At 39.6% G+C, this 72,089-nt stretch overlaps 2 protein-coding genes and 1 long non-coding RNA gene across 3 annotated transcripts; 2 read left to right on the top strand and 1 right to left on the bottom strand.

Annotated features, from left to right (window-relative positions):
- Positions 1-13,544: 13,544 nt before the first annotated feature.
- Positions 13,545-45,745, bottom strand: LOC132373170 (uncharacterized). Its single transcript, XR_009505360.1, has 5 exons — positions 45,644-45,745; positions 37,310-38,025; positions 26,724-26,829; positions 26,185-26,304; positions 13,545-14,078 (listed from the first exon to the last, which is right to left on the bottom strand). It is a non-coding gene; the product is annotated as an uncharacterized LOC132373170 (long non-coding RNA).
- Positions 37,397-41,686, top strand: TUBA1A (tubulin alpha 1a). Its single transcript, XM_059935842.1, has 4 exons — positions 37,397-37,559; positions 39,624-39,846; positions 39,989-40,137; positions 40,496-41,686. Exons 1-4 carry the CDS (start codon positions 37,557-37,559, stop codon positions 41,474-41,476), a joined length of 1,356 nt encoding a protein of 451 aa, XP_059791825.1. The 5' UTR covers positions 37,397-37,556; the 3' UTR covers positions 41,477-41,686.
- A 12,372-nt stretch (positions 45,746-58,117) lies between the features above and the next one.
- LOC132373166 (kelch-like protein 8) lies at positions 58,118-59,595 on the top strand. Its single transcript, XM_059935839.1, is given in 2 exon segments — positions 58,118-59,528; positions 59,531-59,595. Coding segments are annotated over 2 exon segments (1,476 nt in total).
- The last annotated feature ends 12,494 nt before the right edge of the window (positions 59,596-72,089 follow it).

The raw sequence follows: 72,089 nt of genomic DNA, 5'->3' as shown, positions 1-72,089 counted from the left end.
TGTTTTCAATTACAGCCTCACCTTTGAAACAGAGCCGGGTTCTCATCTGCTTTTGCTGGATGTGCCTGTGTTAAAAGGCGCAGGGACGTGAAGATTTCTGGTGAACTAAATAAGAATCCAGTTTAAGTTGTTTTGCAGTTTGAGTTCAGAAAGGATTCATTTAAAGGAACCTATTCCAAGCACACAAAGCACACATCCCTCCCAGGCTCCTCCACACCATTAAACTGGGCTGTCATTTTAGAGCTGGGTGCCCATTGTTCACTTTCTTCTACACTAATTAGACTTGACAGATTGCTCTTTCTAGCTAGACTGGCCCTTGCCAAGAACAGAGAGAAGAGATGAGGCTGACCTTGTCTTTATGCCCTTGGGATTAGTGCCCCACCCCCCATCCTAGTCCACAAACACAGAAAGGTATCCCCAGCAGCTCAAATCTGTTCCCCTTCTCCTCCAGCCTCTTTTGTACTTAACCCCTGGCAGTCTCAGCACCACTGACTTTTCTTACTTTCAATACCGTGAGATTCAAACCCCAGTAGGCTGTGGGAGTGGAATAAGCGTATGGTAAAATTTTTCATACTAATATTCTGACCTTTGTTTTTTATCTTTCTGCAGGCCTGGGGGGAAAAACAGACCACCTTTTCTTTTTTTTTTTTTTTTTTTTTTTAACTTTGTGTTTGTTTATTTATTTATTTATGGCTGTGTTGGGTCTTCGTTTCTGTGCGAGGGCTTTCTCCAGTTGCGGCAAGTGGGGGCCACTCTTCATCGCGGTGCGCGGGCCTCCCATTATCGCGGCCTCTCCTATAGCGGAGCACAGGCTCCAGACGCGCAGGCTCAGCAATTGTGGCTCACGGGCCCAGTTGCTCCGCGGCATGTGGGATCCTCCCAGACCAGGGCTCGAACCCGTGTCCTCTGCATTGGCAGGCAGATTCTCAACCACTGAGCCACCAGGGAAGCCCCAGACCACCTTTTCTAAAGGGAAAGATACTGCAGTTCCACCCAGGAGCAGGAAATATCGATTGCTTCATAAAACAGAGCACAGGAAGGATTCAGGCCCTGGCACTGCCTGCACGTTTCTGAAGCAGATCCCTCGCCCCGCTGCCCTCAGTTTCCATGTCTGTGAAATTCCACCAATAATTCTTGAAACTTTATCATATCAAAAACATGTTATACTGGTATTATGTAAGAATTAGAGAATAAAATTATAGAGCTGGAAACGATCTTAGAGATCATCTAGTCCAGTATCTTTGTTTGGAAGACTGAAAAACACAGGCCAAAAGAAGGAAGTGACATGCAGTGTTATGAAATTAGTTCATAGACTTTAAACACACGGTGCTGAACAACAGCTTGCTAATCAGCTTTTTCACTAACATGCCCTTTCCTAGTTTATCCTATGCCTGATAATAAGCCTTACTGGCCAGGAAAGCAACTTTCTTTCTCCAAGGAAGGAATTCCCCTCACCCAAGGACTATGTTTTCAGAAATGCTTCCCTTTACTAAGAATCCAATGGTCTTGTAATAGAACCTGAGTCACCCAATGCCACATGCCTCTCGTAGGGGCACAGGATGAAATTCAACAGGCTGAAGGTCTGGGGCCCTGCTCTCAAATATGAGTGGGCCTGTCTTTGACCTAAGCCTGGCTGTTCTCACAGCTTCAAGAGCCGTGAGCAGTAGAGATTGTTAGGAATTTCTTCTTTGAACAAATCTAGTGTTTCCCAGGTTGGAATGTAAACCCATTCATTTGTCATTCATTCACTTACTCACAAGCACTTAATAAAAGCCCATTTTTTGCTAAGCTCCCTGAGAGCTGATAAGACTCCTACAACGAGTAGGACCGAGCCTCAAGGAGCCTCAGAAGGAACCAGCAGTGTAAACATTTATGTGCAGTAGAGCACTGTGGGGACTAGGATGGAAGGAGGAGATGGTCAATTGGCCTTGGTTGGGGTTTAAGGAATCAGGAAAATGTCATAGAGGAGGTGATACTTGAGCTGAGCTTTGGGAAATGAAGGTTATTTTCCAGGTTGAAGTGAGGCAAGTACAGGGCATTCAGATAGCCTGGCGTTTGGGGGGAAAAAAAAGAAAATTTTGGTCTGCATTGTATGAGTAAGCATCATACTAAACTGGAAATTTAGTATGATGTGAAACATTATATGACAAAGGAAGAAGTTTAGATTTTATTGTGGCAGCTCATGGGAACCTTTGAAGAGTTTCAAGCAGGGAAGTAACGTGATCCAAACTGCATTTTTGAAAGATGGCTCCAATGTCAGTGTAGAAGATAGAATGGGGAAGAGGTAGGAAGAAGCAAGACCCAAGGCAAATAGACAATACAAAAATTTAGGTGAGACAAGACAGCTGACTCAGTCTCTTCAAAAAGTCAGTGGAGGGGGGCTTCCCTGGTGGCGCAGTGGTTGAGAATCTGCCTGCCAATGCAGGGGACACAGGTTCGATCCCTGGTCTGGGAAGATCCCACATGCCGCAGAGCGACTAGGCCCGTGAGCCACAATTACTGAGCCTGCGCGTCTGGAGCCTGTGCTCCACAACGGGAGAGGCTGCGACAGTGAGAGGCCCGCGCACCGTGATGAAGAGTGGCCCCCACTCACCGCAACTAGAGAAAGCCCTCGCACAGAAATGAAGACCCAACACAGCCATAAATAAATAAATAAATAAATAAATAAATAAATAAAATTAAAAAAAAAAAAAGTCAGTGGAGGGAATTCCCTGGTGGTCCAGTGGTTAAGACTGCACTTCCACTACAGGGGGTCTGGGTTCAATCCCTGGTCGAGGAAGTAAGATCTTGCAAGCTGCACAGTGTGGCCAAAAAATTAATTAATTAATTAAATTTTAAAAATTTCAATGGGAAGGATCAAAGAGAGGGAACTGTTTTACTTTCCAAGAGGATTCAACTACATGAAATGTGTGGACCTTGTTTGGATCCTGATTCAAACAGGCCAGCTGTAAAGAGAAAATTTGGAAGAAAAACAGAGTATTAGATAATATTAAGGCATTCCTGCTAATATTGTTAGGTGTGAAAATGCTACTGTGGTAACATAATAAAACAGCATACTGAAGTGTTTATGGGTGAGTTGTCATGATGTCTGGATTTGCTCTAAAACATTGTAGAAATAATAGATGAAGTAGCTATGGCAAAAAGTTAATAGTTATTCAATCCAGATGATGGATATGTAGGAGTTTGTTATACTCTATGTATATTTGAAAATCTTCAAAATAAAAAGCTAACATTTTAGGCAAAGGATAATGAGATCCTAAATTAAAGAAGTTATACTGAAAATGGGGACTTCCTGGTGGTCCAGTGGTAAAGAATCCTCATTCCAATGCAGGGGACTCGGGTTCAATCCCTGTTCAGGGAACTAATATCCCACATGCAGGTGGGGCAACTATGCCCGCGGAACACAACTGCTGAGCTTGCACGCCTCAACTAGAGAAGCCCGTGTGCCACAACTAGAGTGAGGCCCGTATGCCACAATGACGAACCCGCATGCCTCAATGAAGATCCTGCGTGCCGCAACTAAGACCTGATGCAGCCAATAAATAAATAAATAAGAAGTTATACTGAAAACGGAGAGGAGAAGAGAGCTATGAGAGACAGTAAAAAGGCAGAATTAACAATACTCAGTGACTGATTATAAGTGGTTAGTGAAATTGAAGAGTTGAAGTGACTTCTAGGTTTTGCTTGGGTGCCTGGGGAGATGGGAAAGAGTTTACTCTTTCAGGCATGTGGAATTGGACTTTCAGTGAAACATTGACTTAGTGCTGCTTAGTAGGCAGTTGGACACGTAAATTTTTAAAGCTCAGGAGAGAGCCTGGGGCTGGTGGTGTGGATTTGTGAGCTGTCAGCTCACCAACACTTGGGTGGTGATTCAAACCGTTAGAGGAGCATGGCAGGTGAGAAGGGAAGATGGCTGAGGAAGAAGCCCAAGGCACACTTACATTTAAGAAGTGGGGATAGGAAGAACTTGCAAAAGAGATTAAGAAGAATGGCCAGTGGGGTATGAGGAGAAACAGGAAAAAATAATTTCTAGAGAATCTGTCAAGAAACAGTAGTCAATAGAATCAAATGCCCCAAGTTAAAATATGAAACCCATTGGATTTAGCGTCTAAATGACAATTGCCAAAGAACTTTCAGTAGAGTATAACGTAAGAGGGGAGAGTACGTGAAGCCTGGAAGATGAGGGAGGGCTGGATGGTCCTCACAGGAGGAGCGAGGTGGCTAGAAATGGTTTGCAAATGGGCAAGCTCTGGTCCAACGGGATGATCAATTACCTCTGCTCAAGGGGGCTCAGTAGAAGTGAATTCCTGAGAGAAAAAAAAAAGTTTCAGTTAGGGCAAGGAGGAGAAGGGTATACTCTGTAGAGATTAAGAATATAAGGTTGGTCCAATGAAGCAAAGATTCCAGAGGGCATTGTGGAGAGAGTTTACAAGAAGGTCAGCAGTGTCTGAGAGTCAGGAGGATAGAAGGGGACTCTTGTCCTCTGGCTGGAATATTTTAGCAACCTCTTCAATAGTCTTCCAAACACAATTTTCTCCATTCTCTGCCATCTTGCAGGTATCAAATCTGGAAAATGTTTATAAAGTACGGCCTTGATCATGTCAAACCCTTGCCCTAAAACTTTCATTAGCTCCTAATACCTACTGAGTTAGGTATAATATAGATATTGAAAGCCCTTCCATAATCTGATTCCAACCAGCTTTTGTCAGCCTGATCTTTCTGGGTTTATTTGTTTGTTTTTGTTATGTTTTGTTTTATTTCGTTTTCCTTTTCATGAACCTTCCTTCCAGGATGCCAGGTATTCACTCTTCTCTGAACATATTAATTATATGAAACATCAATATTATAGGAAAAGGGCATATAGTAGTGTCTAGCATATAGTAGCATTCAACAGATGTTAGTTTTTGCATACTGAACTATTTATAATTCCCCTCCAACCATTTCATGAAGTTCTCTTTACCCTGAAGTCTCTTTCTACCTTTCTTCATGTCATACGGCAAGATTCAGCTCAGGTGTCATCTGTTCCAGGAAGTCTTTCCTGGGTTCTCAGGCTGGACTGTGGGTGCCCTTGTCCGGGCTTCTGCAGCACCCCCATCTCTCCTCACACTCAGCCTATTAGATCTGTTTATATGTCTGTTTCCTCATTAGAGTATAAATTTCCTGAAGGCCATGGCTGAATTTTTTTTTTTTGACATATTTATAGCATCAGTACCTAGTACAGTACATGGCACTATATATGCTTAAAAAAAAAAAAAAGATATATTGAACAAAACTTCACTTCCTTTCTTCTTTAACTGCATTTTTATAGATGTGTGATATGGTTTCTTATATGATACCCTCACTCTACTCCTGAATGGAAGTGGACATTGTTTTTGTCACCACAGTGTCCCTTCCTGTTCTTCTGGCAACAGGCCTGATTTTCTCTGTGAATTCTCTGCTCTTGGTCTTTGTGATCTGGATGGGGCTTCCCCCAACACCTTGCCCCAGGGTGGAGGACAAGACACAGGCCTAAATCAGCCAGTTATTGTTCCGTTTCCTGTGGCCTCACTGGGTTAGGTGAGCCACGTGCTCTAAGCCTTTCCAATCATAGTAAATCTCAGGACTGACTTCAGTTACTGGAAGAGGGATTCTTCTCTCTCTCTCTCTCTCTCTCTCTCTTTCTTCCGCACATGGTCATTAGGCGCAGGGCTATTTTCATACCACAAGAGACAAATATGTTTGAAAATGAAGGCAATAGTTGGAGAGAACACAACCAGGAGAGAGAGAGAAACAGAGTCCTGGTGATGGAAAAAGAACTGAATTCAGCCATACTTGGAAAGAAAACTATTGCTTGTCAGTTTGTGTTGGATTTTCTGTCATTTGCAACAAAACCATCTTAACTAATATAATATTTATGGGTATCTAGTACATTGCTCGACACATGAGACTATTCAACAAATGTATTTAATAGATAAATAAGTTGTTGTGAGGAACAGCAATTATTTACTTCTACAGGGCAATTTGGCAATATATAGCCTTAAAAAAAGATCATCCTTCTGGAGATGGATGATGGTGATGTTTGTACAACAATGTGAATATAATTAATGCCACTGAACTGTACACTTAAAGATAGTTAAAATGGTAAACTTTATGTTATATGTTTTACTACACTAAAAAAATGAATAAGAGAAAGGAAATGATCATCATTAGACCAGAAATAAAGGTTTATAGCCCAGTTAACACATGAAAACATAGTGTCAGGAAAGCTTGCTGCACTCGTATTACTATTAATACTAGTAATCATTCTCTACTTTTAGAAATGTATCTTAGGGAAATAATTAGGTAAGTATACAAAGTATGTTTATCTGAACATTATTTATAACATCCGTAGGGATTGGCTAATAAAATTATGATATATTCAAATAATGGAATATCATATAATCATTAAAATAAGGTAGATTTATGTGCCACTTCTTATGAATATATACATCAGAGTGCTATTGGAATTATATTAATATCAAATCATTTCAGAAAAATCAGGCAAGACTTTTATGAGATTTATGAATTAGAACCAAATGATTGGAAGGAAGAACATCATTCAGTGGCTGGTAGGAGGTAAAAAAGCTCACTCAGAAAGAACTTAACGATATTTCACTGACTTTCAGATACCCTTGGTTGTGAGATGCTTCCTGATTTCAGAGATATCAAAATGTGAAAAACTATACAGCAGAAAATTGTGCATAGAGATAAATGGGATGAAGGGAAATAGGACATGAAAATCATCAGACACAGTAAACTCAAAAGGAAAAGTGTTATAAGGTTTATAGAATAAAATTATTTTATACCTAGTGAAAGGAAGCTTTGAGGAGGGATGTAAGATGGCCACAAAAACATGCACTGAAGGTTGATTTTGTAACCAAGCTAAATTCGGAAGCAAGTAACTCTCCCTGATAATTTGAACACTTCATATTAGGTAATAGTGAGTGTTAATTCATTTACATTTGTGAGGTTTTTTTCTCTATTTTTTCTTAAGTGGAGGCCAGGCTTGTAATTTTAGCTTCCCCTTCTCCTGCTTTAAGAAGGGGTTTGGCAGCTGAAGAGAGATAAAAAAGAATGGGAACAACAAATTGCTAATACTCAAGGAGAAGGTCAAATGTCTACATTTTTCATGTAAACAGAATATAGGGAACTCAAGACTTCCCCTTAAGAGTGTTCGGTATCTCTTCCCATCTTTTTTAAAGTAGCCTCACAGGTTAGGAATTTGACCAGCTGTCTATCGGGAAATGGGCTTTTAAAATGTCAAGCATTCTCTCTCTCTCTCTCTTTCCCCTCCCCCCGCCTCTCTCTCTCTCTCTCTCTCTCTCTCTCTCTCACACACACACACACACACACGCGCGTGCGCGCACACGCACATTCACATTCACAGAGTTCAGTGCTTAGCAATACACTATACGTATGCTATTTACTCACATAGCTTGTTCCTTATTTTCAGTTATTTCTGTCCTTGGTAAAGTGGGAAGCATTCGGGAAGGCAAATTGCTCTTAGTTTTACTATGACTCACAATGAGCTCAAGTCAGGCGCCCAGGACCACTGCCACCAGCAACTGCTGCATCCAGAGCATCATCATAAGGACCTTCCATTTGATGTAATTACTGACCACGGAGAGAGGGACTTGACCAAAAGCCACAGGTATGGGTCTAGGCAAAATGCATTGGTAAATAAATTTAACCTCATAGGTAAACAAATTTTCAGATCTAGAAGGAAACCTAAAGAACATGTAAGCCCTGAAATTCTTAACTTTTGTCAAGCAACAAACTTACCTCAGGACTCTTGAAACATCTTGGGATGAGGTCCCAGGGTTGTACATTTTTCAAAAAGCTTCACATGCAATTCTGCTGTACGTTAAAGGCTAAGAATCACTGTTCTAATCCCATTCCTCTTATTTTACAGATGGTGACCTGGGGCCCAGAGAGGTGCTGCCTTGCCCAAGATCACACACCTGGTTAGAAGCAGAAACAAGTCTAGAACTCAAACCTCCTGATTCCTGGCCCAGGGTCTTTATTCTTACACTACCATCCTGCCCCACTGACTGTTTTCCAAATATTTACTATTATTCCTTCCTAATACAATTGAAAATGTATAACCATTGGTTATTTAATGACAAATCATAGAGTTGCAAAATCTAGCATTCACGAAAGGAGCCAGTCACAAAAGACCACATATCATATGATTCCATTTATATGAAATGTCCAGAATAGGCAACTCCATAGTGATAGAAGTAGATTAGTAAATTACCAGGAGCTGGGGCAAAGGGTGGAAATGGGTACGGGTTTCTTTTGGGGGGTGATGAAATGTTCTAAAATTAATTGTGGTAATGGTTGCACAACTCTGTAAATATTTAAAAACCACTGAGGGGACTTCCCTGGTGGTGCAGTTGTTAAGAATCCACCTGCCAATGCAGGGGACATGGGTTCGAGCCCTGGTCTGGGAAGATCCCACATTCCGAGGAGCAACTAAGTCCATGTGCCACAATTACTGAGCCCGCATGCGTAGAGCCGGTGCTCTGCAACTAGAAAAGCTGCCGCAATGAGAAGACCGCGCACCACAACGAAGAGTAGCCCCCGCTCGCTGCAACTAAAGAAAGCCCGTGCACACCAATGAGGACCCAACGCAGCCAAAATAAATAAATAAATTTATAAAAAATAAAAATATATAAAAATAAAAATAAAAACCATTGAACTGTACACTTTCAAAAGATGAATTGTATGGTATATGAATTATATCCCAATAAGATTGTTTAAAAGAGTCTAGGACTAACTTCTCACTGGACTCTGAAGGATAATTTAAAAGTTTTACTTACTTCATTCTTCAACATATCTCTAAAATAATAGTTTCCAAATGGGTCTCATCCTTAAATGTAGTTTATCCCTACTTAGGCGCATTTCCCAGTGCCCTATACCCCCCAAACAGATTTATCTTCCCAGAGCTTAGTCTAGCATTTAGGATTTTTGTCCTTCATGCCACCAGACTTTGTGCCTTTGCCAAGACTGTTCCCTCCACTGAGGAGGCCAAATTGTGTGTTCAAGGCCTGGCTCATATGTCATCTCTTCAAGGGCCTTTTGTCTCCACCACACTGGAGGTGGTCTGCCTTCCAGGGTATAAGAGGTGACATTTTTTTTTTTAGAAACAGACTGTATTAAAAATTTTAATTAATTAATTAATTTATTTATTTTTGGCTGTGTTGGGTCTTCTTTGCTGCGCGCAGGCTTTCTCTAGTTGTGGCGAGCGGGGGCTACCCTTTGCTGCAGTGCACGGGCTTCTCATTGTGGTGGCTTCTCTTGTTGCGGAGCACATGCTCTAGGCACGTGGGCTTCAGCAGTTGCAGCACGCGGGCTCAGTAGTTGCGGCTTGCGGGCTCTAGAGCGTGGACTCAGTAGTTGTGGTGCACGGGCTTAGTTGCTCCACGGCATGTGGGATCTTCCCAGACCAGGGCTTGAACCCGTGTCCCCTGCATTGGCAGGCGGATTCCTAACCACTGCACCACCAGGAAAGTTTCTGTTTTTAATATATTTATTTTTGACTAATACATCAAAAATAAACAAAAAATAAATAAATCTATTAAAAGAAAAGAAAAAAAAAGTCTGTTTCTAAAAAAAAAAGTCACCTCTTATACCCTGGAAGGCAGACCACCTCCAGCGTGGTGGAGACAAAAGGCCCTTAGATGACATATGAGCCAGGCCTTGAACACACAATTTGGCCTCCTCAGTGGAGGGAACAGTCTTGGCAAAGGCACAATACACATGTGGTATACATTTTTGGTGTATTAGTCATGTTTCTCCCAACTAGACTATAAATTTACTTAGGGTAGGAACCATGATTTATAGTTCCTTAAAATCATAATTTCTGGAATCAAAATATACTCAAATCCTGGCTCTCCTACTTGCCAGCTGTATGACATTGGGCAAATGGCTAACTCCTCTGTGCCTTAGTTCCTAATATTTAAGACAGACATAGTAAAAGTACCTTTCTCATAGGAGTGGCTATAAGGCGAAATGAGGCGGCTCATGTACAATGCTCAGCAGATACCTGGCACGTTGTAAGAACTCAATAAACATTAGCTATTACTATTACCCTCCACATTGCTCAGCATATCACTGAACACTGAGTAGATGCCTAAAAATTAATTGTTGCTGATTTATTAGGTTACATATAAATTTCTTTTAGATGCCTAAAAGAATCAGAAACTCTTGTATTAAGACAAAAAGGGTGTATTTGTATAGACACTAATTATTTTTAAACATTTATCTGGACAATTTTACTTCCCCATTTTTGAGGAGCATCTCACCATTGCCCCCATATATGCTCTCACCTGGTCTTGGAGACCAGGTGAGGAAAGCAAGAGGATTATCTCCCTCACTTCATAAGGAAATAGGGAATGAGCATTAGATGACAAGATAAAACTCAGATGCTTGGAGTATTCTGGGTGCCAAGTACCAGCCATCTGCTAAGAATTCATACTAAAGAGTCCATATTTGCATAGTTTTTTTGTTTTTGATTGTGTGTACCTCAAAGAAATAAACATAAATTACTGTATTGGCCTGTTGGTAGTTGAGGGGACAGTATGTCTAGTAGAGTACAAGACAATAATAAAGGTGAGAAGAAGGTAATTAAAGACCCAAGGCTGAGCTCTAGACACACACTATTATTATATTTTATATTATACCAATTACCATGCATGCCCCTCCCCCCAATACTCTACAAGCTAAATGGCTTCAATCAGCTTATCTGGAAGAGCCAACACCTTAAGTCCCATGTGGTCCCTGGACTGCATCCTGGTAAAATCCTTGGGACTCAGGTTGCTACAGAGAAAAAAATTATTGTTGGAGGGGGAGGGGATATGAGACTGCAGCAGATGATACTATCTAGACAGTTGTGAGATGTGTGTGTGATCCATACCATTAAAAAAAGATCATAGAATGTGAATTGCTTTGTAAAAGAATTCTTTGGGGCTATTCCTCTTCCTTTACACTTAAGTGTCATATTTTCCAAACGAAAGATTAAAAAAATAAGAGCTGGTTGAAAATCAGAATTGATTTATTTATTTTAGGATGTGATGATACAAGACAAGGCTAGAAGGCAATTGCACTGAATCACAATCCCATCTGCTGACTGTTCCCTTTGTCCAAAACCTCTGATGGATGAGGGGCCAGAGCTGTCAGGCAAGGTGGGAATCAAATGCAGATGTGATGGGAGGTCAGGATGCCGTGAGAAGAGTGAGCACACCTGGCTTCCAGCCCAGTTCTGCCACCACTTGGCTCTGCCTCTTTGGACAGGTCACTCCACTTTTCCTCATCAGTAAGATGACCAGTGAGGGACAGGAAAATCATCGCTAAAACTCTTTCCAGCCCTGACATTTTATGATTCTGTTGAGTCTGAGAAAATCTATGCATTATCCTGCAATGTAGATTACTATTTACCTAAAAAGTTGATCTTTCTCTCTCCCCTCCTCCTCCCTCTCCCTTCTCCCCAAAACCTCCCAGCATGCACACACTGTCCCTTTCTCCCTCTGACTTTCACTTCAGAATCTGAAAAATACTCCCAAACCTAAAATTATTGGTTACAACAATGTTTTCCCCTGGATGTGTCTAGGAGGCATTTGCTGAAAGCTTGAATTTAAATTTGTAGTTTCAGAGGAGCAGGAAGGATGATGATACTGAATGCCTGGCCATGTAGAGCTGTCTCAAGGCAGTTTCGCTACACAAGCTGAACAGTAGGTCCACATAAAGCAAATGATTATATTGCTTCTCTATTTCCCTTCAAATGGTTCCTTAGAATTAGGATTGCTCTAAAGTCTCCATAATTGTTTTAAATGACTGGGTCTTTCAATACCGTTCTCTAATATAATTTCTGGGTAGGCAGCCAGCATAAAAAAGGACTAGGTCAGCCCTCTCTGTGTCAGCGCTTGGCAGCACAGCTCCTCTGGGATGTGTCTCCTGGCATCCACCCAGCCTAGCTATCAACAATAAAAGCTTCTGTTTGTGCTTCCAGTAAGTCATAAATAAATCTCCTCAATACCACCTGTTTTCTGAGAAGAGCTTCAACAGTGTCCTTTATCTTGGGTTAAAAAAAAAAAAGGGACATGATTGTTGCTTTAGGAAAATAGGTTTTAAATGTCCATTAAGCAATTGTTCCTTTTCATTGTTCCCTACTCCCAACATTTAGATGTGTAATTTGAGTTGCAGTCCCTCTGGTTGCCAAGCTTCTGAGACCGGACTGCTTTCCCACTTTATGTTAATTGCCTTTTTGAAGCTGCTCAGCCTTAAGCGACCCTCCTGGGTATGGAAAGTGTTGGTTGTGGAAGAAGGGCTCTTGACCTGAGCAGCAGGGAAGGCATACCCTCCGGTAAGGCAACCACACAAGGAGCAGAGGCAGTGACCTACCTGGCTATGGCTTCAGGAACCCTAATTATCATCCTCAAAAGGTGAGAGGTCCCGGACTGTTGGCCCCTGGGGGAGTACCAGGCACCCAGGCTGGTACTAAAGGAAGAACAAAATAGGGTTCCTGTTTAGCTAAACAAGAAAACAGGCAATCTCAGTTGCTGCCCAAACAGGTTGGATATCTTAAACACTACTCGTCACAAACCTCCTCTGAAACATTAAGCCTCATATTACTGTTCTGAGGTAAACATTAATCTTATTTTCCGGCAAGATGTAGAATGAGGTCAAGCACATTGTTTCCTACTGCAGTCAACATTGGAATTAAAGAAATCAGAATCTCTTCTCAATATTACATAAATGAGTCATTTCAGGTGATTCATCACTGAGTTCATACGAGCAACATGTTTCCTGAAGCATTAAAAATGGAAGCAGGGATTTTTTTCCCCTCTGTCACATTCCACTGGCCATGAAAGAAACCCAGAAGGACCAGAAGTGAATGTTACCAAAGAAAGTCTCCTATCTGTACTTTGGTCCTTATGAAGGGACATAGATTTCTGTGCTTGTGCATACTTCCTTCTCTTGTTATTATCCTTTTTTTTTTTTTTTTTCTTTCCCCCGCGCTGTGTGACATGCGGGATTTTAGTTCCCCAGTTCCCGGACCAGGGATTGAACCTGCGCCCTCAGCAGAGAAAGCACAGAGTCTTAATCACTGGACTGCCAGGGAAGTCCTCCATACTTCCCTCACTTGTAATGCCAAACTCTGCAAGAGAACTTTGCACATGTTCCCACAATTCAGATATGTACAAGTTTCCCTTTTTATAAAAATACCAGGGGATTAGGGCCCACCCTAATGACCTCACCTTAACTCGATTACCTCCTTAGAGACTCTATCTCTAAATAAGATCACCTTCTGAGGTACTGGAGGTTAGAACTTCAACATATGAATTTTAGCGGGGGATACAGTTCAACCCATTAGACTGTCACAAGTAGGATTTCCAGGGAAACAGACTCTGAGATGGAATTTAGCATGCACAGTGTTTTTTCTGTTTTTTAATTTTAAATTTATTTTATTGAAGTATAGTTGATTTACAATGTTGTGTTAGTTTCTGCTGTACAGCAAAGTGATTCAGTTATACACACACACACACACACACACACACATTCTTTTTCATATTCTTTTCCATTATGCTTTATTACAGGATATTGAATATAGTTCCCTGTACTATATACAGTAGGACCTTGTTTATCCATTCTATATATAATAGTTTGCATCTGCTAATCCCAAACTCCCAATCCATTCCTCCTTCACTCTTCCTCCCCCTTGACAACCACAAGTCTGTTTTCTATGTCTGTGAGTCTGTTTCTGTTTCGTGGATAAGTTCATTTGGGTCATATTTTAGATTCCACATATAAATGATATCATATCGTATTTGTCTTTCTCTGTCTTACTTAGTATGATAATCTCTAGGTCCATCCATGTTGCTGCAAACGGCATTATTTCATTCTTTTTTTATGGCTGAGTAGTATTCCATTGTATATACATATACCACATCTTTTTTATCCATTCATCTGTCGACGGACATTGAGGTTGCTTCCATGTCTTGACTATTGTAAATAGTGCATGCACAGTGTTTATTGAAGCTTGTCCTTGGGATCAACATCTGGGGAAGTGGGGGAAAGAAAGCAGGCAGGATTAGACAGAGGGATGTCAAGTTGTCATGCAGGTCCCACAGCTGCCTTAGCCGACCCCACAGAGCTCTCTGGAGCAAGAATGGCCCTTCCAAGTTGTACTAAGTTGCGCTGAGATGGTCAGGGCTTTATACTGCCACATCAGTCAGTCATTGGACCTAGCCACCTCAGGAAGTGGCATGACTTTGGGCGAGGCAGTTCTCTATAGCTGAGGCAGTCTCTGAAGGGGCTGACAGCTGAGAGCATCTGCCAACAGCACGCCCAGCAGTTGGGGCAACAAGCCCTCAGTAAAGGGAGATCTGGTCAGTGTATCATAGAGCCCACCACACTGGCTACAAAAATGGAATATGGTGTAGGTCTTCTGCAACTTGCTTTTCAAAAATGTTAATGATTATTTTCAAACAATTCCAAAGTAGAGAGAATAGTATAATTAACTGCTATATACCCATCATCTAGATACTTCAATTATCAAGATTTTGCAACACTTGCTTCATCTATCCCTTTCTCATTTTTGATTTATTACTTTAAAGTTGACTTCATGTCATTTCACCCCTGAATACGTCAATATCCATCTCTAACAAATATGAACATTTTCTTACATAACCTCAATGCCATTTTCATACCTAATAAATTAATAACAATTCCTTGGTCCATTTTTAGATTTCCCTAATTATCTAAAAAAATTCATTTTTATAATCAGCATGTTTCAACTAGAATCTAAATAAGGGGAACACATTATTTTGGTTATGTCTCATTTCTTTTCATCTAAAGCCATTCCTCTTCCCCTTTATCTCCATGCCATTTTCTTGTTGAATAATTAAAAGAATGTGGGCCATTCTTGTTTATTTGCTTCTTAATGGTTCTTTTAACTTGTCCCTCTATCCTCCATGTTTCCTGTAAATCATAAGCTAGCGCTAATGCTTGCTTAGATCCAGGTTCAAAGATCATAGGTAGTGCTGTGTGCTTCATACTGCACCACATCAGAAAGCACACAATTTCTGGTTATTCAACTGTTAGTGATACTAAGACTCATCAGTAGGTTCAGGTTGTGACTATCTGAGCCCTCCATTGTAAAATTCTCCATCAATCTTTCTTGTAATTGTATCATCCTTTGGTGATCTTTGCCTGAATCAATGATTTGACATTGAGTTGCAAGAGTGATTTTCTAATCCTGGACTTTCCCCTACATTTATCAGCTAAAATTATTTTGTAAAGAAGTGCTATTTGGTTGCCTGAAACATAGTTTATATGGAAAAGATAGGATAAAGCTTAATTCTTTCCCTTTATATTGCCAATTTTCAGAATATAGCGACGAATGTTTTTCACTTTCTCTCTGTAAAATCTCTTCATGAAATCATGATTTTAAAAATATGATCAGTGTGTTTCCATCAATTGCAGTAATTGTTCTTTTGAATGCTATGGTGTCCCATTTTTTACCAAGAAGAGTCTCTTCGTGTTAGCTCCTGTGTCCTTTTGACACAATCCAACTAATTTTTTGAGAACTTACTTGCTTTCTGGAATAACAAGATATCTCAGGCTCATACTGTACATTTTATTCCCCAGACAAGGAATTAGCCATTTCTCCAAAAAGCTCTGCTTCCTTTTAGTAGGAAATTGTTTTTTTTCAAATAAACTTTTTGTTATGGAATAGTTTTAGATTACAGAAAAAATTGTAGCGATAGTACAGAGAAAAATCTCAGATACACCATACAGTTTCCCCTATTATTAGCATCTTACATTAGTATGGTATATTTGTTACAATTAATGAACCAATATTGCTGCATTATTATTAACTGAAGTCCATACTTTACTCAGATTTCCTTAGCTTTTATGTAATGTCTTTTTCTGTTCCAGGATCCCATCCATGATACCACATTACATTTAGTCAACATGTCTCCTCAGACTTTTCTTGGCTATGACAGTTTCTCAGACTTTCTTTGTGATGACCTTGACAGTTTTGAGGAGTTATGGTCAGATATTTATAGACTGTCCAACAATTGGGATTTGTCTGATGTTTTTCTCATGATTACCCTGGGACTGTGGGGCTTGAGGAGGAAGACCACAGCGGTAAAATGCAGTTCTCATCACAACGTAACAGAAGTTCATGCTGTCAACATGACTTATCACCGATGATGTTAACGTTGATCACTAGGCTGAGGTAATGTTTGTCAGGTTTTTCCACTGTAAAGGTACTCCTCTCCTCCCTCTTCATACTGTACTCTTTGGAAGGAAGTTATTATGCACAACCCACACTTAAGGAGTGGTAAGGTATGTTCCATCTCCTTAAGGGGGAAGTATCTACATAAATTCTTTGGAATTCTTCTGCATAGGAACTTTGTCTATTCTCCTCCATTTATTTATTCATTCAATTATCAGATATTGATTTTATATCCTGGGTGGTTTTTTTTTTTTAAATTAATTAATTAATTAATTTTCGGCTGTGTTGGGTCTTCGTTTCTGTGCGAGGGCTTTCTCTAGTTGCGGCGAGCGGGGGCCACTCTTCATCACGGCGCGCGGGCCTCTCACTGTCGTGGCCTCTCTTGTTGCGGAGCACAGGCCCCAGACGCGCAGGCTCAGTAGTTGTGGCTCACGGGCCCAGTTGCTCCGCGGCATGTGGGATCCTCCCAGACCAGGGCTCGAACCTGCATCCCCTGCATTGGCAGGCAGATTCTCAACAACTGCGCCACCAGGGAAGCCCTATCCTGGGTTTTAATCCAATATTACTTTACTTATTTGTGCTCAGATTGCTCCAGCTTTGGCCATTGGGCTCTTTCAGTCCACTCCTATGTCCCTTTGACATAACCCCATCATTGTGGGGTTTCTTGAGCACTTTATTACTTTCTGGCACTACAAGATGCTCCAGGATCATCTTGTATATTTCTTGCCCTAGTCTTTTTTTTTTTTTTTTTTTTTTTTGGCTGTGTTGGATCTTTGTTGCTGCGCGTGGGCTTCCTCTGGTTGCGGTGAGCGGGGGCTACTCTTCCTTGCGGTGCGCAGGCTTCTCATTGCAGAGGCTTCTCTTGTTGCGGCGGAGCATGGGCTCTAGGCGCGTGGGCTTCAGTAGTTGTTGCGCACGGGCTTAGTTGCTCTGCGGCATGTGGGATCCTCCCAGACCAGGGCTCGAACCCGTGTCCCCTGCATTGGCAGGCGGATTCTTAACCACTGCACCACCAGGGAAGCCCTCTTGCCCTAGTCTTAGAATCAGCCATTTCTCCAAGGAGCTCTGGTTCCTTTTACCAGAGAATGTTATTAGAAATACAAGATAGGTGTGCTTGTTCATATTGGGGTGTGTCATTGCTTCTAGGCACTCTCAGCTGACAGAGAAAGGAAATATATGTATGTATACTAATCTGTATATATACACACATATTTATTAATATTTCTATATGTAACCATTGTATCTATATCAAGCTAAAAATGGGTTCACACTGATGTCTCGAACTCTAATCCATTATCACATGGATCATTTTAGCTTTCTCCTCTTGCTGTCTGTAACCTCCAACTCCAGCACTAAGGAAGAAATCTGGCTCTCACCATTCTCCATCCATTTACCTGATTGTTCAGTTCCAGTATGGATGTATACTGGTTTCGGAATTGTTAACCTGTACCCTTGTGGGAAACAACTTTATTGACTAGAGTACAGTACTTATGTACGACTCCTTTCACTTTTGGTCATACAGACTACACTCATTTCCAAAGTTACTTAGATCAGCACCTTTTCTCCCCATGCTTTTCAAAGAGGTTGGCTCATCCATTTGTCATACAGCTAGATCCTTTTATCACATTCTATTCTAGGATTCTCTGACCTCCTAAATGTTCTGAAATGGTTTTTCCAACTTACAATCTTGGTGCTAAGGGAGCTGTTTGCTACTAGCATGTAATTATTTCTGGACCTATGCAGTGAGAACCAGGAAATAATTTTTTTCATGGCTATCATCTTTCTTTTTATTTTTTTGTTTTTGTTTTTTAATTAATTTATTTATATTTATTTTTGGCTGTGTTGGGTCTTCGTTTCTGTGCGAGGGCTTTCTCCAGTTGCGGCGAGCGGGGGCCACTCTTCATCGCGGTGCGCGGGCCTCTCACTGTCGCGGCCTCTCTTGTTGCGGAGCACAGGCTCCAGACGCGCAGGCTCAGTAGTTGTGGCTCACGGGCCTAGTTGCTCCGCAGCATGTGGGATCTTCCCAGACCAGGGCTCGAACCCGTGTCCCCTGCATTGGCAGGCAGATTCTTAACCACTGCGCCACCAGGGAAGCCCCATCTTTCTTCTTTAAAAAAGCTTTATTTAGATATAATCAACCCATTCAATTATATCTAACCCATAAAATTCACCCACTTAAAGTGCACAATTTAATGGTTTTACGTATATTCACAGAGTTGTGCAACCACTGTCACATCAATTTTAGATTATTTTCATCACCCTGCAAAGAAATTCTGTATTCATTAGAAGTCACTCTCCATTTCCCCTAACCACTTCCCATACCCCCTCTCCCTACCAGTCCCAGGCAACCATCAATCTGCTTTATGTATGGATGGATTTGTCCATTCTGGACATTTTATACAAATGAAATCACACAATATGTGGCTCTTTATGTCTGGTTTCTTTCACTTAGCATAATGTTTTCAAAGTTCATCTATGTTGTAGCATGTATAAGTACTTCATTCCTTTTTATTGTTGAATAATACTCCATAGTAAGGATATACTGCAATTTATTTATTCATTCATCAGTTGATTAACATTTGGGTTGTTTCCACTTTTTGGCTATTACAAATAATGCTGCTATGAACATTTGTGAACTAGCTTTTGCATGGCCATTTGTTTTCTTTTCTCTTGGGTATATAGCTAGGAGTGGAACTGCTGGGTTATATGGTAACTCTGTGTTTAACATTTTGAGGAACTGCAAAACTGTTTTCCAAAGTGGCTGCACCATTTTACAATCCCACCAGCAATGTATGAGGTTCCAGTTTCTCCACATCCTCAATAGCACTTGTTATTATCTGTGTTTTTTATTATAGCCATCCTAATGTGTGTGATATGGTATCAGACATTTGTTTTTAATCATAGAATCTTCTAGCAACTACGCTCTTTTCCCAACACATATTCTATGGTAGGAAAGTTTATCAGGTAGATTTCATTTAATGGTTACAGTTTATTGTTGATAAGCAGCTCTGAATTAGTAGAAAGAGAATGAAACCTAAATTTAGATATACTTAAGCTCAAGACCTAAGTTTCTGTCTTCTTGTGTGTATAAAATGAAGATAATAAGAATATCTATCTCACAAGGTTGTTGAATGGATTAAATAAGATAACTTGTGAAAGCTCTCTGTAAACTATAAGGCACTACACAAATTCATTATTCCTAGTGCTGTGGGATGGTAAAAAAGTAAAAGTTTTTCCTTAATGATGCTCCTTTATAAGATGCTGCACTAGACTTTGAGCTCCTAAAGGAGTGAAACCATGTATTAATCTTTGAGTCCCAGACAGTGTCCAGCACATCTTGAGCCTACCACCTTCTCCTTTACTTAAACTCTCAGGGAACACTCAGACCCATAGATAGGAATCATCTGCTTGCTTTTTCCTCAAGATTCACTTTTCTGTTGTCTTCTCAGATCATTAGAATTTCTGCAGGCAGGGGTTCTTCTGGGTTTCCATCTTGTTTGTTTCAGGTCTTGCCTCCCCTCTTGTTTCACCCATTTGGATTTAGCAATTCAGCTTTAGAATGTGGTAACCTAAGCTCTACTTGCCTGGAAACTTGATGGGTCACTGCGTCTGGCTATTGCCCCATGACTCCATACCCTATATCTCACCTCCCTGCCCCGCCTCGACACTTAGGACATTATGAGTTGTACCATCTGGGGAGGGACACTAGACACTCAAGTCCTATCAGTTACCAAATCCTGAAAAATCTGCTTCTAAATCTCTCACGTTGGATTCTTCCTCTCCATTTTCACTGCCATCAGCCTCATTTAGGTTTCATTACCTCTTAGATCTTTTAAAATCATGTCCATCTTCAAGGGACTTTGCTACTAGAATATAGGGTAACTGGAAAGGAAATAAGAGTACTGTAAATTCTGTTTTAAAATAAGATACCAGTAGTAAACTGAGCCATGGCATGGAGCCACATATACAAAAATCTGGTACAGTGAATTTCAAACAGTAGGTTTACTACTCATTAGTAGGCCGAGAAATCAATTTAGTGAATTGTGGCCAGCATTTAAAAGGTGAAATAGAATAGAATTTTAGGTAGAAAATACCAGATGATATTATGCATAGTAAGAGTATTATTCTGTTTCAGATATATAATATGAATGCAAAATGTATTTTTTACAATGGGTCGATGGTCAAAGGTTGAAAACACTGAACTAGTGGTATTCTATATATTATGTTAAACCTAAATGTTAATCTTGATCTACATTTAACATAAAAAAATATATCAGAGGGCTTCCCTGGTGGCGCAGTGGTTCAGAATCTGCCTGCCGATGAAGGGGACACGGGTTCAAGCCCTGGTCTGGGAGGATCCCACATGCCGCGGAGCATCTAGGCCCGTGAGCCACAATTACTGAGCCTGCGCGTCTGAAGCCTGTGCTCCGCAGCAAGAGAGGCCGCGATAATGAGAGGCCCGCACACCGCGATGAAGAGTGGCCCCCACTTGCCGCAACTAGAGAAAGCCCTCGCTCAGAAACGAAGACCCAACACAGCCATAAATAAATAAATAAATAAATAAATATTTTTTAAAAAATATATATATATACCAGAAGGCCTATAAAGGATTAGAACTCAGATTTCTTGGGTTTGAACTCTCGCTCTAATATATACTTGGTGTCTTCCAGCAACTTACTTATAAACATTTTGTGCCTCAATTTTGTCATCTGTAAAATGTGCATATTTGGCACATAGTAATAAATTAAGAAATAAATATTCTCACATCATTTAGCAATAGAAAATTTCATTTTTCTGACAGTTACCATTCTAAGTTGGGTCATAGGCTTCTCACACATAGGCCCATCGTCTATAGACTAGGCCTATCATCTATAGATTTCAATAAAGACTCTTTGGGCTATCATCTCAGAATCCAAAAGCTACCTACAGATGTTGTTATGAGAAATTATGCTGTCCCTGCAACCTGCTTTTACTTTCACTCTTAGACATTCCCAGATACACCCAACATTCTGACAAGATGTGGATTGTACCATAGCCTGTTCTGTGTCAAATATCGAACATAATTTCTACCAAGTCTTATGCTTGAAGGGTATAAGCTGTATGCTCTCATTTAATACTTGTACTAGTACACATCACTGAGCTGAGGACTTCATTTATACAATACAGGAGAAGTTCAGCAACATTATGCCAGTAACACAAGGATTGACTATGTTTCACTGAAGTTAAACAGTTGATGCATTGCTTTTTGAGAACTCCTCTCTTAGTGGTTTTCTAGTAAATGTTTAACAACTAGCTCTCAGAGAGGGAAAAAAGCCCTGATTTGTAGCACTGGCCAGTTTCCATGGTGTAAATTCTTCCCTCATGACCAATTTCAAGCTACCAATGTGATTCTGATCACTAAATACAGAACTGGGAAGAGGTACATACAATCAATTCTCACGAGCCCTTACAAGCAGACCACCGCACACCACCTGCATGTAACTATTTCAAGCTTTTTGCCCAGTGCGTGTGGAAGAATGAAAGCTTTTTTAAATAAAATATTTTTTAATCATCAAATATTTCTTTGCTTTGAAATATCAATTCAATGGAGTTGGTTATGCAAAGAGAAAGATTTATTCTGGAATGAAGATTTTTAAAAATATTTTCTTTTTCTTTAAAAAATTTTTGGCCACACCATGTGGCATGTGGGATCTTAGTTCCCCAACCAGGGATTGAACCCATGCCCCCTGCATTGGGAGCACAGAGTCTTAACCACTAGACTGCCAGGGAGGTCCCTGGAATGAAGATTTTGAGACAATGTGGCTCCAAGGCACTAAACCACTCTGGATAATGTAAAATGTTACAGCTCTCCAGATTGTTCTTTTAAAAGGCTTTCTTTTCTAAATTAGAATTCAGACCAAACAGCCCCTAAAAATGATCTCCTGTTCTTATTAGATAAAGAAATGAGAAGAAGAGATCAGGTGAGTACAGGAAGGCTCTAGAGGCAAGCCTTCCTCACACTGAAAAAGAACTGCCAGGTTGACTGGACTGGGACTGCAGAGCCCAATCTGAACCATCCATCTAAAGACTCCACTAGGTGTTATTACATATGGAATAACCTAGATTTGGGGAAATGCAAGGATGGGGAATTGCAGGGTTCTGGAGGACTGTCCTGGTAGGGCCATTATGGCAAAGCCAACCACACAGAGAGCAGACATTCTGAGTTTCAACTACCCTACAAGGGAACAGAGGAACACCAGAGCCTATACTCTTCACCTTGACACAGTGATGTACTACACAATTTATTCCCACATGAAAAGCATTCTCTAATAAATGGAATACATAGAATAGTAGTTCAGAGTCAAAAGCTGGAGCAGGATAGGTCCAGGTTTAAACTATCATTTTGCCACTTATTAGCTGTGAGAGACCTTGGGCATATTATTTAACTTATCTGAACCTCAGTTTCCTCAACTGAGGAAAAAAGTGAATATAACTGTACCTACCTCCTAGAATTATTTTAAGGATTAAGTTAGATAATACATACAAAGTCCTTAGCCTTGATTAGGTGCTCAAAAATTAGTAATAATGACAATAATAAATAACTCTCAGTCCTACTTTTGGAGGCTAGATACCTGATTTTAAGTAGATATCATGTCTTAGCATTATAATAAATCTCACCCCAGATTTATAATTGTTTCCAGGTAAATTCAGAGCTAAAACTGTCTATGACTGGGCAGGTGTTACACAGGAAACAAAATTTAAACCCTGCATCTGTACAGGATGGCTTAAGTAAGTGGGCTGTATTGATTGTTAGGTTCATCTAAGAGCTGATGTTTAATTTCAAGAAACAATGTCCGTTATTCTGGGGATGATGCTGACATGGATCTTTTTTTTTAATTGAAGTATAGTTGATTTACAATGTTTCAGTTGTACAGCGAAGTGATTCAGATATATATATATATTTACAAGATACTGAATATAGCTGACATGGATCTTTAACAGAATCTTCTGGGTTCCTATTTGAAATGGTGCCATCATTTGCACCACGGCTTCTGTGGTCACTACGGTGTCATGCTGTCAGCAAACATTAAGGGGACCACCCTACCTCAGAATAGGAAGTCATCTAAATCTAACAAAATCTTTCTTGTCTGTGTTCCCTATCTCAGACTCTTTGCTGTGTATTTAGTCAAAGCTGGTGACACCAGAATATAAACCTTATTTTATTAAACCATCCCCCCAGGGTCCTCTTAGTGCTCTGCACTGAGAGCACTGGCATTCATGAAGAGGAAGCTGAGGATGAACTCTTTGCGTGAAGTCTCCATTTTACACTGATTTTCACTGAACACAAGATGGACTGTTTGCAGCAGGACCACTGGGGACAACAGGCTCTGGATTTTGCGCAACGATTTCTATCTCTTGTCTTTCTGGCATTGATTAAGGTTTCAGGCAAACAGAGGCACTGAGGACCTAGCAACAATCGCTAGGGAGCTTCCTGGTTGCCAGCAACAGTAAATACCACAGAGACACAAAGACTCAACCTTTCACATGCACACAATGAAACCTAGAGCCTGGTTTCTTATTTCAGATACCAGAGTCCTCTAGGTAGAGCACAATAGCTTCTTCTTTCCCTTCTTTATTTAGATTTGTTAAATTTTGTACAGAAATACATACCGCCCAGGAGCCTATATAACCACCTTGTTTCTAAATTTGTCCAAGAACATTTATATTATAACCTCCCTCTTAGTACTATCTTTTTTTTACTATTTTGAGGGAGAAATGGAAGGAAATAGTGTTGTATATCTGACTTTGGAATTTTAAATAATGTATGACTTGTTTAATGTGTTTGTAATTGGCAGTCTTCTGTAAGAGTTACAATTGATTTCCACCCTTCTGAAAATATTCAGGAATATTATCGGAAAGCTCTTCTCCAAGTTTACTGTCTAATATGCTTTTAGAAAAGACAGAAGCATACAGAATATGAAATAGAGCACTGGCAATTTAAGGTTTTTTCATGACTCATTTAAGGAAATTGCATAATAGCCTTCCTCGGCCAACCTCACACACTCTTCTCAAATACCTTGCTGTTTTCCTTATTCTATTCCCTCATCCTGGTCTCTTTTTCCAGCCTTTCTATGGGCCATTAACTTTTCTCTCTTTTCTCTAAGGCTGTAAACCTCTCTAGGGTACAGTCATGTGGTATGCAAAGTAATGAGGGAAAACTGAACTACCCCCTAGCTTGCTAGTCTGTCTCCTGGCAACTGTATGATATGTTGCTTAGTAACACGAAGGGTGAGAGTGAAGTCTCTCTTACATACCTAAAAATACTGAAATCATTTAAAAATATTAATACTGGGCTTATTTAGTAAAGTATGCTAAATCCAGAGACAATCTTACCATGAGGAGGGACTTATTTCAAGGCATGCTACCTTGAGTAAACCTCTACATCTCTTATAATCTGTATACTAAATAACAGGATGCTGTTCTTATAAATAGACGAAGAAAAAAACCCGCAGCCTTTTCTAATCCTTTCTCTTCAACACATGCATAATCAATGTTTAAGGGGAATAGAGAAATGATCTTTTAGGCTGAGCAGCCTTTCCTCTCTTCTGCACATGCATAATTGATTTTTAAATCTAAAGGAAGATGGAGAAATGTTTCTCAAAACCTTTTGCAGCTGGACATCACTGGGAGTTGCGCCTTTCAGGATTACGACTGTCTGGAGAGCAATTCTCTGTCAACTTATCCAGGGGTTATCAGAATTTAGAAGTAACTGAATCACACTACTCCAAAGCATTAAAACTCTTTAGTTCCAAGCAGTAAATTATTAATTCTAAGAGAATACTATTTACTGAATTAGACCTACTGCATCAGACTTCAATGCAGGAAATGGAATCAGTATTTTTAACTAGCACCCTAGTTACTTCAGCACAGTTAGGAAACACTGGTGTAGTGGATGATTCCAATATGTTACAAAGGGTTATCGTCTACTATTTTGGCTCATGGATTTATACATGTAATGCTTAAAGAGGAAGCTTCAAAGACCAATTCCTAAATATTCTGCCACATCCTCCCCTTGAGCTAAGCCCTTTGGCTAATAAAATTGGTCAAGCTTTAGATGATTAGTCATTTGTTCATCCTGCAAATATTTATTAAGATAATTTTGAAATATAATTGACAGAATTTAGTGATTAGTTGGGATTAACTTAAATCAGTTAATAATACATATAAAGTGCTAAGAATAGCGCCTGGCACATAGTAAATATTATATGAAGTTATTATTATTTTAATCTCACTTGATAGACTAGAAAGATGGTGACAATGAACTGATATTGAGAATAGAATAATTGAGAGTATAGAATACTGAGGAGAGTAATGGAGAAAAATAACTAATTTCACTTAGATATATTGAATTTGAGATGCCTGCAGGTCATCCAGGGGGATAAAAACCAGTAAGAAATATAAGTCTCAAAGATGGGGGCATGTTGTATAAGACTTTTCAAAAATAAATTCTTACTTTTTGTGTGGTTAGCTCTACATAAAAATGGACCAGTTATAATTCATCAGTATTTTACTTCTAACAATATCAATGCATCTATAAACAATTTTGGAGGCAGTAAAAATTTTTTCTCACTAGTAAATCAATCTCACCCTGATTTCTCTATAACATGGAATTAATTAAGACAAGGACTTGAGAGAAAAAAAGAGAAACGCACATTTGGATGGTTGGGGGAAGGGACTCTGGAGCTTTTTTTGATTGCTATTAAATCCCTGTAGACAGTACACCATGGCAACCTTCCCAGTCTGACACCTAATTTCCATCTGCTTTGAGGTAGAGGGGCAGGACTGAGGCAGTTCAATGTGCATTCTTGTGAGTGTATGTAATTTGGGTTAATGAAATGCAACTAAATTATAAATTGTGTTTCATGGAAAACTGAGATTACCTACTGTCTTTTACACTTCTTTCTCTTTCTTCTCTTCTCAGGATGCCTTTGAGCCTCTTCAAGTTTTGTCCCCTTTTTCCAAATGTCAGATTCCATCAGTAGACTTGGGTAAAGCACCTCCTCAATGTACCAGAACAAAATTACAAATTAAAATGTGTATCTCAGTACATAAATATTTTGTTAAAAACAGTGGTTCAGTAAATGACTGAACATCAATGAGTGACCTCAAAACATTGCACTACAATACCAGAGATATATTTTTCATATTACAGAGTACAGGTGTTTAATGTGTTATTTTATAAGTCTTACTTCTGGAACAGAAATTCATTAATATTTACCTCTGCTATACTACATATAAACGTCCTTCCCAAAACAGATGAAACTCAGGTACCAGAATCACCACAGATAATTTTCTTAACCACCATTATCCAGAAAAAAACTATTATTTAGTAATAGTGCATTTGTTGCCCAGAGGTTGAAAAAGTGAATGTTAAGCTTTAAATAAAACTCTGAATTCGGGTGTAGGGTCATATTCTTACCTAGACCTTACCATTGAAATTTTACCAAGGGGAATGCAGCAGATAGTTTTTAAAGGCCATACTTAGTGAGAGCCAATTCACTCAATACCTTGATCAGTGCTGAACCCTAAAATAAAGATAAATGTAAAAAAAAAAAAAGATGATAAATGTAAATTCAGCATGTCAGCATAATCATATTCATCTCCTTGCTTAAGTTTAGAATTTGAGGTGTGTTTTTGTTGTGGAATTCAAGGGAAACTTAGTTGTTTGAATTTATCCATTTACAATCAAACCTACATGAGGAAGGCAGCATGAGGTGGACAGGTATGGTCATTTCAAAAGGATGCAGAGGCAGTGTACACCATAGTGGGATGAAGTGGGGAAATGTGACACTGTTCTTTGTGTGTGAAAGCTCCTGCACTGACCTCTCTCTCACAGCACTCAACACAGTTTCCATTCTCGGGACCTTGAACTCCTCTGGGCCAGAAAACATGTTTTATGTCTTTTGGCCAAGCCCTTGCTGTATACTTATTTCCTTGTAGCTAAATCCAACGAACACTCTACTGTCCTTATTAACAACCCCTCTACAGTATTTGTTGTTACTCAGCACTCTATCCTGACACTGTCCTTCCTTTGTTTCTATAACATCAATGTCTTCTGCTTTTTCTCCTCCTTCTTGGCCAGTGCATCTGTGTGTCCTTTTCTGACACTGCTTTCTCTTGAAGTCCTTTACTGTTATTTATTTATTTATTTATTTATTTATTTATTTATTTAATTTTTTGGCTGCGTTGGGTCTTTGTTGCTGCACGCGGGCTTCCTCTAGTTGCAGCGAGTGGGGACTACTCTTCATTGCGGTGCGCGGGCTTCTCATTGCAGTGGCTTCTCATGTTGCAGAGCACGGGCTCTAGGCGCTCGGGCTCAGTAGTTGTGGCGCACAGACTTAGTTACTTAGCTGCTCCACAGCATGTAGGATCTTCCCGGACCAGGGCTCAAACCCGTGTCCCCTGCACTGGCAGGCGGATTCCTAACTACTGCGCCACCAGGAAAGTTTCTGTTTTTAATTTACTAAGTCTATTCCCAAATCAGGTAAGTCAAACTCCAAAATATCCACCAAATCCATCACTTTCCTTCCAACCACTCTCTTTCCCTCTATCCGCATGACTTTCATCATAAAGCCTGGATGATTGCAATAGCCTCCTAATTAGTCTCCTTGTCTTCCATCTCAAACGCTTCCAATTCATTCTTTAAATCCATAATGGTCTTTCTAATCTGGTCTAAATTATGACAAAAAGGAGAATTAAGCCCAAGGCTGCCTGGCTCTGGAGGCAGTAGCCCCATGCTTCATTCCTTGCTGCTCCTCATTCCTACATATCACCAGCTCCTCTAGATTCAACCTTCCATATATTTCCCAAATATATCCACTGTTTTCCATTGCCACTACCACTTCCTTAAATTAGTGTTATCATCAACTAACCAGCCATCTTCTAACCAGTCTCCCTGCCTTGTGTTCCTCCATCCCCAACTTTGTTCTATCTATTCTCTCTGCACAGAGCAGTCAGGATCTTGCTGAAATGCAAAGTTCATTATTCCTCTTTCCTTTAATGGCTCTCATTGAGTTTGGAATAAGGTCCTTTCATAATCAATTCTTTGCATAATCCTCCAGACTAGTACTCCCCAATCCCCTTATACTTTATGTAACAAACCACTTCCAGTTTCCGAAACTCACCCAGTTGTCTGCGTATTTCCATGTGGACTCTCCTCCGCATTTGTACCTACTACTCCTATTCATTTTTCAAGACAGCCCCAAGTATCACCTCTTCCAGGAAGTCTTCCTGCATCCTCTACACCACACCACCCCCCAAAGACCTGGAGATTATAAGTAATACATATCTCTTTGCACAGGATCATGCCATGCCTCTTCCTTGGGACTTATCAGAATGCATTATGTCCAGTTAAATCTTAGCCAAACAAGCACCTATTAATACCCTAGACTATGCTTGGCCCAATATATGCACCTTAGAAGGCAATCAATATGTTTCCAGAAAGAAAACAAATGAATAAACATGTGAAGCCTACAGGGTTGTTCATCCATATGAGTTAATCACTTGGGTTAAAAAAAGATTTTAATAATTTAGAAAATGATTAAGTTGGAATACATATGAGCTAGAAAGAAAGGAGGCTTTCCATATATATATGGTACCTTGATTTATGACAAAGGTGTCACTGCAGTCTAGTGGGAAAAGGATGGTCTTCTACATAAATAGTGCTGGGTCAACCGTTATCCATATGGAGAAAAAAATAAATCTTAATCCCTACATTGCACCATACACACATAAAAATATCAATTTCCATGTGTATTGTGGAACTATATAAAAGGTAGAACAATAAATCCTTTAGGAGAGTATGTTAATGACCTTGTGGGTAGGCAATGATTTCTTAATTATAACTCAAAAAATGCTAACAATAAAGAAAAAATGGTAAATTGAACTACATTAAAATTAAGAACATCTGCTCATCAAATGACATCATTAAGAGAGTGAAAAGGCAAGGTACAGAGTGGGAAAAGATTTTCTTTTTCAATCTGTAAATCCAACAAAGGACTCTTATTCATAATATATAATGTATTCCTACCAACGCTTAAGATTGGTAAAAACAGGCAATCCATGAGAAAACATGAGAAAGACTTGAACAGGCATTTCAGCAAAGAGGATATCCAGATAAAAAAATAAATAAACAAATGAAAAGGTGTCAACCTCGTTAGTTAAAAATTAAAGTCACGGGACTTCCTTGGTGGTCCAGTGGCTGAGAATACGTCTTGCAATGCAGGGGACCCCAGTTTGATCCCTGGTTGGGGAACTAAGATCCCACATGCCGTGGGGCAACTAAGCCCACGCGCCACAACTAGAGAGAAGCCCATGCACCATGACGAAGAGCCCGTGTGCCGCAACTAAGACCCAATGCAGCCAAAAAATAAATAAATAAATATTAAAAAAAAATTTAAGTCACAATGTGATAGATATACTATAAACTCTCCTAATGGCTACAGTGAAGGAGGATGAGGAATAACCAGAACTCTCCCATACTACTAGTGGGAGTGTACATAACCACAACCACTCTGGAAAAATTAACATTTTTTTCTACTAAACTGAACATATACATGCCTTATTACCCTACAATTCCACTCCTAGGAATTGAAATTCCTAGCAGCAGAAATGCAAACAGCAGAAATTTGTAAATATATTCACCCAAACACATGTACAAGAATGCTAATAGCAATGCCATTTGTAATAGCAAAAAACAATGCAGATATCCATTAACATTGGGAAATAGATAAATAAATTATAGTATATTCATACAATGGGGTACTACATAGAAATGAGAACAATTTACAATTGCATTCAATGGTATGAGTAAATTTCACAAACATAACATTGAATAAAAGAACCCACATATAAAAGAGTATATTCCACTTATACAAACTTCAAAAACAGGCAAAACAAATCCATTGTGCTAAAAGTCAGTGGGGATTACTGAGAGTAGATAGTGACAGGGTAGGGGAACCAGAGGGAGGCCTCTCAGATAGTTCTGTTACTTGATCTGCATACTGGTTACACTAGTAATCATAAGTTTGCAAAACTGTACATTTATGATTGGTGAAAATTTATGTACGTACGTTATCCTTCAATAAAAAGTTTTCAAAATAAAGAATAAAAAAGAAAGAAAGGCTCTTCACTTGGTGAACATAACTGTACCTGTGTTGCCCATTCAACAGCATAACTTGAAATTCTGGGTTACACTTGGAGAATTCTATTCTTATACCACACCACTGGCACATAATGCTGTTGTCATTAGGTTCCAAATATACATTGTCACACCTCTGATGCTGACCTCTCTCTGAGAAGTGCCAATCTCAGATTCCCAGTGGCCTCTACGACTTCTCCACTCAATCCACCTATCACCTCAAACAGTATAACATTGAACTTGTAAGATCACATTGACTGATGGGTCCTGCCCTTAACACCCTCCCCAAAACACACACACAAACGCATTTCCTGCTTAGACATGTATCCCTTCTCAACTTCCCTATTTCTGTAAAAAGCAGCACTACCATTTCATTCTCTTAGTTCTCCAGGCTCAAAACTTTAAGGGTTAATTTTGACTCTTTCCTTTTTACCTCATGTCTAACCAATCACCAGTGGGATTCTTCCTTTGGATGGTCTCTTCTATTATTACCTTCTACCCATTCCTACTGTAATTACAATGGTTTGACACCTTCTGCTTAGATTATTACTATAACCTCCTTATTGATCCACTTATCCCCAGTCTCTTTCCCTGCTCCACTTACCTGTCAGATTAATTTTACAAAAATGCTGTTCCTTTCCCTCCACTCTTTTCTATAAGAATATAAAGGCTTCACACAGTCTGTGTGTGTGAACTCAGCCCAAACTCCTTCTTCAGACTGGGGTTCAAAATGCTCCACTCTCCTCATATAACACATCACCCACAATTCTCTTGCATGCCCTAATCAAGTCAATTTCTTTGCCCTCCCTTATACAGGCACCATATCATCATCATACTATGTCTTTGCTAATATTATTTTCCCTATTTAAAGTACTCACTCTGGGCTTCCCTAGTGGTGCAGTGGTTAAGAATCCACCTGCCAACGCAGAGGACACGGGTTTGAGCCCTGGGCCGGGAAGATCCCACATGCCGTGGAGCAACTAAGCCCATGCACCACAACTACTGAGCCGGCACTCTAGAGCCCACGAGCCACAACTACTGAGCCTGCGTGCCACAACTACTGAAGCCCGCACACCTAGAGCTCGTGCTCCACAGCAAGAGAAGCCACTGCAATGAGAAGCCCACACACTGCAACGAAGAGTAGCCCCCACTCACCACAACTAGAGAAAGCCTGTGCGCAGCAACGAAGACCCAACGCAGCCAAAAATAAATAAAGTTTTAAAATAAAATAAAATAATAAAGTACTCACTCTACTCCCAACCCATTCAGTTAAAAGCCACCATTCCCAATAAAGGTTTTCACGATAAACCATAGATCATAATATAAAGACTTTTTCCTCCCTCTTAAATTTCTATAACTTTCCACTTAAGGCAGTACAGAATAAATTGTGAAGTAGATAAAATTTGTCTTCAGCATTCACAATTTCTTCTTTTTATATCTTTTAAATTTTTATTAAGAAATTTTCAAACATACTCAGAAATAGAGAAAAAAGTATAATGAACTCCATATACTCATTATTAAAACTCAACAACTATCAAGATTTTTGCCACAATCTTTTATCTATCATCGTTTCCCTTTTTCTTTGCTGAAGTATTTTAAAGCAAATCTTAGACCTTATTTCATTTAACCTACCACTTTTGCATGCAACTCTAAAAATCATGGAAATTTTCTTACATAACCACACTACCATAATTTATTGGTATTATCTAATAACTAGTCCATATTCAAATTTCCCTGGTTATCTTCAAAATGTTTTACATTGGTTTGTTTGAATCAGGATCCAAACAACATCTGCTGTTATATTTAGTAGTTAGTCTCCAAAATCTCTTCTAACCTAGAGCTGTCCCCCTTTCCCACCTTTTCCACCCATCCCACCCCACCATTGACTTGTTGCAGAAACAAGGTAATTTGTGCTGTAGAATGTCCTACACTCTGCAGTTGTCTGTTTTCCTCCTCGTGATGTCATCTGACTTCACGGAAGTTGAAGTTGTCAGACTAAACAGAAGTTGGCTCTAAAGGCTTAATTAGATTCAGCACAACTGTTTCTGCTAGATCACTTCATAGGTGATGCTGTGTACTTCTTACTGGATCACATCTTAGGTTCACAGGGTGTGATTGTCCCACTTTTAGTGATGCTATGATTGACTAGTGAGTTCAGACGGCAACAGCCTATCTTTCCATTAAAACATTCCCCATCAATATTTTATCTGAGTTTTCATCCACTGATAATCTTTGCCTTAATAAATTATTTCATTAGAGGATATAAAGGGTGATTTTTCTAACTCTCTTATTACTTCCACATTTACAAGCTGGCATTACTCTGTAAAGAATGATATTCTCTGGTTAACTAGGGCCATTTGGTCACCTTGAAATACAATTTGTACAGGAAATGCAGGACAAATGCTCAATTCTTTATTTGACTATATGATTGCCAGTGTATAGAATATGCAGTTGGTGCCCTAGTTATTTCCAATGGTGCAATGGTATCAGATGATTATTTTTAATTCACTTTTATCTTTTTTTAAATTTTCTTTTGCTTTGTGGGGATAACTTTATGAACTCATGAGTTTATACTGTTAAAATTAACATTTTATAACTGTATTATGACATGATCAGTGATATGTATTACAATAAGATCACTCCAGCTGTTGTATGGAGACTGAACTGGACAGGGGTAAGAGTGAGTGAATGTAGAGGAAATCTAGAAGGGCACTGAGGTTTTCTGGGCAAGGGATGATGTACTTATTAGAGTGGAGGCAATAGAGATGAAGAGAAAAGAATAATATTTGAGAGATATTTAGGAGGTAGACTTGACAGGACTTAATAATTAATTCTATGGTGTTCAGAAAAGGAGATGGAGATGTCAAGAGTAATTCTTGTTTCTGATTTGAGAAAACAGATGTGTGCTGCTCTATTTACTGAGCAAGAGAAACTTGTAGGAGGTGCATATTTGTGAGACGATAACTAGTTCAATTTGGGATACATGTGAGAAACCCAGCCAGAGATTAGAAGTTTACTATAAGATCTGGATCTAAAAGATGTCAAGCAAGACAGGAGTAAAGACACAGATGTAGAGAATGGACTTGAGGACACAGGAGGGGGAAGGGTAAGCTGGGACGAAATGAGAGAGTAGCACTGACATATATACACTACCAAATGTAAAATAGATAGCTAGTGGGAAGCAGCTGCATAGCACAGGGAGATCAGCTCGGTGCTTTGTGACCACCTAGAGGGGTGGGATAGGGAGGGTGGAAGGGAGACGCAAGAGGGAGGGGATATGGGGATACATGTCTACATACAGCTGATTCACTTTGTTATACAGCAGAAACTAACACAACATTGTAAAGCAATTACACTCCAATAAAGATGTTTTAAAAAATTAAAAAAAAAAAAAGAAGATGTCAAGGAGCCATTGGCATACAGAAAGGATCTGCAGTGTTGGGAATGAACACACTTACTAGACACTAGGGTAAGATCCATAGAATAAAATTAGGAAAAAGTCTAGGACCGAACCTTGAGGAACTCCAACATTTAAAGATTAGGAGAAGAGGAAGAACCAGCAGAAGCTGAGAAGAAACAAAAAAAGTAGGAGTGAAACACAGAAAATAGAGAATTTTTGAAGCCAAGGGCACAAAACGTCTCAAGAAAGAGATAACAGTCAACTGTGACAAAGCTTATCACAGGTCAACAAGAACCAAAAAGTGTCCAATGGATTTAGCAACAAATGGAGAGGGCATTTGGTTTCAAGAAGTGGTAGGAGCAGAATCCAGACTGAAATGTATTTAGGGATAAATAGGAGGTGAAGAAGTAGAAAAATTGTTAGACAACTCCCTTGTTTCCTACATAAGTTATGATACATGGGGTCATGCAATGGATTCTACAAGGCTCCTCCCCATACACACACAGAAACACATGCCATTCTCAAAACTATGTACTTGTACTTCTTTTATTTCTTCGATTGGACCAGAAGATTCTAGAGAAAAGAGACCACGTTACTACCTCTGAATTCTCCATGCTACACTGGATGGTCCAGGGCTTATTGCAGACAGCAAGTAAATGCTTATTGAATAAGCAAGGTAAGATACTTTATTAAATACCTTTAAATTATTAACCATGATAATAGTTATGAAAATATGCACAGACAGAAATCATTCATTTAATTCAACAAACATGTATATGATGTCTACAATATGCTAGGCAATCTGTGACTAGGATTCACATTTTAATGGAGAGGAGATGTAGACACCCAAATAAATAATTTAAATTCCACAAATACTATGAAAGAAAAAATGTTTTATCCTAATTTTACTATGGACAAGAAAGAATACATTAGTAGAATATTTATACATGTATACTGATGTAAGTTAAAGAATTTGGCAGTAAATATAAAAAAATGATCTAGTAGGACTTCCCTGGCGGTGCAGTGGTTAAGAATCCGCCTGCCAATACAGGGGACACAGGTTCGATCCCTGGTCCAGGAAGATCCCACAGGCTGCAGAGCAACTAAGCCCGTGCGACACAACTACTGAGCCTGCACTCTAGAGCCCGCGAGCCACAACTACTGAAGCTCACCTGCCTATAGCCCGTGCTCCGCAACAAGAGAAGCCACTGCAATGAGAAGCCTTTGTACCTCAACGAAAAGTAACCCCTGCTCTCTGCAACTAGAGAAAGGCCTCACACAGCAACGAAGACCCAACGCAGCCAAAAATAAATAAAATTAAAAAAAAAAAAGATCTAGTAAAAAAATTTTTTTTGGCTTCCCATAGCTTGTATGCTATTAAGTCAGATAATCAGGAACAAAAAGAATAGATTATTATTTTCCCTCCTCTCCCACTTATATATTTAAGATTAACAGTGCTCACATAGTCTATTTCTGACCTAGATCTTATTGTTACTTATGTCCAAGAGGAGGGAAAAAAATCCTAATTTTCATGAATGCTTCTGAGATAGAATTACAAAGAATCAATTGCATGAACCCTCCTCTCTTTTATTTAATCCTCTGTAAATTGCAATAAAGAACTGAGACTATTGGGGAAATGACATATTGCTTTCAAATTGTAAAGAAAATAAAATTCAAGACTGTGCCTCTCATTCCAGAAAAGGAGATTTGTACACTTTACCATGGTCCAGTTGTGTGTAATTTATTTCTTTATTAAACTTTTGAAAAAAGTATTTTCAATGAGCTACTTATTAATCCTTATATTTCCCTATGCCATTTAATTCTTACTTTTGTTAAGTGTATTTCCTGGTTCAGTAAAAAGTATTCAAGTCATCCTTAACCCTTCTGTCTCTTTACTGAAATATACTTTTATTTGCTAAAGGGATAGACACAAGATAATGAAGATTATTTTTCCTGTAAAATATGCAAGAAATAGATAAAATTATTTGTGTGTCGGGTCTCATTTTTTTGTAGGGATGACTACTGCAGCAAATTTGAACAAGTAAAGCAGAGCTGTGGCTGGCAGGCTAGAAAAATCCATGGTCGCCACTGTCACACCACAACCTGCAGCAGCTGTCTCAAGTCCCTCCCTCCCACGCCCAAGCACTGCCTGCCAGCCCAGCAGGAATGAATGGGCTCTGCAGAGCACTATAAATGGTGCTGTAGACGCTGAAAATCTGTTGCTAAAAACCAAAAGGAAAAATTATCCACCAAAGTACAAATTTTCAACTTCGGTGGCAATAACCAACTTCTTTACCTATGAAATTTCATTAGCAACGTCAAATGGTACCCAGTCAGAGTCATATTCTGCATACCACATCTTTGTTGGTAATGGAACCTTTCTAAATAGCAAAAGAATGTTACTGCAATCCATTTCCTAGGGCTGAAAGCAAAGCCTTTTGTCCCAAGAGGCAATTGAGCAACCACCAGAGTCTCTAGTTGAATAGCAACAGTATGAGGCTGGCTACAATTCCCACAGTTAAAAGCCCAATCTTAGAGGAGGAGAATTTACTGAATTCACATAAGAGCTACATAAAAAAGAAATGCAGTTATTGAGCTGACATCTACACGGTCATCTGTGGAAGGAGACAATATTACAAAACGGTTTTCTTGTTTACACTATACAGCTTTCCTCCTTTTTAACTTTCTCTTTCCGGAAGAGAGAACAATGCAGAATATAACTGCATGCACAGGTAGTACTAGCTTCTGAACTCAGTTCTTTCTCTTTGTATTTTCTCAGTTCTTTATTAGGAAAGATGATTCATTTTAAGGAACAATACGTTACATAAAATATATTACATAGACTTCTGGTAAAGGAATATTTCTAGCAGACTAAGTATGGTATGTTCATTAGATCTTAATTATCTTCATGTTAGAACTACTTGTGTGCTTCCATATTTAGTATGATTATTCTTTCCATCTTCTGTTTTTGTTTAACTATTAGGGAGAGGGTTGCAAAAGGTCTGAAAATAAATTACTTGAACCTGAGAAACCATTTTGGATGGTCCTATTATTGAATCTTATTTAATTTAAAAAAAAATTACATTTACCCAAGCCATTTTAAGCAACATTCCCATCTTCTCTTCTACTTTATTTTTAAAGCAATTAGAGATGTTGAATCCTCACCGAATGCAGTTTAGTATACTTTGAGGGAGAGGCTGAGAATAATTTTCCATTAAATATCTCATCGCAAATTCTGCGATTACATGTTGGGGAAAAAAACTCTTACATTGGTAATTTTAACTGTAGTTTGAGGTTTAAACAATATAAAGTCACCCAACTCCAGTTCTCTTTCTTCCCTCCCCTCACCCCTTCCCAACCCCACCCCATAATGGATGTTCGGCTGACTGTTTTTGCACGGTCTCTTTGTCTGAGGGATGCAAACAGTCTATGGATGCTAGGGAAAAAGGGGTGGGTGAGAGATTACCTCATCCCATGTCGCTTGCACCAATCACCACTCTTCTGTCGTGGCTTCTCTGGGCAGATTGAGGGGTCTGGACCAACAGGAAAAGGCCCCAGCCCATCCCCATGGTGACCGAGTTGTATATAGGGAGCCGCATCCGCCCATGTGCCGCAGGTTCTCTTACATCGACCGCCTAAGAGTCGCGCTGTAAGAAGCAACAACCTCTCCTCCTCCTCTCCGCCATCTGCTCGGCAGCCACAAAACAGCAACTATGGTAAGAATGTTTTCTCCGGCTCTTTGTGACCGTTGGGTGGGGTCAGCCTCCCAGGGTCTACTTGGAAAATCTTAAGCCCGTCTTCCTTTACAACTCGTTTGGATCAGTGGAGCTTTACGCTTTATTTGCGAGGTGGAGATTTGCCCCAAATCCTTGAGCCCGGCCGCCGCCGCAGTGCGGGTTGCAGGAGCCCAGCCAGAACCGCGTCCAGGGCGCAGCGGAACAGTGAGGGGAGAACAAAGGCGGCGCGGAGGGAGTTTTTGTTATCCGAGCCCTTCGTGGCAGCAAGCAGCTCATCTGTCGGTGATGAAAGCGTCTGGGGCAGGGAAGGCGATATTGGCGGCGCCTGCTCGGCCCCTGTGTGTGCGCACGGTATTCGTGTGACTCGAAGAGCCCTTCCTCGCGTTGTTCCCCAGGGACAGGGAGAGGCGGAGTCGATCAAAAAGTCGGGGGTCGGGGGGTGTTGCTGGGAAGAAGAGGTGGAGGGAAGGAAAGGAACAAAGCGTAGTTTCGGGTTAATATAAAAAGATCCCTCGCCAGTTCGTTGGCGTTTTAGAAAGATACCCATGTATTAACGGGGAAGATGGTTAGTTTCTGTTGGAACCCGTGGCGGCCGGCGTCACGGCGGCGCAGGGGCGGAGTTGTTTGTTTTTTGCTTCTCTGGCCTTGGAACCACAGGGCGGGGTTCGCCCTCACTAAGCCTCCTCTGTCAGGAGAAGACGTTTAATAAGCCTTTCATCTTTGCAGAACCGTAGGCGTTAAAAGGTTTTTCATTCAGTGTTAAAACTTAGATGAAATTTTTTTTTCTTGAGGAGCAAAATCACAATTCACTTGAGAAGCCCTTTAATGTCTGGTCTGGGGCCGCCCAGCCCTGACTGACTCATGTGTGTCCGTCTTCGCCGCACGTTCAGCGAGAGAGAAAGTCGATTTTGTGAGCCAGGGTGCTGTATTGCGGAGGACCCAGGGAAACGCCCTTCCCTCCCCCCACCCCCCCCCCGCCCCCATTTGTCAGTGAATAGACAACGGATAGACAAAGGAAGCTGTAGCCATAGAAGCCATAGAGAAGACACTCTCTGTTGAAGGTAATGAGTACGAATATTCTGTATTCTGTGATGGTTACAGAATCTCAGAATGAAAATACTATTTTTTGTTTTAAATAATATTTCATTATCCCTTCACTGGGCTTTTATTCCTTGTTTGGTAGCTTCTCATGTGCTATTTATTTGTAATTTAGGAACCGTTGTTTTAAAGATACTAATAATTTTTCAGTTTTTTGCAGTGGAGAAGATTCTGGGAAAACTTTTTTTTTTTTTAAGTAATGAAAATGCTGCAGACAAAGAAGACATACTCTTGTGCAGCTGTCTTTTGTTCTAGTGCATCTTCATTAATTCATTTCAATGTAGGCATATGGTCCCAGGCTGGGTCAGAGGAGGAAAACTGGCAGAATAGCACAATGAGATCATGCAGGCAGTTGCTGGAAATCGAGCTTGTTCTGTTAAATAATGTAGCAGACAGTACAGGCTGGCACCAGGCACAGCAAATGCAGCAATGCAGCAATGCAGGAGGCATTCCTTGTTTAGCTTCTAACCCGCAAGTACTGATGGATTCTGCAGAAAGACTGCAAAAGGGTGTGGCTTCCAGCCTCAGCTGCAGTACAGATGTCCATGTTGGAATACCAAGTCCTATTTAGCAGAAATGCTCATCTTTATTTAAAGGGAAAGGAGGCAGTAATATTGATTACAGTTAATTACTGATTGAATTTACTTCATTTTACAAATTCTGTGCTTTGAATATTTTTTAAATATGAGAAATCTTCTATTCAATCATGGCTTTTGGAACAATGGTCTTGCACCATGTGCTAAACAGTGCAACATTATTATTCGGACCACACGCATCTGCAGCATTCACAGCAGGTGGTTTTCCTTAACTGTTTCTATTGTGTTATGGATATGACCTCAAATAAATTTGAAGAATACTTCTACATTACTTAGTTTTAGAAATTTACTGAAAACTGAAAATGCTAATATAACTAATTTTACAGTTTTTCTCTGTTCCTTCCCACAGCGTGAGTGCATCTCCATCCACGTTGGCCAGGCTGGTGTCCAGATCGGCAATGCCTGCTGGGAGCTCTACTGCCTGGAACACGGCATCCAGCCCGATGGCCAGATGCCAAGTGACAAGACTATTGGGGGAGGAGATGACTCCTTCAACACCTTCTTCAGTGAGACAGGCGCTGGCAAGCATGTGCCCAGGGCAGTGTTTGTAGACCTGGAACCCACGGTCATTGGTGAGTTGACCTCAGTAACCCCAATGAGATCCCAGGGGTCTGGGACAGGAGGTGTGTCCTGGGGGCTCCACTGATGCCCTGGGGTCGAGCAGCCTTGTGCAGGTTGTTAGTGATGGGTGGCTGCTTCGTTTTCCTTTTCCAGATGAAGTTCGCACTGGCACCTACCGCCAGCTCTTCCACCCTGAGCAGCTCATCACAGGCAAGGAAGATGCTGCCAATAACTATGCCCGCGGTCACTACACCATTGGCAAGGAGATCATTGACCTCGTCTTGGACCGAATTCGGAAACTGGTATGTTTATTCTCAAGAATAAAGTAAATTAATGAACCTAAGGGAGATATTTGGAATATGCTCTTTTTTTCACACAGAATTGAAATGTAATAGTGAGGTTAATTATTCCTTTAAAGTTTTTTTTAAAGTTCAATTAAAATATGAACTATTTGATGTCATTTTATAAATATTAATAAAGATATTTTTGATAAAGAAATGCTGAGTAAGGAAGGTCTACAGTTTTAAAAAAACTGTTTCTTGTCAAAATATGATCTAAATCTTTGGAATTAATATGAAAAGTGAAAATATTTACTATGATTACTATGATGGTATCACAAAGAGCAATAACTATGTTTTTTCTATTCCTCTTTTCTAACAGGCTGACCAGTGCACAGGTCTTCAGGGCTTCTTGGTTTTCCACAGCTTTGGCGGGGGAACTGGTTCCGGGTTCACCTCCCTGCTGATGGAACGTCTCTCTGTCGATTATGGCAAGAAGTCCAAGCTGGAGTTCTCCATTTACCCAGCCCCTCAGGTTTCCACAGCTGTAGTTGAGCCCTACAACTCCATCCTCACCACCCACACCACCCTGGAGCACTCTGATTGTGCCTTCATGGTAGACAATGAGGCCATCTATGACATCTGTCGTAGAAACCTTGATATTGAGCGCCCAACATATACTAACCTGAATAGGCTGATAGGTCAAATTGTGTCCTCCATCACTGCTTCCCTGCGATTTGATGGAGCCCTGAATGTTGATCTGACAGAATTCCAGACCAATCTGGTGCCCTATCCCCGCATCCACTTCCCTCTGGCCACATATGCCCCTGTCATCTCTGCTGAGAAAGCCTACCATGAACAGCTTTCTGTAGCAGAGATCACCAATGCTTGCTTTGAGCCGGCCAACCAGATGGTGAAATGCGACCCTCGCCATGGTAAATATATGGCTTGCTGCCTGTTGTACCGTGGTGACGTGGTTCCCAAAGATGTCAATGCTGCCATTGCCACCATCAAGACCAAGCGTACCATCCAGTTTGTGGACTGGTGCCCCACTGGCTTCAAAGTTGGCATTAATTACCAGCCTCCCACTGTGGTACCTGGTGGGGACCTGGCCAAAGTACAGCGAGCTGTGTGCATGCTGAGCAACACCACAGCCATCGCTGAGGCCTGGGCTCGCCTGGACCACAAGTTTGACCTGATGTATGCCAAGCGTGCCTTTGTTCACTGGTACGTGGGTGAGGGCATGGAGGAAGGAGAGTTTTCTGAGGCCCGTGAGGACATGGCTGCCCTTGAGAAGGATTATGAGGAGGTTGGTGTGGATTCTGTTGAAGGAGAGGGAGAGGAAGAAGGAGAGGAATACTAAAGTTAAAATGTCACAAAGGTGCTGCTTTTACAGGGAAACTTATTCTGTTTTAAACATTGAAAAGTTGTGGTCTGATCAGTTAATTTGTATGTAGCAGTGTATACTCATGTACAATTACTGACTTATGCTTTAAAACACGATGCTTTGTTATAGTTCCAAGCTATCCATTTCTCTGGTGGGTTTGAATAAAGTATTCCCTGTCTTAAATGAGCTCAGTCTTGTGCTTTCTATTTGGGTGTCTGAAAATTTTCGTCTATTCAGTAGATTGAGAAGAAAGAATAACTATTGACTGTGGTTTATACATATTCTATGCAATGATTTATTTTTTAATTTTAAATTGTCTTAGTATATTATAAAACTTATGTATAAAATATAACATGCATATCTAAAGATTACTATTAGATGTAAATCAACCGTACTTCAATTTTAAAAATCGATTAAAAAAAAAAGGCGGTAAAGATTACCATTAGATAACATCCATGCTACTGTTAAGTTTTGACTCCATTATAATAGTTACTTAAATTGCTAGTACTTTGAGAATTGATATTTGCTAATGCACAACCAAAATCTGGTTGACTGCTGAGTCTCATACAACTAACAGATAAAATGGTGAATATTCCAAATGCATCATCCGGTCTTTATAAGCTTATTTTCATGCCCCTCATCTCCTTGGCAAGTGTCTAGTGCCATCATGCTTCCTCTGCCCTGGGTTCTCAAAAGTAGTCTGTTCTCTCCAAGCAATTTCCTACTATGCTAGACCTAGTTCTTTACTTTCTTCTCTCCAAACTTATTTTCAGCTGAATATCACACTGGAAAAGCCTGATACACTTATTCACTCTAATGTGTTAGTTATATGTCTGAACTTTAACTCTCCAAGGATATTCTTATTTTAATATGGGCCAATAACTTCAAAAAACAAAACTCTAACAGTGTAATAGTAGGCATCAACAACCAACACAGTGAATGAAACAGTTTTGGACCAAGGGGTTTTGTCAGCAATAGAGTTCAGCTGCCAGTCCAAATGACCAGAAGGCTAAGAACCCAAGGACAGCAAGTTGTTTTGTGCCATCACATTATCTTGTTCTGGGATAATACCCAGTGATGATGAAAAGATTTTTTTGGTATTAACCACCTATTTAATGTGTTTTTTCCTTGGCACTGCCAACTAAGGGGTGTAATAGAATTGTAGTACTGGAATCTGAGTTTAATGTAAGTTAATGGAGATAATGAAGAAGAAGAAATAAGCCAAGATCAGCTAATTTGAGGAACTTGCCTGGTGGTGCAGTGGATGAGACTCCACGCTCCCAATGCAGGAACCTGGGTTCGATCCCTGGTCAGGGAACTAGATTCCCCCATGCATGCTGCAACTAAGAGTTCACATGCCACAACTAAGGAGCTGGTGAACCACAACTAAGGAGCCCACCTGCCGCAACTAAGACCAGGTGCAACCAAATAAATTTTTTTTTAAAAAAAAGATCAACTAATTTGAAAGCCAATTCAGAATTGCTCAGTTTTAATTAAAGCTAATGCAAACAGATCTGATGCACAAGAGTAAAAGGTCTTGCTCATTCAGATAAAAAACAATGTGGAGGGACTTCCCTGGTGGTCCAGTGGTTAAGACTCCACGCTTCCACTGCAGAGGGCATGGGTTCAATCCCTGGTTGGGGAACCAAGATCCCACATGCTGCATGGCAGGGACCCCCAAAAAATTTGGCAACTAGATCAAATGTCAGTTTTTAATGTACATTCCCAGCACACAGCAAAATATAAGGGATATGGTAGATGTACAATGGTTATTGGTTGAATGAATAAAATGTAGGATAAAAGAGATACAAATATAAAAATCATAGAAGTTAAATAAAAGCCCTATGATCCTAATCTCAATTGTAAATATCAGTATGAATTTGTTATACATTCTCTATTATGAAAGAAAAAAAAAACATTTTATAGCTTTGTCCACTGAAAATGCCTAGAACCAATGTAACAGTAGTATCCCCAGCACTCAGATGGTGGTCGCTAAATATCATTTCTCACTGAAAGGAAGCAGGACATTTTAGAGAAATGACTAATTCCAAGCCTGGAGCAGGAAATATACAAGTTCAGCCCAAGTATTTTCTCATTCCAGAAAGCAAGGAAGATATAAAAGACTAAAGTCAAATCAAAGGGACACAGGAGTCAGGTTGAAGGGGCTCTCACTGACGGTACAACGTAAGTATTGAAAACAATACTGACTGCAATGTATTGAACCATACAAAATTTGTTAAAATCCATGAGATCATAATGGCTTTTGTTTAGTTAAAAAAAGAATGTAAAAATTACTAAAAACATTAAATAGAATGACCATATGATCCAGAAATTCCATTTCTGGGTAAATACCCAAAAGAATTGAAAGTAGGGACTCAGATATTTGTACACCCATGCTCATAGCAGCATTATTCACAATAGCCAAAAGGTGGAAGCAACCCTAATGTCCATCAATTAATGAATGAATAAAATGTAATATACATACAATGGAATATTATTCAGCCTTAAAGAAGGAAATTTTGACACATGCTATAACATGGATGAACTTTGAGGACATCATTCATAAGCCAGACACAAAAGGACAAATAGTGTCTCATTCCACTTATGAGGTAACTAGAATAGTCAAATTCATAGAGACAGAAAATAGAATAGGAGTTCCCAGGGGCTGGGGGGAAGCATATAATGGGAAGTTATTGTTTACTGGATACAGTGTTTCATCTGTTTGGAATGATGAATAGTGGTGATGGTTGCACAATGATGTGAATGTACTTAATGCTACTGAATTGAACCTAGGGGCAGGACAGGAATAAAGACGCACACGTAGAGAATGGACTTGAGGACACGGGGAGGGGGAAGGATTAGCTGGGATGAAGTGAGAGAGTGGCATTGACATATATACACTACCAAATGTAAAATAGATAGCTAGTGGGAAGCAGCCACATAGCACAGGGAGATCAGCTCGGTGCTTTGTGACCACCTAGAGGGGAGGGATAAGGGAGGGTGGGAGGGAGACGCAAGAGGGAGGGGATATGGGGATATATGTATATGTATAGCTGATTCAATTTGTTATACAGCAGAAACTAACACAACAATGTAAAGCAATTATACTCCAATAAAGATGTTAAATAAATAAATAAAATGATGATAATAATAATAAAAAATGGGTTAAAATGGAAGCAACAGGGATATATTGTACAGCACAGGGAAATATAGCCATTATTTTGTAATAACTTTTTAATTTTTATTTTTTAAGTATAGTTAATTTACAATATTTTGTAATAACTTTAAATGAAGTATAATCTATAAAAATATTGAATCACTATGTTATACACCTGAAACGTGTATAATATTGTAAATCAACTATACTTCAGTTTTTTAAAAAGGTTAAAATGGTAAATTTTATGTTTGCATATCTTACTACAATTAAATAAACAATGGAAGCATAAACCAAAAATTTTTTAAAAAATTACCTGCAGGGGAAGGGAATATGGTCTAACCAGACTTCTTTGAATGTATTTGTTGTATCATTTGACTGTAGAAACATGTGACTGTATTATGTATCATACAAAAGAATTAAATCAAGGTGGAAAAAATATCTAATAATTAAAAGCAAAATGAAACCAGTGAATCTAACCAAGTATGAAGTTGGTGGCTTAACTACAAACTGGAAAATTATTTCACGTGACTTAAAAACAAAGTAATTTGGGAATTCCCTGGCGGTTCAGTGGCTGGGACTCTGTGCTCTCACTGCCGAGGGCCCAGGTTCGATCCCCGGTCGGGGACCTAAAATCCCACAAGCTGTGGGGGGGGACAGCCAAAAAAAAAGAAAGTAATTTGGTTGTATATCCATAGTAAGTATATAGCCTAAGGAAGAAAAGGAACTCCAAAAAACCAAGCTGTTTTCAGTAATCATATAGTTATTAATAATACTGATAATGTTATTTTGAAACTATTACATATTAGAATAAATGAAATAATTCATTAATGTTATTAGTAAACAAAAACCTTAAAAGTTATTATAATTATATGATATATGTTCAAGAAAGTAGAGATATGAGGAACAATCCAAATCAAAATTCTAGAGATGAAAAATATATCTGAGGTTTAAAAAAAAATACTAAATGGGATGAACAGGGGACTTACCTAGCAGTCCAATGGTTAAGACTCCATGTTTCCACTGCAGGGGGCACAGGTTTGATCCCTGGGCAGGGAGTTGGGGAACTAAGATCCCGCATGCCACACAGTGAGGCCAGAAAAAAAAAGGGATGAACAGTAGATTAGACCACCTAAGAAAAGATTAATGAATTGAAGACATAACAATAAAAAGTATCCAAAATGAAAAAAATGAAACACAGAACAACAAAAACTGAGGAAAAAAATGAACAAATATATGGATACTAAATAGAAGGTAAGCAGGAGCACATTGATGATGACACAGCATTTTTAAACAGTTTATAAACCTTCAAGAATGAGATTTTAAACTTCTGGCTTTTATATTTTCTCAATTACAAACTACTTTCACATAAAATACACTGCTACAAATAAATTTAAAATAAATTTTATAAATTTATAAGGAAATATTTTTAGGATTAGAATTTAAATAACTTTAAAACACTTTTTTAATATATCATTTATTTTACTTTATTTTTTATTTTTTTAATTTAATTTAATTTTATTTTTTGCCACACAGCTTATGGGATCTTAGTTCCCCAACCAGGATTGAACCACCAGGGAATTCCCTGTTTTACTTTATTTTTAATTGTGGTAAAATACACATAGAATAAAATTTACTGTCTATCTTAACCATTATTTAAGTGTACAGTTCAGTAGTGTTAAGTGCATTCACATTGTTGTGCGACCAATCTCCTAAATTCTTTTCACCTTGAAAAACTAAAACTCTATACCCATTGAACAATAATTCCCCACTCCACTCTCCCCTAGCCTCTGGCAACCACTGTAATAGAGAAGAACAAATCTGACTCCATATTGGATCTGTTTCTTTTACTTTAACCTTTGTATTCTATTACTTTTTCTGTAAGTTAAGAATGTTGGGGGCTTCCCTGGTGGCACAGTGGTTGGGAGTCTGCCTGCTAATGCAGGGGACATGGGTTCGAGCCCTGGCCTGGGAGGATCCCGCATGCCACGGAGCAACTGGGCCCGTGCGCTACAACTGCTGAGCCTGAGCTCTGGAGCCTGCAAGCCACAACTACGGACCCCACGTGCCACAACTACTGAAGTCTGCGTGCCTAGAGCCCGTGCTCCACAACGAGAAGCCACGACAATGAGAGGCCCACGCACCGCAGTGAAGAGTGGCCCCCACCCGCCACAACTAAAGAAAGCTTGTGCACAGCAGCGAAGACCCAACACAGCCAGAAATAAATAAATAAATAAATAAATTTAAAAAAAAAAAAAAAAAAAGAAAGAATGTTGGGCTTCCCTGGTGGCACAGTGGTTAAGAATCCGCCTGCCATTGCAGGGGACCCGGGTTCGATCCCTGGTCTGGGAAGATCCCGCATGCCGCGGAGCAACTAAGCCTGTGTGCCACAACTACTGAGCCTGCACTCTAGAGCCCACGAGCCACAACTACTGAAGCCTGCATGCCTAGAGCCCGTGCTCTGCAACAAGAGAAGCCACCCAATGAGAAGCTTGCACACCACTATGAAGAGTAGCCCCCGCTCGCCGCAACTAGAGAAAAGCCCATGTGCAGCAACAAAGACCCAACGCAGCCAAAAAAAAAAAAAAAAATGTTGCGGGAATTCCCTGGCTGTCCAGTGGTTAGGACTCTGCACTTTCACTGCCAAGGGCACGGGTTCGATCCCTAGTCAGAGAACAAAGATCCCACAAGCAAAAAAAAAAAAAAAAAAAAGAATGTTGCCTATAGCATGAAATATACAGGATAGCCCATTCTCAATGTTCTTACTTTCAAAGGTATAAGTCTTTTCTATTCCTATAGAGATAAAAAGTTTCAGAACAAAATATACAAATAGTTCATACAGCTCAATAACAAAAATCAAAAACAATCCAATCAAAAAATGGGCAGAAGACCTAAATAGACATTTCTCCAAAGAAGACATACAGACGGTCAATAGGCACATGAAAAGATGCTCAACATCACTAATTATTAGAGAAATGCAAGTCAAAACTACAATGAGGTACCACCTCACACCAGTCAGAAGGGCCATTGTTAAAAAGGTTACAAATAACAAATGCTGGAGAGGACGTGGAGAAAAGGGAACCCTCCTACACTGTTGGTGGGAATGTAAATTGGTACAGTCACTATGGAAAACAGTATGGAGGGTCCTTAAAAAACTGAAAATAGAGGTGCCATACAATACAGCAATCCCACTCCTGAGCATATATTTGGAGAAAACTCCAATTCGAAAAGACATACTCACTGCAATGTTCATAGCCGCACTATTTACAATAGCCAAGGCATGGAAGCAAGCTAACTGTCCATCGACAGATGAATGGATAAAGAAGATATGGTGTATATATACACAGTGGAATACTACTCAGCCATAAAAAAAGAATGAAATAGTGCCATTTGCAGCAACATGGATGGACCTAGAGATTATCATACTAAGTGATGTAAGTCAGAAAGAGAAAGACAGGGGAATTCCCTGACCGTCCAGTGGTTAGGACTCTGCGCTTCCACGGCCAAGGGCCCAGGTTTGATCCCTAGTCAGGGAACTAAGATCCCACAAGCCATGTGGCATGGCCAAAAATAAAAAAAATAAAAACAGTCTTAAAAAACAGTGAAAAAAAATAATAAAGAGAAAGACAAAAACCATATGATGTCACTTATATGTGGAATCTAAAATATGATGCAAATGAAGTTATTTATGAAACAGAAACAGACTCACAGACATAGAAAACAAACTGATGGTTACCAAAGAGGAAAGGAGGTGGGGTAGTGATAAATTAGGAGTTTGGGGTTAGCAGATACAAACTATTACATATAAAATAGATAAACAACGAGGTCCTACTCTATATAGCACAGGGAACTATATTCAGTATCCCATAATAAACCATAATGAAAAAGAATATGAAAAAGAATATATACATATAACTGAATTACTTGCTGTACACCAGAAACTAACACAACATTGTAAATCACCTATACTTCAATTAAAAACTTAAAAAGTTGCATAACAGAGAATAACATTTGTCTTGTCAGAGGTTTATAGGAAAATTCTGACCAGACCTATGTGGACAGTTGCAACAACAAAGGATTCTGGCACCAAGAAGTTTGCAGCAACCAACCACCACCCCTCCCCTTTTAGTATAAAAGAAGCTTGAATTCTAACTCGGGGAAAGTGGTTCTTTGGGACACTCGTCCACCATCTTCTCAGTCTGCTGGCTTTCTGAATAAAGTCGCTATTCCTTGCGCCAAAGTGTCTCTTGATATATTGGCCTGTGGTATGGCAAGCAGTACAAGCTTAGACTCAGTAACACCATTTATTCCACTTTCTGTCTCTTAATTTGTCTATTCTAAGTACCTCAAATAATAGAATCAGACAATATTTGTCTTTTTGTGAATAGCTTATTTCACTTAGCATAACAACCTCACGGTTTGTCCATGTTATAATATAGTCAACATTTCTTTCCTTTTCAAAATTTCCTTCCTTTTTAAGGCTGAATAATATTCCATTATATGTATATACTACATTTTGTTTATCCATTCATCCATTGATAGACATTAGGGTTGCTTCCACATTTTGGCTATTGTGAATAATGCTGTCATGAACATGGGTATAAAATATCTCTTCCAGACCCTGCTTTCAATTTTTTGAGTTTTATACCCAGAAGTGGATTTGCTGGATCATAATATATGGTAATTCTATGTTTAATTTTTTTTGAGGAATTGCCACAATATTTTCCATGTAGACTAAACCATTTTACATTCCTACCAACAGTGTATAAAAGTTCCATTTTCTATATATATCCTTGCTAACACTTGTTATTTTCTGTTTTGTTTTTCTTTCCTTTTCTTTCTTTCTTTCTTTTTTTTTTTATTTTTGGTTGCATTGCACGGCGTGCAGAATCTCAGTTCCCCGATCAGGGATTGAACCTGGGCCACAGCAGTGAAAGTCGGAATCCTAACCACTAGACCACCAGAGAACTCCTCTTGTTTTTCTTTTTTTTTTTTTTTACAGTAGCCATTCTAGTGGGTGTTAGGTGGTATCTCATTGTGGTTTTGATTTGCATTTCCCAAATGATTACTGATGTTTAGTATCCCTTAATATTCTTATTGGCCATTTGGATATCTTCTTTGGAGAAATGTCTATTCAAGTCCTTTGCTCACTTTTAAATTGGGTTGTTAGTATTAAAACACATTTATTGGGACTTCCCTGGTGGCTCAGTGGTTAAGAATCCTCTGGCCATTGCAAGGGATACGGGTTCAAGCCCTAGTCAGGGAAGATTCCCACATGCCACGGAGCAACTAAGCTTGTGTGCCACAACTACTGAGCCTGCACTCTAGAGCCCATGAGCCACAACTACTGAGCCCGCATGCCACAGCTACTGAAGCCCGCACGCCTAGACCCTGTGCTACACAGCAAGAGAAGCCACTGCAATGAGAAGCCTGTGCACCACAGCAAAGAGTAGCCCCCGCTCACTGCAACTGGAGAAAGCCTTGGTGCGGCAGCAAAAACCCAACACAGTCAAAAATAAATAAATAAATAAATAAATTTATTTAAAAAAAAATAAAACACATTTATCTTGGGACTTCCCTGATGGTGCAGTGGTTAAGACTCTGAGCTCCCAATGCAGGGGGCTCAGGTTCGATCCCTGGTCAGGGAACTAGATCCAACATGCACGCCTCAACTAAGAGTTCGCATGCCACAACTAAGGAGCCCCCCTGACGCAGTGCCACCAAATAGATAAATAAATATTTTTTAAAAACCACATTTGGGCTTCCCTGGTGGCACAGTGGTTGAGAATCTGCCTGCCAATGCAGGCGACACAGGTTCGAACCCTGGTCTGGGAAGATCCCACATGCTGTGGAGCGGCTGGGCCCGTGAGCCACAATTACTGAGCCTGCGCAGACTGGAGCCTGTGCTCCGCAACAAGAGAGGCCGCGATAATGAGAGGCCCGCGCACCGCGATGAAGAGTGGCGCCCGCTTGCCACAACTAGAGAAAGCCCTCGCACAGAAACGAAGACCCAACACAGCCATAAATAAATTAATTAATTAATTAATTTTAAAAAAAACCCACATTTATCTTGCTATTTAATCTATGAGGTTATAATAATCTTGAGAAAATCAAAATGTAAAAAATTGACAGCAAAAAGAATATTTTGAGACAATTATATAAATTTTATAATTATCTTGTATGTAACAATTTCTTCATATTAAAAAGTATGGTGCTCATCCTATCCTTTTCTCTATCTTTAATTGGAATGTAACTCTTGGCCTTGAGACAACATATGTTTTGTAATTTTTTTAATCAAATGTATGGAAAGGATATATCTCAACGTAAGAATTTCTATCTTATTTATATAATGTTAAGAATTTTTATCAGAATGGATATTGAATTTTATTAAATGTGTTTCCAGTAATGTTTGGAGGCTGACATGATTTTTCTCCTTCAGCACATTATAATGAATTATTCTAAAAGCTTTTCTAATGCTGAGTCATCACAGCATTTCCAATACAAAAAACTTGGTCATGGTGATTACTCATTCTTCTAATGTGCTACCAGATTCTATCTGATGATGTGAATTTTCACTCCCACCAGCAATGTTTTGGAGTCTTATATTATTTTTAATATAAGTTCAGTAGTGTCCTGAGAATGGGCTGAAGGTGAAATATTTTCTCCCTAGGTTTTTACCAGTCTCACATGTTTCCAACTATCACCTTGTGCCGCCAAACCTTGATTGGTGTTTCTAATTGTCCTCCTTCCAGGGAGGGATTTTGCAGCTTTTTAGCTAAAAGGAAGGTCTGTGTGTGAGTATCTCTCACACTCATACATTGTCCTCTACTATCTTTTTATTTAGGTTGGGAGTGTGGGAGGTTGTGGGCAGGGGGAAGGAGGAATGGGAAGGCTTCACTGTCTTTGAAATGAGAGTTTCCTTTTACTTTCTTCTATTGTCTCTGAGAGCTTTGGGTCTGGAGGCCTGACCACGAGGCCATCAGCTGCCTGAGTCTAAAGCCTGGAGATGGTGGATGATTCCCAAGCCACAGAATTTTTGTCTCTGGAGAACTGCCTTCTTCAAAGAGGAGGTAGGGGGATGTGAATTGGTTATTAGTTTCCGAGTTTTGCCAAATAAAGTACAATCTAAGAAGAAAAAATACCCCATATGAGTCATATTATGTATTTTTCAATATAGACTGTACATCACACTAGAGTACATTCCAGAAAAAAAAATGTGATTCCACCAGAAGCATATATCTTGCAGTCCAGGTAAGTAGGCCTTTGATGACCTAGCTTAATTCAGAGATAGAACTTAGAGTATCTAAAGCAGGAGGTCATTCTCAATGACTACAGGTAGTGAGAGCCGATATCCTCGTCTTGTTTCCAATCTTAGAGAATGTTTACTATTTCACCATTAGGCATGAAGTTAGCTGTCAGTTTTTCATATATGCTCTTTATCAGGTTAAACTTTCTTTCTATTCCTAATTTGCTGAGAATTTTTTTTTAATAAGTGGATATTGGATTTTGTCAAAAATTTTTTCTGAAATGATCACATGGGTTTTTTTCCTTTGTCCTACTAATATGGTGAACTGGGTTCATTGCCTTTTGAATATGAAACCAACCTTGCATTTCTGGGATACACTATACTTGGTTTATATTTTAAAGCTGAGATTCTTAACCTAGGACTCTGGAAAACATAGATACTTTAGGGACTTGCCTGATGGTCCTGTGGCTAAGACTCCGTGCTCCCAATGCAGGGGGCCTGAGTTCAATCCCTGGTCAAGGAACTAGATCCCACATGCCTCAACTAAGAGTTCGCATGCCGCAACTAAAGATTCTGCACGCGGCAATGAAGACCCTGTGTGTCACAACTAAGACCCATCGCAGCCAAATAAATAAATAAATATTTTAAAAACAAACAAACAAACAAAACATAGGTACTTCATAAAGGATTCTCATGGGTTGGTGAACTCCCTGATGTTGTATGCAAAATTCTGTGTGAATACACTCATGGTAGACCATTGCCAAAGATAGCCACTAACTATTTCCCTCATCCCTGTAGGTACATGCTATGTCTCCCATCAAGAGGTGGAGTCTAGGGGCTTCCCTGGTGGTGCAGTGGTTGAGAATCTGCCTGCCAGTGCAGGGTACATGGGTTCAAGCCCTGGTCTGGGAAGATCCCACATGCTGCGGAGCAACTAGGCCCGTGAGCCACAACTACTGAGTCTGCGCGTCTGGAGCCTGTGCTCTGCAACAAGAGAGGCTGCGATAGTGAGAGGCCCACGCACGGCGATGAAGAGTGGCTCCTACTTGCCGCAACTAGAGAAAGCCCTCGCACAGAAACGAAGACCCAACACAGCCAAAAATAAATGAAAATTAAAAAAAAAAAAAAAAAAGAGGTGGAGTCTATTCCTCTCTCCTTAAAACTCAGTTGGCCTTATGACTGCTTTGACTAATAGGATGTGACAGAAGAGAAGCTACACCAGATCTAGGTCAAGCCCTTAAGAAGTCTGGCAGCTTATTTTCATTCAGAGAGGTCATGTGGAAAAAAACCAGGACACCCCATCCAACAGCGAGCACAAAGACCCCAAACATGGGAATGTGACTGTCCTAGGCATTCCAGCGCCAGCTGAAATCCTAGCTGAATGCAATTACATGAGTTAGCCAGATGACACCACATGGAACAGAACTGTCCATAACCCACATAATCATAAAAAATAATAATTGTTGTTTTAAGTCAATAAGTTTTGGGGTAGTTTGTTACACAGCAATAGATATCTGATACAGGGCTTACCCACACATCTGGAGAGAAAACATACAGTTTGTTTTTATTTGTTTGTTTTTTAAAATTTCTTTTTGGCTGTGTTGGGTCTTCGTTGCTGCATGCAGGCTTTTTTTAGTTGCAGCAAGCGGGGCCTACTCTTCGTTGTGGTGCACGGGCTTCTCATCGCGGTGGCTTCTCTTGTTGCAGAGCACGGGCTGTAGGCTCACGGGCTTCAGTAGTTGTGGCATGTGGGCTCAGTAGTTGTGACTTGTGGGCTCTAGAGCACAGGCTCAGTAGTTGTGGTGCATGGGCTTAGTTGCTCTGCGGCATGTGGGATCTTCCCAGACCAGGGCTCGAACCCGTGTCCCCTGCATTGGTAGGCGGATTCTCAACCACTGCACCACCAGGGAAGCCCCTAATTATTCTTTTTTTTCAGTGTTTTTGATAGATATTAGCAGTAATGTGCTTAAGATTATAATCTTTTGCCCTATGTAAGTAGACTATAGCTACTGAATTTGGCAATTGAATGAAAGGTCATATGCTTTAGCAATCTAATGCAACTGACAACCTAAGGTGAAAAATGAGAAAACTTACTGGACCATCCCTCCTCTACTCTGAAGCAAGTTTAGGTAGTGCTTGAAGGTTCTTCAAAACCCTTCACAAAAAAAATATACATATGAACATGTGAAAGTATACACACAAAAATTATATGCAGAGGAATGAACAAAAACAAACCCAAAGTTCTATACCATAAAATGTCATAAAAATATAGTTGCATACATAAACCAGCTGAATGTATTCAACTGTAATCATAAATAGTGCACCCATGGTGGGAAGTGAGTGTGATTTGAACCTGAGCTACAATCTACCTGGGTAGAGTCTGGATAAAAAATGACTGAGACATAGGGCATGGCTTCCATCTGATAAATGGGGTGGGGTAGAGAAGAGGGTTGGAAGGATAATGATAATACTGTAGACAACTAGTTCTTATCGAGTAACAGGCATAATGAATCAGAAGGGTCCAAGATAGTACGGCAAAGAGAAGCTAACCCTGGAAAAAGGAGCTTGAAGAGATCAGGTGAGGTACCCAGATAGTTCAAAGAGAATATATCAGGGACCCAGGCAAGGCCTGCTAGGCAGATTGGCTCCCATGTTAGGCATTATTTAGGGAAACAACAGCTAAATGTTCCTTTAAGTGTCCAGGATGTTGAAGGCCAAGATATCCAAGGTCTGACCTACAGAGGAAGGACAAACCCAGGATTCTGGGTGGCATTCATAGAAATCCTTGCTGCAGCATATCACAGAAGGAATGACCCAGCCCAGTGACAATATACAAGAAAGCATACCAAATGAGTTACATACTGGAACTCATGGGGAAACCCTTGATGAAGGAAACACAAGAAAACATGGTGAGAACCAAGGAAGCTGATCAGTTGTAATGCCGTAATGGAAAGATTAGAGCAGCAAGCAGTTGAAGAGATGAAGTGAGGGTCAGGAATATGGGTGCAGCCAAGATGGCTTCTACTAGAAAAGATCTCTCGTGAGGTTTCAGTCATGCTGTTGGCCAGGGCTGCAGTCTAATCTGAAGACTCAACTGAGGGAGAATTCTATTCCAAGCTCACTCCCATGGTTGTTGGCAGAATTTAGTATCTGGACAGCTGTTCAATCGAGGGCCTCAGTTCCTTGCTGCCTGTTAGCTGGAGACCTCCTGCATGCAGTTCCTTGACACATGGGCCTCTTTAAAGGGCAGCACAACCTGGCAATTGGCTTCCCTCAGAGCAAGTGAGCAAGAGAGAAAAAGAGAGCCCTCAAAACAGAACCCACAGTCTTTTTCCAACCTAACCTCAGAAACAACATCTTATTATTTTTGCTGTAGTCTGTTAGAAGTGACTCACTAGGCCCAGCCTACTGTCAAGGGGAGAACACAGGACATGAATACTAGAAGAAGGGGTACAATGGAGGCCCCATCTTAGAGGCTGTGTATCATATTACTCAGATCTAAAAACTCTATCCCTATATTTAATTGTCACAAATATCAAATTTCTGGCAGTGATGATCTGACTGGCCCAGTTTGGGTTAGAATTTCTCCTGTGGGTCTGTTAGCCTTGGCTAGATGGGGCAAGATCATGTAATACATTTTATTATTTTTAGACACTTCTAGAGGATAGGAAATTGTTGTAGGCTTGTTAGTCACATGAAAATTTGTTACAAAGATACACTATCAAGCTATTATTACAACTATATAAAAACTAAAAAGATTACTTGAGATTTAGTATGGGGAAATCAAGCTAAGGAATGTTTTCACTCAGTCTCATTGATGATTGCCTTATTTTCTAGAGCTAAAGGGAGAGAGTGAGCCATCATTTTATCACCTGCAGAGACAATTTAATGGGACAATTTAGACACATCTTGTCTAAGTCAAATTAGAAGACTCTCAGAATTATGAAGGAAGTAGTGGGGGAGAGAATAAAGAAAACAGATATAGCAGAAATAAGACCAACAAAAGGAGAGATTTTTAAAGAAAAATTCACTTGATGCCCTTGAAAGTCAAGGCGTCTCAAAGGTAAATAGAAAATCATCTTTGCTGACACTGACACAATATTTACATAAAGGCAAATAACTTAAGGTAGGCTCTGAGTATCACTGCTTTGCTTCGATTGTCTTATTTTTAAAGTTATTCTGTAGGGAGTTCTGCTCTCAGTAATGGTGGAGTTTCTTGCAGACCAAGCCTACAGCAAAAAAACAACTGGAAAATATGAACAAAATTTAAAATTAAAAAATCTATTTGTAGATATCAGAGAGGTACCAAGGCAGCAAGGACTTGAGGGGCTAAAATCTCAGACAGAAAATAAGTTCTAAGAGATAAGCCTGACATTCAGTGCCTCTTTTCCCCTTAAGGCATTACTGATTCAAAAGTAGTAATGACAGTTTGAGAAGCTGAGCAAAAAGCAGTAGCTAAATGTCTGAAAAACTAAACTGGTTTTCCTGTAGTCTTACAGAGCTTGTGGGGGGAAAAAAACTGGAGGTTCAGGACCTAACAAGATAGAGGAACCCTGGCAAGCGCGCTTTACTTTTAGTTGAAACCCTCAAAGGCCTACACCTAAGGAGAGACCAGCTCCTATAAATACTAAAGCTCAACTTCTCATTACAAAATCCCTGGCTTGATTAAGATAGTCTAAGCTTACCCTAACTGACTGTCAGAAGCAAAAACAAACCCTTGCAAGAAGAAGACTACACCATTCAGGGCTTCAAATTATCTCTTTAATTTTTCATAAACCATTTTCAGTATTAAACAACAAATTACTAGTATTCCAGACAAGATCAAACGACAAAAACTGAAGAGATATCAGAGAAGAGAAACAGATCCACAGAAGAGCCAGATACTGGAATTATCAGACTTGAACTTTAAAATAACCATAATGAATAGGTTTGAGAAATTAAATGACAAGATGGAGAAATTCCGTAGAGGAAACTGTATGAAATATGAAATGGAAATTCTAGAACTGAAAAATAATCACATTTAAGAACTCAACAGGGCTTAACAGCACACTGCACACAAATAAAAAGATAATTAGTGAACTAGAAGACAGGTCAGAAAAATCATCTAGACTGAAGCTCACAGAGATAAAAAAGAAAAAGAATGGGAATTCCCTGGTGGCCCAGTGGTTAGGACTCCTTGCTTCCACTGCAGGGCGCCTGGGTTCAATCCCTGGTTGGGGAACTAAGATCCTGCAAGCTGTGCAAAGGAACAACAGTAAGGCTAACAGTTGGCTTCTCAACAAAGTGATGAAAGCAAAAGATAATGGAACGACACATTCAAAGTGTTGCAAGATAATAACTGCCAAGCTAGAATTCTATACTCAATAAAAAAATGTCCTTCAAAAATAAAGACAAAAAAAAAAAGAAGAAGAAGAAAAATTAAATACATTTTCAGACAAACAAAAACTGAGAGAACTTGCCACTGGCAGACCTGAATTAAAGGAATACTAAAGGGAATTCTTCGAATAAAAGGAAACTAATCCTAAATGGAAGCACAGATATGCAAGAAGAAATTTAGCAATAGAAAGGGTAAAGAAGAAGGTAAATCCTAAAGATTACTGAGCTGACATTTAAGGATATATGAGAACAGGTAAAAATAAAGAATTTATGCAATGAAAAGCTATGATCTTCCAGGAAAACAATTTGCAGATGAATTAAAGGAGAGAATGTTTACTGTCCAGATCTGAATTGTGGCTGGAAAATTAAGCAGAAGGACTATCTCAAAGCAAAGAGCTTAAATACAAACAGAAATCATGATGGAAAATACAAGACTTAGAGGATAGATCCAGGAGACGTAATACGCAAATAATGGCAGTTTCAGAAGAGAAAAGAGAACAACAGATGGCAATACTTTAAAAAATACTATAGATTGCTGGATACAAAAATACACAAAGGCGCAAAAGAGCGCGCGTCCGTCGGGTGCTCGCGTGGGGCTGGTACGGTGCCGCTCAGGGCTGCGGGAACCTGGTAGCGCGGCTGCAGCCTTGGCGAGGCCGGGAGGAACCGAGCGGAGGGACAAGCCGAGGACTGAGCTAACTGGACAATGGCAGTTAAGTAGGTTTTGGAAAATGTCTGAAGTTTAGTGAACTGCATCTACGTTCTGCCTTTTCCCCATCCTTTACAAAAGAATAAATGGGATGTTTGAGAAGAGAGCTGTATTAAAAGAAGAGTGTTACAAATGGCTTCAGAATCTATGAATGCAAAACAAGCTAGGAATCGCTTCACAAAGGGGAAAAGGCAACAGCACCAGCAAATAAAGAACAGATCTTCACCTGGTGATGGTGATGGAGAAGACTCCTTTATCTTTGAAACAAATGAAGCTTGGAAAGATTTTCATGGTTCTCTTCTTCAGTTTTATGAAAATGGAGAACTCTGTGATATCACATTGAAGGTTGAACTGGTGGCTAGAGCTTGTTGTGAATACATGAAGTTACATTTTCATCCCTCCAGTTGTCTGGCAGTAAGAGTCTTTGCAGAAAGTCACAGTCATACAGACTTAATGGACATGGTGGATCAGTATGCCTGTGAGCATTTTCCTGAAGTGGTGGAGTGTGAAGACTTTGTTCATTTGCCGCTGTTGCCAGTTGATTTTCTTATGGGTGCTGTGGCAAAAGAACAGATTGTCAAAGAAAACCTAAAATGTAGAGATTTATTGGATGAAGCAAGAAATTACCACCCTCACTTGAGTAGCAGGGCAGTACCTGACTTTGAATACTCCTTTCGGACTACCCCAAGGAAACATACTGCTGGTGTGCTATTTTATGTAGGTGGTCAAGGTGGATCAGGCGACCCCTTTCGCAGTATCGAATGCTATTCTATAAACAAAAACAGTTGGTTCTTTGGACCAGAAACGAACAGTCGGAGGCGACATGTGGGTGTAATCTCAGTGGAAGGTAAAGTGTATGCAGTGGGTGGACATGATGGAAATGAACATTTAGGTAGTATGGAGATGTTTGATTGTCTCACTATTAAATGGATGATGAAGGCATCAGTGAACACAAAGAGGTGAGGAATTGCCTTGGCCTCCTTGGGAGGCCCGATTTATGCAATTGGAAGGTTAAATGACAACACTTGCTTCAACGATGTTGAGAGATATGACATAGAATCTGATCAGTGGAGTACAGTGGCACCAGTGAATACTCCCCGTGGAGGAGTTGACTCTGTGACTCTTGTGAACCATGTTTATGCAGTAGGTGGCAAGGATGGAGTAGCTTCTCTATCTAGTGTGGAGAGGTATGATCCACATCTCGATAAATGGATAGAAGTTAAAGAGATGGGTCAGCGAAGAGCAGGCAATGGAGTTAGTGAGCTCCATGGTTGCTTACATGTTGTTGGTGGTTTTGATGATAATTCTCCTCTGAGTTCAGTTGAGCGGTATGATCCTCGAAGCAACAAGTGGGATTATGTAGCAGCCCTTACCACTCCCGGGGGTGGAGTGGGGATCACAACAGTGATGGGCAAAATCTTTGCAGTTGGTCGTCATAATGGCAATGCATACTTAAATATAGTAGATGCATTTGATCCAGTGCTGAACAGGTGGGAGCTTGTTGGATCTGTGTCTCACTGCAGAGCTGGAGCAGGTGTAGCTGTGTGTGCCTAACTAGGCAAATTCAAGATGTAGGTTGTGGATCCAATAATGTGGTTGACTGTATGTGACTTGAGTTCTAGCCACCAACAATTTAATCATATCTGATAGGCAAGAAAGACTACCAGGATTTTGTAATGGCCAACTTTGAACAGTTTTAACTACTACTAGAGTCTCATTTAAATGTAAGCTGTTGTATTGTGACTAAGTGCAACTTTTGAAATGGTAGCTGAAACTACTCGTAATAAAGTTGATACTTCCACTTGAACAAATAATGAAGTAGGGAAGGAAGACACTCTAACCTGAAACCATACGTCCTCCAAAGAAAATGTGTTTAAAGGAGTGCCAAAACCTTGAAATTCCTTTTTTCTAAAAAGTATGGATGAATCAAAATGTAAAATGAAGTCATTTGCTGAGCTTTACCTTTTGCCTAAAGGTGTTAACCTTAGGCAGTGGACTTTTCCTAGAGGGGAGATTGTGAACCTATTCATCAACACAAGGATATCAGGACACATAACAGACCTGCAACATTTGAAGATCTTTTCTACTTGGTGCTGATGAATTTATGCCTTGTTTTTTTCTAGGTGTTGATTTTTCAGTCCCTTGAATATTTACAGAAATAGGAAAAATGTTTCATCTTTCTGAGTGCCCTTTGGCTGTGTTTTCAGAAGCTTATAGGAATGCTGTAGGAAGCCCTTAATTTCAGTTTGAATTGTTAGGACACCAAAAGATCTAACTGAACTAATTCCACCTGAATGAATCTGCACTTTTATTTTTTCATCTCATGCCAAAAGGATTTGTTTCATAATCAAAAATTGAACCAGAGGGGACATTAGAGGAGAAGGCTTTAAAGTCGACATTATTCTAGTGCCCACTCGAGAGCCTTGAGAGAGAATGGTGTCCGTTACATGACTCCCCAATGAGGGGACTCCAAAAATATGTTTAACACTCTTCTTTGATTTAATCATTTCATTTTGAACCCAAGATTTATTATCTTTCTATTTTGCTATTTGCCACCATCATAGTTTTTCTAAACTGTACAGAGTCTGGATTTATTTATTATCAGAAAATGAATGCATTTTTACAAAAACCCTTTATAGACTGTAGCTGAACTGTTGATTACCTCAAGTCCATCATTACCAATAAAAGACATTGTAAAAACAAACAAAAAAACATAGAAAAATCAACTACATTTTTATATACCAAAAATGATTAGAAATTTTAACTTTACAAAGGATATTGTTCATAACAGTATCAAAAAACATATAAAGTGCCTAGGGATAAAATTACCCAAAATATGCAAGACATTTTAATAAAACTTTATTGAAAAACACTAAAACACACTTAAATACATGGAATTATATACTTATTCTGTGAGTTGGACGAGTCACCTAATAAAATGTGAGTTCTTCTCAAATCAATCTATAGATTCAATGCAATTCCAATCAAAATCACAAAAGGTTCCGTGTGTGCATTTGCACATGTCATCTAAGCATGCACTTGACAAAGAGCATATATCATAGATGGCACCATACCAGATTTTTTTTAATACAGAATGAACAAAAGTTCCTGTGGACCGTTTTATACAACACAGGGAATAGTGGCATCATGAGACAAAGTGCTTTCAGGGGGTCTGCTCTTCTAGAGCAGAATTCCTCATCCTTCTAAGGCTTGGGTAAATATCAATTACATAGGCACTATGTTTATTTAGACACTATGCTATAAATTGCCTTTCTCTGTAAGAAAGTTGAAGGATAAGAATATTTACTACTCAGAAAGCTAAATACAGATCCTTTTTATCTGGCTATTCAGGCTAAGGTGAAGGACTTAGGTAAGATTAAATTTGACTATGTTCTGTTCTCTGTGTTCAGACTTTCTCTGCTATAACAATTTTCTTGACAGATCATGTAAAGAGACAAGGATTTTGTGTGTGTGTGTATGTCAAACCGTTACGCTACAGAGTCTATCTTTACCATTCTGGAATGTAGCCCCTTCACTCCAAGTCTTGGGCTAACAGCAAAATTTTACAATATGATTTAGAGAACTAAACAGAGTCACAAATATGTCTATAACAGATTTTTGTTAGTTTATAAATTGTACCAGCATTAATCAAATAAGCTATTAAGATGATCTTACTAGCTTTATATTAATTTAGACAATAACCATATATGCTGTATAGATTCCCTAGTTAGAAAAATCACAGATCTTGGATCTAGTTTTCTCTTGGCAAGCTTGCAAATTATAAATAAAGAAAAGAAATGCCTCTAACAGATTCATAACCAAATACAATTCCAAGTCTTCTTTTTCCACAATATATAGTATGTATAAATCCATTTATATAAAATTATGTACGTATATGTACATACACAGAGAGATATCTAAAAGGATCTTTATCAAATATTACGGTATTTTTACTAATGACAAGATTTCACGTAAATTTTACTTTCATCATAACTTTCTAAGTTGTCTGAATTTTCTAGAATGAGTATACAGAACAAAGGAAAGAGGAAATGTTTAAAAAGAAAGGAATTTTTCTGATTTGAACTTAAAAAACTGTTTATACTGGATATATAGGCTGGGTGTCAAAAAAAAGTCCAGGGTATTCTCAGTGACGCACTCTCTTAGTTTTACAAGTCTATTTATAGCTGATGGCTAGCATGTTCTAGATGCCACTCCCAGTTAAGAACCTCTCCAAATCATTATCTTATAAATCACTTTGTGGTAATGAATTAGGAATTAATTTACTTAAAAGAACACATTAGAGGTGGTAATCATGGGACTTCCCCAGTGGTCCAGTGGTTAAGAATCCGCCTTCCAATGCAGGGGATGCTGGTTCAATCCCTGGTCAGGGAATTGCCACGGGGCAGCTAAGCCTGCATGCCACAACTACAGAGCCCATGTGCTCTGAAGCCCACACGCCACAACTAGAGAGAAGCCCACACGCCACAACTAAGACCCAACGCAGCCAAAAAAACAAATAAATAAATGAAATAAATAAATATTTTAAAAATATATTTGAAAAAAAGATGTTAAGCAAATGTCTCACCTGCAACCTTGAGCCTGAGCAATTCTCATTCTTTCAGTTTTTTTGGTAAAGAGCAAAACATCTTAATTTTATCAAAAGAGTATAGGTTTTAAGCAATGTAGTCATAAATAATAGCACCAACTTTAGGAATACTCTGATGTAAATGAAGTTTCTTCTGAAGAGTCTCACATCCTTATTCAGCACCTCACTTTCTGGTACTGGCCACTCTCAACCCTTACCCATACTCTAATACCCCATTCTGTTTCTCTTACCCAAAGCTTTAATTTCTATCAACAGCCTACTAGTATCTATAAAAATAGTAACTGATTAATTAAAATATCATCTTTTACTAAAGTACTGGCATTTAAACAGGGAATTTTTAGGAACTAAAGATTTGACTTTTAAAAAAACCACCAGAAGAAGAATTTTAAGCACTGTCTTAGGCAAAGCAGATGACATTTTGGGTAGCTATTTCAAGTATCCTGAGACATTAAAATCAGAGTACACAGTGATAGACTAGGATCCATTCTCCCTACCCCAAGGTAATGCCTGCCCCTCACACTTTATCCCTTGTAGGTTTTTTTCCCTAATATAACAATTTTATTTAAATATAATTCACGTCATACAATTTAAAGTGTACAATTCAATGATTTTCAGTATATTCAGTGTTGTGTGGCCATCACCACAATCAATATTAGAGCATTTTCATCATCCCACCTCCCACGCAAAGAAACTCTGTAACCTAGGCAACCCCCACCCCTAAAGAACCACTAATCCACTTCCTGTCTCTTTACAGCTTCCTATTCTGGACATTTCATATAATGGAGTCCTGAAAGCCCACAGGCACACCTTCCCATCAGGGGCTCCCCATGCCCTTCGGGCCAGCTTTTGATTTTCACCTCCCCCCAGTCTTCCATTTTCCTGCTGCACAGTTCTGTAAACATTAGTAAACTCATACAGAAGACCCAAGCTCCAAACACAGCCCCCAGTGCTGTGCCTGACCTGGCAGGAAAGTTTCCCCAACAGCCAACGGTTCCTTATGGACATGAACCCTCCTCCTCTCTCCACCACTCTGGGCGTCTGGGGCTGCAGAGAACAACCCACAGGTCCTCTCCCCTGCCATGTTCCTCTCCAAGGCAACAATCTTTGCTACCACCCCACCAGTGCAGCACGGGTGGGCGTCTTCCTTGCCCCATTCTCCCTTCCCTCACCTCCCTTTCCCCACCACGCGCACAGAATAAAGTCCTGGGGGAAAATAATAAAGAAAGAAATAAGTAAATAAGTGAATAAATGGAGTACACAATATGTAGGTGTAACTGGCTTCTTTATTCCGTTTTTTAAAAAAAAAAAGTCAAGTAGACTTTTTTAAAAAAAATATTTATTTATTTATTTATTTTGGCTGTGCCGGGCCTTAATTGTGGCACGTGGGATCTTCGTTGCTGCACTCAGGATCTTTAGTTGTGGTACGCAGGCTCTAAGTTGCGGCATGCATGTGGGATCTAGTTCCCTGACCAGGGATCGAACCTGAGCCCCCTGCATTGGGAGCATGCAGTCTTACCCACTGGACCACCAGGGAAGTCCCAAGGAGACACATTTTTGAAATATTTCTTTTAAAGTACTCCAGACTGTTATAGGGTTAGGAAACACCAGTAGGGCAAGAAATTTTAAAATACAGCAATTTCTCTGCCTTGTTAATCAATATATACTTCACATACCATAAAATTCACTAATTAGTGTACAATTTTAGTGTACAATTTGTTTTTAGTATATTCACCAGGTTGTGCAAACATTACCATCTAATTCCAGAACAATTTCATATTCTACAAAAAAAAACCCCTAAACTCTGTACCTATTAGCAGTCACTCCCCATTCAAACCTCCCCCTAGCCTATGGCAAACACTAATCTATTTCCCGTACCAATGGATTTGCTTATTCTGGACATTTCCTGTAAACAGAATCATATAATATGTGGCTTCTTTTACTTAGCATGATGTTTTCAAGGCTCATCTATGTTGTAGTGTGTACTTCATTTCTTTTTATTGTCAAATAATATTCCATTGTATAGAGATACAACATTTTCTTTATCCTTTCATCAGTTGATGGGCGTTTGGGTGTTTCCAATTTTTGGCTATTACAATAATGCTGTGAAAGATAGCAGAATTTGCCACCCCAAAACATGCCACTTTGTCATAAAGATTATTTTGAACTGAAGGCAACTGAGAAGAAGCAGATACAAAAAAAAGCTCTCTGGGCTTCCCTGGTGGCACAGTGGTTGAGAATCTGCCTGCCAATGCAGGGGACACGGGCTTGAGCCCTGATCTGGGAGGATCCCACATGCCGCGGAGCAACTGGGCCCGTGAGCCACAATTACTGAGCCTGCGCGTCTGGAACCTGTGCTCCGCAACAAGAAAGGCCGCGATAGTGAGAGGCCCGCGCACCGCGATGAAGAGTGGCCGCCGCTTGCCACAATTAGAGAAAGCCCTCGCACAGAAACGAAGACCCAACACAGCCATAAATTAATTAATTAATTAATTTAAAAAAAAAAAAAAGAGCTCTCTGCTTTCCCCCATTTGCCTAAAAGCAGGCAGGACATAAATTTGCACAGAAGTTAATCACTGATAACTCCAGACCTTTATCAGCCCAGAGACAGCACCAGAGGTTCTCTACAGCAAACTTTACTGACGAGTCCTTATCTTCCATTAGTTCCCCACATATTTACCTTCCCACAATTTGCCACCCCTAGAGACTCAAGATCCTTTCTTTGTCTTTGTCACTTTTCTAAAAATTTGTTCCTTTGCTAAGATGCTATATAAGCCCAAGTTTTAAACAAACCTTTAAATTACTATTCCTGAGTTTCTCCCATGTATATATGAGATATACGTGTTAATAAACTTCTATTTGTTTTTCCCTTACTAATCTGTCTTTTGTTACAGAACTCCAGCCAAGAACTTAGAAGAGTAAAAGGAAAATATTTTTTTCCTCCCCTACAGCTGCTATGAACATTGTATATGAGTTTCTGTGTGGCCATATGTTTTCATTTCTCTTTGATATAATCCTAGAAGTGGAATTTCTGGTTTATAGGTAACTCTATGCTTAATATTTTGTGGAACTGCCCAACTATTTTCAAAAGTGGTTGCACCATTTACATTCCTACCAGTAGTGTAGGAGAGTTCCAATTTTTCTATACCCTCGCTAAGACTTATTATCTTTCTTTTTGATTGTAGCCATCCTAGTGGGTGTGAAGTGGTATCTCACTTGGATTTTGATTTACACTTCCCTGATGGTTAATGATGTTGAGCACCTTTTCATGTACTCATTGGCCATTTGCATATCTTCTTTGGAGAAATGTATATTCAGATTCTTTACCCATTTTTTAATTGGATTATTTGTCTTTTATTATTGAGTTGTAAGAATTCTTTACATGTTCTAGATATGAATATCTTATAATTTGGAAATATTTTCTCCCATTATGTGAGAATAAATAAAATGGATATTATATACATAATTTTTTTTTTTTTTTTTTAGCCACGCAGCATGTGGGATCTTAGTTCCCCAACCAGGGATCGAACCTGCGCCCCCTGCAGTGGGAGCAGAGTCTTCATCACTGGCCCACCGGGGAAGTCCCCGTACTATTTCCTGATAGAGTCCTTTGAAACACAGAAGTTTTTAATTGCCTATGCTTGGGGTGTCATATCAAAGGAGGCTTTGACCCAGGGTCATTAAGATTTACTTCTATATTTTCTTCTAAGAGCTTTATTGTTTGATCTATTACACTAGGTCTATGATCCATTTGAGTTAATGCGTGTATACATGTTTGTGTATGTGTGAGGAAGGGATCTAACTTTATTCCCTTACATATAGATATCTAGTTGTCCCAGCAATATATGTTGAAAAGACTATTTTTTCCTCATTGAATTATCTTGAAACCTTGTCAAAAATTAATTGACTGTAAGTGTGCAAGTTTATTTCTGGACTCTTAATTCTATTCCACACATCTATACTTATGCCAGCACCACACAGTCTTTTATTATTAATTTACTTATTTTTGGCTGCGTTGGGTCTTCGTTGCTGCATGCGGGCTTTCTCTAGTTGCAGCAAGTGGGACTCCTCTTCATTGTGGTACGCGGGCTTCTCATTGAGGTGGCTTCTCTTGCTGCAGAGCACGGGCTCTAGGCACTCGGGCTTCAGTAGTTGTGGCTCGTGGGCTCTAAAGCACAGGCTCAGTAGTTGTGGCACACGGGCTGAGTTGCTCCAAGGCATGTGGGATCTTCCCCGACCAGGGCTTGAACCTGTGTCCCCTGCACTGGCAGGCAGATTCTTAACCACTGTGCTACCAGGGAAGTCCCACACAGTCTTGATTATTGTAGCTTTGTAGAAAGTTTTGAAACCAGGGAATATGAGTCCACTAACTTTGTTTTTTTTCAAGTTTTTTTGGCTATTCTTGGTCCCTTGAATTTTCATATAAATTTTAGGATCAGTTTGTTAATTTCTGCAAAGAAGCCAGCTGGGGGTTTTGATAGGGATTGTATTGTATCTGTATATCAATTTGGGGAATGTTGCCATCTTAACAATAGTAAGTCTTCCAATACTTAAACATTTTTCCATTTATTTAGATCATCTTTAATTTCTTTCAACAATGTTTTATAGTTATTTGATGATGTTAAATGCAATATTATTCATTGTTAGACAGAAGTATTAGTTATAATTAATGTTCCCTGAAGGAACACTATTGTGCTGCACAACATATTCTCTATACTCATCAGGGATCCAATATGATCGTTCCACTGGGATGGCTTTTTACATCTGTGATAAGATGCAGGGATTTTTCCCTACTTGGGTTTATTAAGTAGAATATTTTATTCTACAGCTACAGTAGAGAACAGCATTAAGACACCTTCTGTAGGGACTTCCCTGGTGGTCCAGTGGTTAAGAATCCGCCTTCCAACGCAGGGGATGCGGGTTTGATCCCTGGTTGTTGAACTAAGATCCCACATGTCATGGGGCAACTAAGCCTGCGTGCTCTACAGCCTGCGTGCCACAACTAGAGAGCCTGCGCGCCACAACTAGAGAGCCCGTGTGCCGCAACTACTGAGCCTGCGCGCTCTGGAGCCTGGGCGCCGCAGTGAAGAGCCCGTACTTTGCAATGAAAGATCCGCATGCAGCACTAAAGATCCCACAACTAAGACCCAATGCAGCCAAATAAATATTAAAAAAAAAAGACATCTTCTGTAGAATGTATTAAAAGGGGCAAGGTAGGTTCTAATTTGAGAGAGAGAGAGAGAGTTAGCTTTTAAAGCATCCTTATTTAATATTCTGAACTTGAAGTTCTGCCAGATGGGAAATTTAAACACAGCATAATTTTCTCCTAATATATATAGAAGCAGAATATCTGTCTGCTTCCCCTACAGAATCATATTTTGGTTGGTTGAAAATATGCCAACAGTCTTCATAACTTACATATTTTATATCTCCCAATTTATACTTTTTAGGAGTATTGAAGCTAGTATAGTCAGTGAGATATAGATTTCATTCATCTTAAAGAAAAGCCTTACTTAGATAGTTCCCCCCAAAAAACTATATAGGACTAAATATCAATTCCCTTCCTTCATATATAAAATATATTGTTTTAAATTTTCATTAATGGAAATTTAACTTGAGTGAATATTTCAAAATTACCAGCTTCTCATTCATTTTTACAGTTTGTCCTCTCTTCAAAAACACCAGAGGTAAAGTCAGCATTTTTTCACTACTGACCCGACATAATTGCTATTCTTTCTGAGTTACTAAGGATAGTACCTATGTGCAACTATGTTTGATAATGTGATTGATATTTTTACTGTTTAAAAAAAAATTCCTTGTTTTCTCTATCATGCAGAAATGAGTGTTATTTGATAGTACACATGAGAATTAGTTCTTGAACCTGTATTGTGCCAAAATGACAAGTAATTCCTTTTTTGCAAGATGAAATCACTTTATAATATTTTCTGTGGGACAAAAATGTTTGTATTATAGGCAAGAAAAGTGGCCTAAGCTCATTTTGATTAGGTTGAAAGGCAAAAATAAAATTTACAAAGTTAATCTAAACTCTAAAAATCTAAAAAATAATTCGCTGTCTGTCCTTTAAAATTTCACTGGGCAGGCTTCCTGTCCATACTGTTAGAAGTTAGGGAATGGAGACCCTATAAAGTCATTTGAAGTGCTGAGGATTAAGATTGAGAACCTGGGTTGGTATCTCAAAACCTAACAAACTGAGAAAGAAACAGTCCTCACATTATGCACAATGTAATCTTCCCAAATAAAGGAAAACAATGAAGTACATGAGTGATACTATATCCATTCATTCATTCATTTAATATCTTTTCAAAACTAAATATATAAATAGCCCTATGGTGGGCATTGGGTGATACACATTTATACATTCAGTTCATATTCAATACATGTTTATTCACCACCTACTACAGAAGATGCTGGGGTTAAGGCAGTGAACAAAACAGACAAGATACTCCCCTTTTATAACTTATATTCCAGTGAGGAGGTAGAAAATAAGCAAATAATAAATGTGCTAAGAAGTTAAGGGGGACAGGAAGGGATGGAAGATGCTATTTTACAAAGAAAGGTCAAGGCCTGTTTGAGGTGATAATATGGAAGGAGAAACTTTAAGGAAATGAAGGAGTGGATATCTGGGGGAAGAGCAAACTAGGCAAAGGGAACTATAAAAGTAGAGGCAAGGTGCAGAAAGAAGGCCAGTGCAGCTGAAGTGGAATGAGTGAGTGGGAAAATGATATAATATGATATATATGATATAATATGAAGCCAGAAAGGTGGCCAGGAGCCAGACCACATAGAACCTTTCAGAACAGTGTAAGTATAATATTTGGATATTATTCTAAGAATGAAAAGAAGCCTTCAGAGTGGGCATGATCAAAGTTATATTTTTAAAGGAACACTTTTTAAAAACAGACGGTAAGAATAAGAATAGAAATAGCGGGGCTTCCCTGGTGGTGCAGTGCTTAAGAATCTGCCTGCCAATGCAGGAGACATGGGTTCGAGCCCTGGTCCAGGAAGATCCCACATGCTGTGGAGCAACTAAGCCCGTGCGCCACAATTGCTGAAGCCTGTGCACCTAGAGCCCGTGCTCTGCAACAAGAGAAGCCACTGCAATGAGAAGCCCACGCACCGAAACGAAGAGTAGCCCCCACTCGCCACAACCAGAGAAAGCCTGCGCACAGCAACGAAGACCCAACGCAGCCATACATAAATAAATAAATAAAATTTTTTTTTTTAAAAAAAGGATAGAAATAGGGAGAGCAGTGAGTAGACTACTTTTACATCTAGAAGAGAGATAACAGACAACTTAGGATATATTTTGTAGGTAGAGCTGACACGATTTGCTGATGCATTAGATGATAAAAAACATTTTAAAAAGAGGAGTTAAGAATCACTCCTGAGGGCTTCCCTGGTGGCGCCTTCCCGGGTGGCGCAGTGATTGAGAATCTGCCTGCCAGTGCAGGGGACACGGGTTCAAGCCCTGGTCTGGGAAGATCCCACATGCTGCGGAGCAACTAGGCCCATGAGCCACAACTACTGAGCCTGCGCGTCTGGAGCCTGTGCTCCGCAACAAGAGAGGCCGCGATAGTGAGAGGCCCGCGCACCGCGATGAAGAGGGGCCCTTGCTCACCGCAACTAGAGAAAGCCCTCGCACAGAAACGAAGACCCAACACAGCCAAAAATAAATAAATAAATTAATTAATTAAAAAAAAAAAAAAGAATAACTCCTGAGCAGCTGAGTGAACAGAGGTAACATGTACGCAGATGGAGAACACTAGGAGAGGAAAGGAGCAGACTGTGTGCATGTGAGTACTGTATAGGCAGAGGGTAGAATTCAAGAATTCTGTTTTGGACATGATAAATTTAGGATGCCTGTAAGGCATCCTATTGGAGATGAGTAGGCAGCTGGATATGTGCTTCAGGGAATAGGGGAAAAGCCTGGGTGGGAGATATAAATTTGGTATTCACCATTATACAGATAATATTTAAAGCCATGAGATTAGATGGGTATAAATGTCTTCTTAAACAATTGTGTGACCATTCCCCTAAATTGGTGGCCTTCACATTTTTTGAAATACCTAAAAATTTTCAAGTTAAGCTTGTGGTTAAAAAAGAATGTAATTTTAAGCATACTGTAAATTTTGACATTGTAAAGTAAAACTTACACTATTCTGTTACAACTAATAGAATCTTAAAACACTGTAATTTGATATCTGCCATCGTCCATTTTCAAGTGATAAAAAGTTGGCACTCTGAAGGGTTAAACCTTCAGTGTAACATTGAGCTTGAAGTAAATCTACCCCAACCCTCTCTTCAGGGGATTGCAATGAAAATTGCCTTGATATAAGCAGGTAAAAGGGGAAAAACAAACGAAAAAGAATACCTGAGAAATGGCCAGAATAACCAGCTCTTCCATGAATTTGCAACTCTAATTCACACAACTTGGGTGTTCCAAAAATCCTAAAGCCACGAGTTTAGTTTAAAGTCTTCCTACAATGGTAGTGCCCCCAGGCATCTGGCAGAAGAAAAAGCAAATCCTTAACTTAGGCATTAAAAGATGTCCCCTTGGGCTTCCCTGGTGGCGCAGTGGTTAAGAACCCACCTGCTAATGCAAGGGACGCAGGTTCGAGCCCTGGTCCTGAAAGATCCCATATGCCGCGGAGCAACTAAGCCCGCGAGCCACAACTACTGAGCCCGCGTGCTACAACTACTGAAGCCCACACACCTAGGCCCGTGCTCTGCAACAAGAGAAGCCATCACAATGAGAAACCTGCACACCGCAACGAAGATAGCCCCCACTCGCCACAACTAGAGAAAGCCTGTGTGCAGCAACAAAGACCCAACGAAGCCAAAAATAAATAAATTTATAAAAAAATTTTTTTAAAGTAATGCATTTGGATTAAAGAAATTTTGCTAAATACAGAAAAGCAGAAGGAAATTTTTTTCAATCACCACAAATCTTACCAGTCAATATTGAGATTTCGTTTTCTTTTCACAGGGTAAACATCAGCCTATTAAGTATTTCCTTTGTGGTAATTCCCTGGCAGTCCAGTGGTCAGGGCACCGCACTTCCACTGCAGGGAGCATGGGTTCAATCCCTGGTTAGGAACTAAGATCCCGCATGCCATACTGCGCGGCCAAAAAAAAAAAAAAAAAAGTATTTCCTTTGTAACTACTGTAGGAATTTGCTTTCTCAATTTTTAAATTATTTTCTGAATCTGTACTCCTTTCTTATAGACTATAGTTCATATACATAAATTCAGATCATGGTTAATCTCTACTTAATATTCTCCTTAATCCTCTTTAATTGTTATTGGTACTTTATTTTCATTACTTTCAAAATGCCTTGTCACCAGTTCTCATTTAACCTGAGGAAGTTGAGCTTTCCTTTCTTCTCTGTACAGAAACTTTAAATACTCAAGTCTCTAGATGTTCAGTGTGCAATATGGTAGCCACTACACGTGACTATTTAAATTTAAATTAATTAGAATA

The sequence above is a fragment of the Balaenoptera ricei genome, chromosome 10 (assembly GCF_028023285.1).
Source record: "Balaenoptera ricei isolate mBalRic1 chromosome 10, mBalRic1.hap2, whole genome shotgun sequence".
NCBI classification, from domain to species: domain Eukaryota; kingdom Metazoa; phylum Chordata; class Mammalia; order Artiodactyla; family Balaenopteridae; genus Balaenoptera; species Balaenoptera ricei.
The sequence above is the reverse complement of the archived record's forward strand: the minus strand, read 5'-3'. Positions and strand labels throughout refer to the sequence as shown.

What these genes read in the sequence shown, in the direction of transcription:
- TUBA1A (XM_059935842.1), top strand. An exon ending in CCTGGAACCCACGGTCATTG is followed by an intron (nt 39,847 to 39,988) that starts GTGAGTTGACCT and finishes TTCCTTTTCCAG; the next exon opens with ATGAAGTTCGCACTGGCACC. An exon ending in TGGACCGAATTCGGAAACTG is followed by an intron (nt 40,138 to 40,495) that starts GTATGTTTATTC and finishes CTTTTCTAACAG; the next exon opens with GCTGACCAGTGCACAGGTCT.